We start from the raw sequence: 72,089 nt of genomic DNA, 5'->3' as shown, positions 1-72,089 counted from the left end.
ACATGTAATGTGACCTGAAATTGGACCACTGCACTCCAGCCTGAGTTTCACAGTGACAACCTGTCGAGAGAAAGGAATGTAATGCAACGGTGTGGAATGGAATAGAATGGAATGGAATGGAGTGGAGTGGAGTGGAGTGGAATGGAGTCGATTTGGACTGGAAAGGAGTGGAATGAAATGGAGTGGAGTGGAGTGGAGTGAAATAGAATGTAATGGAATGGGATGGAATGGAATGCAACGGAATGGGGAAAAGAAATGTGGGCTGAGATTGTGCCACTGCACCTCCGAAATTCTGACAGAGTGAGATCTTGTGGAAAGAGAGGAATGTAATGTAATGCAGTGGAATGGAAAGGAATGGAGTGGAGTGGACTGGAGTGGAGTGCAGTGGAATGAAGTGGAGTGGAGTGGACTGGAGTGAAGAGGAGTGGAGTGGAATGTATTGGAATGGAAAGGAGTGTAGTGGAGTGGAATGGAATGGAGCGAAGTGGAAGGGAATGGAGTGGATTGGAACGTAATGGAGCGGAATGGAGTGTAGTGGAATGAAATGGAGAGGAGTGGAACGGAATGGAATGGAATGGAATGCATTGGAGACGAACGGAATTGTGTGGAGTGGAGTGCAGTGGAATGGAGTGGACTGGAAAGGATTGGAGAGGAGTGGAGTGGAGTGGAGTTGAGTTGAATGGAATGGAATGGAGTGGAAAGGAATAGATAGGACTGGAGTGGAATGGAAAGGAATGGAGTGGAAAGGAGTGGAATGGAATGGAGTGGAGTGGAAGGGAATGGAGTGGAATGGATTGGATTGAAATGGAATGGAGTGGAGTGGAGTGGAATGGAATGGAGTGGAGTGGAATGGATTGGAATGCCATGGAGTGGAATGGAAATGAGTGAAGTGGAGTGGAGTGGATTGGACTGGAGTGGAATGGAGTGGAATCGAATGGATTGCAGTGGATTGGAATGGAGTGGAATGGACTGGACAGGAATGGAATGGAATGGAGAGGAGAGGAGTGGAATGGCATGGAATGGAGTGGAGTGGAGTGGAATGGAATGGATTAGAGTGGAATGGATTGGAATGCCATTGAGTGGAATGGAAAGGAGTGAAGTGGAGTGGATTGGACTGGAGTGGAAAGGAATGGAATCGAATGGAGTGCAGTGGAATGGAATGGAGTGGAATAGACTGGAATGGAATGGAATGGAGTGGAGTGGCACGGAATGGAATGGAGTGGAGTGGAGTGGAATGGAATGGAGTGGAGTGGAATTCAATGGAGTGGAATGGAATGAACTTGAAGGGAATGGAGTGGAGAGAAATAGAATGGAATGGAATGGGATGGAATGGATTGCAATAGAATGGTGAGTACAAATGTGGGCTGAGACTGTGCCACTGCACTCCAGCCTTTGTGAGAGACTGAGGCCCTGTGGAAAGAAAGGAATGTAATGGAATGGAGTGGAATGGAATGAAATGGAGTGGAGTGGAATGGATTGGAATGGAGTGGAGTGGAGTGGATTGTGGTGCAGTGGAATGGAGTGGAGTGGAATGGAGTGTAGTGGAGTGGAATGGAATGGAGTGGAGTGGAATAGAATGGAGAAGATTGGAATGGAAAGGAGTGAAATTTAGTGGAGTGGAATGAAATGGCGAGGAGTGGAATGGAATGGAATGGAATGGAGTGGAATGGAATGGAATGGAATGGAATGGAGAGGAGTGGAATGGAATTGAGCGGAGTGGAGTGGATTGGAATGGAGTGGAGTGAAGTGGAATGAAGTGGATTGAAAAGGAGTGGAGTGGATTGGAGTGGAGTGGAGTTGAGTGGAGTGGAATAGAATGGAATTTAATGGAATGGAGAGGAATGAAGTTGAGTGGAATGGAGTCGAGTGGAGTGGAGTGGAATGGAATGGAATGGAGTGGAGTGGAAGGGGTGGAGTAGAATGGAAAGGAGTGGAATGGATTGGTATGGAATGGAATGGAGTGGAGTGGAGTTGAATGGAATGGAGTGGAGTGGAATGGAATTGAGTGGAGTGGAATGGAATGGAGTTTAGTGGAATGTAATGCAATGGAGTGGAGTGAAATACAGTGGAGTGCAATGGAATGGAGTGGAGTGGAGTGGAGTGTACTGAAGTGGAATGGAGTGGAGTGGGCTGGAGTGGAGTGGAATGGAATGGAAAGGAGTGGAATGGAGTGGAATGTAATGGAGTGGAGTGGAATGGAATGGAGTGGAATAGACTGCAATGGAATGGAATGGAATGGAGTGGAGGGAATGGAAAGGAATGCAATGGAAGGGAATGGAATGGAGTGGATTGTAACGGAATGGAATGGGGCTTTATGGAAAGGAGTGGAGTGGAGTGGAATGGAATGCAGTTTAGTGGAATGGAATGGAGTGGAATGGACTGGAATGGAATCGAATGGAGAGGAGTGGAGTGCAATGGAATGCAGTGGAGTGGAAAGGAATGGAATGGAGTGGAGTGGAGTGGAATGGAACGGAGTGGAGTGGAAGGGAATGGAGTGGAGTGGAGTGGAGTGGAATGGAATGCAGTGGAGTTGAAAGGAATTGAATGGAGTGGAGTGGAGTGGAATTGAACGGAGTGGAGTGGAATGGAAAGGAGTGGAGTGGAATGAAATGTAGTGGAGTGGAGTGGAATGGAATGAAATGGAATGAAGTGAAGTGGAGTGTAATGGAGTCGAGTGGAATGGAATGGTGTGGAGTTGGGTGGAGTGTAGTGGATTAGAATGGAATGGAATGGAATGGAATGGAACGGAATGGAATGGAATGGAATGAAGAAATGTGTGCTTCCATTTTGACACTGCTTTTCAGCCTTTGTGACAGAGGAAGATCCTGTTGAAAGAAAGGAGTCGTTCACATCCCTTGTAAGTTGGATTCCTAGGTATTTTATTCTCTTTGAAGCAATTGTGAATGGGAGGTCACTCATGATTTGGCTCTCTGTTTGTCTGTTATTGATGTATAAGAATGCTTGTGATTTTTGCACATTGATTTTGTATCCTGAGACTTGGCTGAAGTTGCTTATCAGCTTAAGGAGATTTTGGGCTGAGACAATGGGGTTTTCTAGATATACTATCATGTCATCTGCAAACAGGGACAATTTGACTTCCTCTTTTCCTAATTGAATACCCTTGATTTCCTTCTCCTGCCTAATTGCCCTGGCCAGAACTTCCAACACTATGTTGAACAGAAGTGGTGAGAGAGGGCATCCCTGTCTTGTGCCAGTTTTCAAAGGGAATGCTTCCAGTTTTTGCCCATTCAGTATGATATTGGCTGTGGGTTTGTCATAAATAGCTCTTATTATTTTGAGATACGTCCCATCAATTCCTAATTTATTGAGAGTTTTTAGCATGAAGGGTTGTTGAATTTTGTCAAAGGCCTTTTCTGCATCTATTGAGATAATCATGTGGTTTTTGTCTTTCGTTCTGTTTATATGCTGGATTACATTTATTGATTTGTGTATATTGAACCAGCCTTGCATCCCAGGGATGAAGCCCACTCGATCATGGTGGATAAGCTTTTTGATGTGCTGCTGGATTCTGTTTGCAAGTATTTTATTGAGGATTTTTGCATCAATGTTCATCAAGGATATTGGTCTAAAATTCTCTTTTTTTGTTGTGTCTCTGCCAGGCTTTGGTATCAGGATGATGCTGGCCTCATAAAATGAGTTAGGGAGGATTCCCTCTTTTTCTATTGATTGGAATAGTTTCAGAAGGAATGGTACCAGCTCCTCCTTGTACCTCTGGTAGAATTCGGCTGTGAATCCATCTGGACCTGGACTTTTTTTGGTTGGTAAGCTATTGATTATTGCCACAATTTCAGCTCCTGTTATTGGTCTATTCAGAGATTCAACTTCTTCCTGGTTTAGTCTTGGGAGGGTGTATGTGTTGAGGAATTTATCCATTTCTTCTAGATTTTCTAGTTTATTTGCATAGAGGTGTTTGTAATATTCTCTGATGGTAGTTTGTATTTCTGTGGGATCGGTGGTGATATTCCCTTTATCATTTTTTATTGCATCTATTTGATTCTTCTCTCTTTTTTTCTTTATTAATCTTGCTAGCGGTCTATCAATTTTGTTGATCCTTTCAAAAAACCAGCTCCTGGATTCATTGATTTTTTGAAGGGTTTTTTGTGTCTCTATTTCCTTCAGTTCTGCTCTGATTTTAGTTATTTCTTGCCTTCTGCTAGCTTTTGAATGTGTTTGCTCTAGCTTTTCTAGTTCTTTTAATTGTGATGTTAGGGTGTCAATTTTGGATCTTTCCTGCTTTCTTTTGTGGGCATTTAGTGCTATAAATTTCCCTCTACACACTGCTTTGAATGCATCCCAGAGATTCTGGTATGTTGTGTCTTGGTTCTCATTGGTTTCAAAGAACATCTTTATTTCTGCCTTCATTTCGTTATGTACCCAGTAGTCATTCAGGAGCAGGTTGTTCAGTTTCCACGTAGTTGAGCAGTTTTGAGTGAGATTCTTAATCCTGAGTTCTAGCTTGATTGCACTGTGATCTGAGAGACAGTTTGTTACAATTTCTGTTCTTTTACATTTATTGAGGAGAGCTTTACTTCCAAGTATATGGTCAATTTTGGAATAGGTGTGGTGTGGTGCTGAAAAAAATGTATATTCTGTTGATTTGGGGTGGAGAGTTCTGTAGATGTCTATTAGGTCCGCTTGGTGCAGAGCTGAGTTCAATTCCTGGGTATCCTTGTTGACTTTCTGTCTCGTTGATCTGTCTAATGTTGATAGTGGGGTGTTAAAGTCTCCCATTATTAATGTGTGGGAGTCTAAGTCTCTTTGTAGGTCACTCAGGACTTGCTTTATGAATTTGGGTGCTACTGTATTGGGTGCATATATATTTAGGATAGTTAGCTCTTCTTGTTGAATTAATCCCTTTACCATTATGTAATGGCCTTCTTTGTCTCTTTTGATCTTTGTTGGTTTAAAGTCTGTTTTATCAGAGACTAGGATTGCAACCCCTGCCTTTTTTTGTTTTCCGTTTGCTTGGTAGATCTTCCTCCATCCTTTTATTTTGAGCCTATGTGTGTCTCTGCACGTGAGATGGGTTTCCTGAATACAGCACACTGATGGGTCTTGAGTCTTTATCCAGTTTGCCAGTCTGTGTCTTTTAATTGGAGCATTTAGTCCATTTACATTTAAAGTTAATATTGTTATGTGTGAATTTGATCCTGTCATTATGATGTTAGCTGGATATTTTGCTCGTTAGTTGATGCAGTCTCTTCCTAGTCTCGATGGTCTTTACATTTCGGTATGATTTTGCAGTGGCTGGTACCGGTTGTGCCTTTCCATGTTTAGCGCTTCCTTCAGAAGCTCTTTTAGGGCAGGCCTGGTGGTGACAAAATCTCTCAGCATTTGCTTGTCTGTAAAGTATTTTATTTCTCCTTCACTTATGAAGCTTAGTTTGGCAGGATATGAAATTCTGGGTTGAAAATTCTTTTCTTTAAGAATGTTGAATATTGGCCCCCACTCTCTTCTGGCTTCTAGGGTTTCTGCCGAGAGATCCGCTGTTAGTCTGATGGGCTTCCCTTTGATGGTAACCCGAGCTTTCTCTCTGGCTGCCCTTAACATTTTTTCCTTCATTTCAACTTTGGTGAATCTGACAATGATGTGTCTTGGAGTTGCTCTTCTCGAGGAGTATCTTTGTGGCGTTCTCTGTATTTCCTGAATCTGAATGTTGGCCTGCCTTGCTAGATTGGGGAAGTTCTCCTGGATAATATCCTGCAGAGTGTTTTCCAACTTGTTTCCATTCTCCCCGTCACTTTCAGGTACACCAATCAGACGTAGATTTGGTCTTTTCACATAGTCCCACATTTCTTGGAGGATTTGCTCGTTTCTTTTTATTCTTTTTTCTCTAAACTTCCCTTCTCGCTTCATTTCATTCATTTCATCTTCCAGGGCTGATACCCTTTCTTCAAGGAGAACTACAAACCACTGCTCAAGGAAATAAAAGAGGATACAAACAAATGGAAGAATATTCCATGCTCATGGGTAGGAAGAATCAATATCATGAAAATGGCCATCCTTCCCAAGGTAATTTACAGATTCAATGCCATCCCCATCAAGCTACCAATGACTTTCTTCACAGAATTGGAAAAAACTACTTTAAAGTTCATATGAAACCAAAAAAGAGCCCGCATCGCCAAGTCAATCCTAAGCCAAAAGAACAAAGCTGGAGGCATCACACTACCTGACTTCAAACTATACTACAAGGCTACAGTAACCAAAACAGCATGGTACTGGTACCAAAACAGAGATATAGATCAATGGAACAGAACAGAGCCGTCAGAAATAATGCCACATATCTACAAGTATCTGATCTTTGACAAACCTGACAAAAACAAGAAATGGGGAAAGGATTCCCTATTTAATAAATGGTGCTGGGAAAACTGGCTAGCCATATGTAGAAAGCTGAAACTGGATCCCTTCCTTACACCTTATACAAAAATCAATTCAAGATGGATTAAAGACTTAAATGTTAGACCTAAAACCATAAAAACCCTAGAAGAAAACCTAGGCATTACCATTCAGGACATAGGCATGGGCAAGGACTTCATGTCTGAAACACCAAAAGCAATGGCAACAAAAGCCAAAATTGACAAATGGGATCTAATTAAACTAAAGAGCTTCTGCACAGCAAAAGAAACTACCATCAGAGTGAACAGGCAACCTACAAAATGGGAGAAAATTTTCGCAACCTACTCATCTGACAAAGGGCCAATATCCAGAATCTACAATGAACTCCAACAAATTTACAAGAAAAAAACAAACAACCCCATCAAAAAGTGGGCAAAGGACATGAACAGACACTTCTCAAAAGAAGACATTTATGCAGCCAAAAAACACATGAAAAAATGCTCACCATCACTGGCCATCAGAGAAATGCAAATCAAAACCACAATGAGATACCATCTCACACCAGTTAGAATGGCAATCATTAAAAGGTCAGGAAACAACAGATGCTGGATAGGATGTGGAGAAATAGGAACACTTTTACACTGTTGGTGGGACTGTAAACTTGTTCAACCCTTGTGGAAGTCAGTGTGGTGATTCCTCAGGGATCTAGAACTAGAAATTCCGTTCGACCCAGCCATCCCATTACTGGGTATATACCCAAAGGACTATAAATCATGCTGCTATAAAGACACATGCACACGTATGTTTATTGCGGCATTATTCACAATAGCAAAGACTTGGAACCAACCCAAATGTCCAACAATGATAGACTGAATTAAGAAAATGTGGCACATATACACCATGGAATACTATGCAGCCATAAAAAATGATGAGTTCACGTCCTTTGTAGGGACATGGATGAAATTGGAAATCATCATTCTCAGTAAACTATCGCAAGAACAAAAAACCAAACACCGCATATTCTCACTCATAGGTGGGAATTGAACAATGAGAACACATGGACACAGGAAGGGGAACATCACACTCTGGGGACTGTTGTGGTGTGGGGGGAGGGGGGAGGGATAGCATTGGGAGATATACCTAATGCTAGATGACGAGTTGGTGGGTGCAGCGCACCAGCATGGCACATGTATACATATGTAACTTACCTGCACATTGCGCACATGTACCATAAAACCTAAAGTATAATAATAATAATAATAATAATAATAATAATGAAAGAAAAAAAAAAAGAAAGAAAGGAGTCGAATGGAAGGGATTAAAATGGAATGGCATGGAATGGATGAGTGTGGAGTGGATTGGAATTGAGTGGAGTGGTTTGCAGTGGAATGGAATCGAATAGAATGGAATGGAATGGAATGGTGAAATGAAATGTAAGCTGAGATTTTGCCACTGCACACCAGGATTGGTTACAGAGTGAGATCCTTTCCAAAGAAAGGAATGGAACGCAATGGAGTGGAATGGACTGAAATGGAAAGGAGTGGAGTGGAGTGCAAAGGAGTGGAGTTGCATGGTTTGGACTGCAGTGGAATGAAATGGACTGGAGTGGAGTGGAATGGAAAGGTGTAGAATGGAGTGGAGTGAAGTGGAGTTGAATGAAATGGAGGGGAGTGGAGTGGAATGGAGTGGAGTGGAATGGAATGGAGTGGAATGGTGTGGAGTGGAATGGAATGGAATGGAATGGAGTGGAATGGAATTGAGTGGAGTAGAGTGGAATGGAGTGGAGTGGACTGGAATGGAAAGGCGTGCAGTAGAATGGAATGGAGTGGAAAGTAATGGAGTGGAGAGGAATGAAATGGAATGGAGTGGAATGGAATTCAATGGATTGGAACGGAATGGAATGGAGTTGAATGGAATGGAGTGGAGTGAAATAGAATGGAATGGAATGGGATGGAATGGATTGCAATGGAATGGTGAAAAGAAATGTGGGATGAGATTGTGCCACTGCACTGCTGCCTTTGTGCCACTGCACTGCTGCCTTTGTGCCAGAATGAGATCCTGTGCAAAGAAAGGAATGGAATGGAATGGGGTGGAATGGAATGGAAAGGATTGGAGTGGAGTGGAGAGGAGTGGAGTGGAGTGGGAAGGAAGGGAGTAGAGTAGAATGGAATGGAGCCGACTGGATTGGAATGGAATGGAGTGAAATGGAAAAGACTGAAATGGATTGGAGTGGATTGGAATGGAATGGAATTGAGTGGAGTGGAGTGGAATGGAATTGAGCAGAGGGGAATGGAATGGAGTGTAGTGGAATGGAATGGAGTGGAGTGGAGTGAAATGCAGGGGAGTGGAATGGAATGGAGTGAAGTGGAGTGGAGTGGATTGGACTGAAGTAGAATGGAGTGGAGTGGGCTGGAGTGGAGTGGAATGGAATGGAATGGAGTGGAATGGAGTGGAATGGAATGGAGTGGACTGGAATGGAATGGATTGGAATGGACTGGAATGGAATGGAATGGAGTGCAGTGGAGGGAATGGAATGGAGTGCAGTGGAGGGAATGGAATGGAGGGCAGTGGAAAGGAATGGAATGAAGTGGAGTGGAATGAAATGGAATGGAGCTTTATGCAAAGGAGTGGAGTGGAGTGGAATGGAATGGAGCATAGTGAAATGGAATGGAGTGCAGTGGAGTGGACTAGAGTGAAATGGAGTGGAATTGAATGGAGTGAAGCGGAAGTGAGTGGAGTGGAGTGTAGAGGAGTGAAGTTGAATTGAATGGAATGCAATGGAATGAAGAAATGTTTGCTGATATTGTGCCACTGCTCTACAGCCTGTGTGACAGAGGGAGATGATGTAGAAAGAATGGAGTGGAATGGAAGGGATTTGGAATGGAATGGCATGGAATGGATTTGGGTGGAATGGAATTCAGTGGATTGGAGTGGAGTGCAGTGCAATGGAATGGAATGGTATGGTGAAATGGAATGTGAACTGAGATTGTGCCAGTGCACACCAGCATGGGTGACACAGTGAGACAACGTCTAAAGAAAGGAATGGGATGGAATGGAGTGGAATGGATTGAAATGGAGTGGACTGGAGTGCAGTGGCGTGCAAAGAAGTGGAGTTGCATGGAATGGAGTGGAGTGGAATGGAATGGACTGCAGTGCAGTGGAATGGAACGGAATGGAATGGAGTGGAGTAGAATGGAGTCGAGTGTAGTGGAATGGAATGGAATGAAGAGGAGTGGATTGGAATGCTGTGGAGTGGAATGGAATGGAGTTACGCCGAGCGGAGTGCATTGGACAAGAATGGCATGTAGTGGAGTGGAGAGGAGTGGAGTGCAATGGAATGGAATGGAGTGGAATGAAATGGAGTTGAGTGGAATGGAAAGGAATGCAATGGAGTAGAGTGGAATGGAATTGAGTGGAGTGGAGTGGAGTGGAGTGGAGTGGAATGGAGTGGAGCGGAGTGCCATGGAGTGGAGTGGAGTGGAAAGGAAAAGAGTGGAATAGAATGGATTAGAATGTAGTAGATTGGAGTGGAGAGGAATGGAATGAAATGGAATGGAGTGGAGTGGAATGGAGTGGAGTGGAGTGGACTGCAATGGAATGGAATGGAGTGGAGTGGACTGGAATGTAGTGGAGTGGAATGGAATGGAGTTAAGTGGAGTGGAGTGCATTGGACTGGAGCGGTATGTAGTGGAGTGGATTGGACTGGAGAGGGTGGAGTGCAATGCAATGGAATGGAGTGTAATGGAGTGTTGAGGAATGGAGTGGAGTTGAGTGGAATGGAATTGAGTGGAGTGAAATGGTATGGAATGGAGTGGAATAGAGTGGAGTGGAGTGGAGTAGAGTGGAGTGCAAATGAGTGGCATGGAATGGAATAGAGTGGAGTGGAATGGAGTGGAGTGGAGTGGAATGGAGTGGAGTGCAATGGAATGGAGTGGAATGGACTGAAATGGAGTGGAGTGGAATGGAATGCAGTGCAGAGGAATTGAGTGGAATGGAGACGAATTGAATGGATTGGTGAGGAATGGAATGGAGTGGAGTGGAATGGAGTGGAGTGGAGTGGAATGGAATGGAGTGGAATGGAATGGAGTGGAGAGGAGTGGAATGGAGTGGAGTGGAGAAGAGTGCAGTGGATTGCAATGGAATGGAGTGTAGTCGAATGGAATGGAGTGGAGAGGAATGTAATCGAGTGGAGTGGAATGGAGAGTAGTGGATTGGAAATGAGTGGAATTGAATGGAGCAGAGTGGAATGGAATACAATGGAGTGGAATGGAGTGGAGTAGAGTGGAATGGAGTGGAATGGGGTGTAGGGGAGTGGAATGGAATGAAGTGGAGTGGAATGGAATGGAATGGAATGGAATGCAATGGAGTGGAGTGGAGTGGAGTGGAGATGAGTGGAGTGGAATAAAATGGAATGGATTCGAATGGAGTGGAATGGAATAGAGTGGAGTGGAATGGAATGGAGTGGAGTGGAGTAGAGGGGAATGGAGTGAAGTGGAATGGAGTGGAATGCAGTGAAGTGGAATGGAATGGAATGGAGGGAAGAGGAATTTAATGGAATGGAATGGAATAGAATGGAATGGAATGGAATTGACTGGATTGAAGTACAGTGGAGTGGATTAGAGTGGAGTGGAGTTTAATGGAGTGGAATGGAGCGGAGTGGAAAGGAATGGAATAGAGTGAAGTGAAGTGTAATGGGATGGAATGGAACGGTATGGTTTGTTGTGTGGTGGAGTGGAAAGGAATGGAGTGGAGTGGAATGGAATGGAGTGGAATGGAGTGCAATGGAGTTCAGTGGAATGGACTGGAGTGGACTGGAATGGAGTGGAGTGTAGTGGAGTGGAATGGAGTGGAGTGAAGTGGAAGGAAATGGAATGGAGTCGAATTGAAAGAAGAAATGTGTGCTGAGATTGTGCTACCGCGCTTACACCTGTGTGACAGAATGAGATCCTGTAGAAAGAAAAGAGTGGAATGGAAAAGATTGGAATGGAATGGAATGGAACAGATTGGAGAGGAGTGGAGTGGAATTGAATGGAGTAGAGAGGAGTGCAGTGGAATGAAATGGAATGGAATGGAATGGTGAAATGAAATGTGAGCTGAGATTGTGCCACTGCACACCAGGATGGGTGACAGAGAGAGATCCTGTCAAAAGAAAGGAATGGAATGGAATGGAGTGGCATGGAATGGAATGGAGTGACATGGAATGAAATGGAGTGGAGTAAGGTGGAGTGGAAAGGAGTGGAGTGGAATTGACTTTAGAGGAGTGAGAAGGAATGGACTGGAAGGTAATGGAATGGAATGGAGTGGAATGGAGTGGAGTGGAGTGTAGTGGAATGAAATGGAGTGCAGTGGAATGCAATGGAGTGGAGGGGAATTTAATGGAATGCGATGCAATGGAAAAGAGTGGAGTGGATTGGAATGGAGTGGAGAAGAGGGAGTGAAATTGAATGAAGTGGAGTGGAGTGTAATGGAATGGAGTGGGACGGAGTGGAGTGGAGTGGACTGGAATGGAATGGAAAAGAGTGGAATGGAATGGAGTGGAATGGAATGAAATGGAGTGGAGTGGAATGGAATGTAGTGGAGTGGCATGGAGTGGAGTTGAGTGTAATGGAATTGAGTAGTGAGGAATGGAATGGAGTGGAAAAGAGTGTAGTGGAGCGGAGTGGAATGGAGTGGAGTGGAGTGGAGTGGAATGGAGTGGAGTGAGTGGAATGGAGTGGAGTGGAGTAGAGTGGAGTGGAGTGGAGTGGAGTAGAGTGGAGTGGAGTGGAGTGGAATGAAGTGGAAAGGATCTGAATGGAGTGGAATAATGAAATATGAGCTTTAATTGTGCCACTGCACTCCAAGCTGGGTGACAGAGTGAGATAGTCTAGAAAGAAAGGTTTGGAATGGAATGCAGTGGAATGCAATGAAACGGAGTGGACTGGAGTGGAGTGGAGTGAAGTGCAGTGGAGTGGAATGGAGAGGAATGGAATGCTATGGAATTGGATGGCCTGAAATGGAATGAAGTGGAGTGGAGTGGAGTGGGGCGGAGTGGCATGCAGTGGAATGGAGCAGAATGTAATGGGATAGAGTGGAATGGAGTGGAGTGGAGTGCAGTGGAGTGGAGAGGAGTTGAATGTAGATAAATGGAATCGGATGTTATGGAATGGAGTGAGTGGAGTGGAGTGGAGTGGAACGCAGAGGAACAGAATGGAATGCAAAAGAATTGAATGGAATTGACCGAAACGAAATGGAGAAATCTGCATTGGGATTTTGCCACAGAGCTACAGCCTGTGTGACAGAAGGAGATCCTGTCGAAAGAAACGAGTGGAAAGGAATGGAATGGATTGTAGTGGAACGAAGTGGAATTCAGTGGAATGAAATGGAATGGAAATGAATGGAATGCAGCGGATGGAGCAGAGTGGAGTGGAGTGGAATGGAACGGAATGGAATGTGAGATGAGATTGTGCCACTGCACTCCAGGCTGGGTGACAGAGTGAGATACTCTCGAAAGAAAGGAATGGAATGGAATGCAGTGAAATGGAATGCATTGGAGTGGAGTGGAGTGTATTGGAATGGAATGTAGTGGAGTCGAATGGAGTGGAGTGGAATGGAATGGAGTGGTATAGAATGGAAAGGAGTGGAATGAAATGGAGTGGATTGGAATGGAATGCATTGGAATGGAATGGAATGAAGTGGAATGGAGTGGAATGGAATAGCATGGAGTGGAGTGGAGTTGAATGGAATTTAGTGGAATGGAGTGGAGAGGAGTGGAATGGATTAGATTGGATTGGAATGGATTGGATTGGATTGGAATGGAAAGGAGTGGAGTGGAATGTAGTGGAGTGAAATGGAATGGAGTGGAGTGGAATGGAGTGGAGTGGAATGGAATGGAGTGGAGTGGAGTGCAATGGAATGGATTGGAATGGAGAGGACTGGAGTGTCATGGAGTGGAGTGGAGTGGACTTGAGTGGAATTGAGTGGAGTGGAACGAAATGGAATGGAATGGAAGGAAGAAATTTGTGCTGAGATTGTGCCACTGCACTTCAGCCTGTGTGACAGAGGGAGATCTTGTCAAAGAAAGGAGTGTAATGGGAAAGACTGGAAAGGTACGGGATGGAATGGATTGGAGTGGAGTAGAGTGGAATTGAGTGGAGTGGAGAGGAGTGCATTGGAATGCAATGAAATGGAATGGTGAAATGAAATGTGAGCTGAGATTGTATAACTCCACACCATCATGTGTGACAGAGTGAGATCCTGTCAAAAGAAAGTAATGGAATGGAATGGAGTGGAATGGAATAAAATGGAGTGGAATGTACTGAAGAGGAATGGAGGGGAGTGGAATGGAGTGGATTGGAATGGAAAGGAATGGAGTGGCATGGAATGGAAAGGAGTAGAGTGGAATGGAATGGAGTGGAGTGGTATGCAATGAAGTGGAAACGACTGGAGTGGAGTGGAATGAAATGGAGTGGAGTGGAATTGAATGGAGTGGAGTGGAATGGTATGGAAAAGAGTGGAATGGAGTGGGGTGGATTGGAGTGGAGTGGTGTGGAGTGGAAAGCAGTGGAGCAGAATATAACGCAGTGGAGTGGCATGGAGTGCAGTGGAATGGAAAGGAGTGGAGTGGAATGGAGTGGAGAAGAATAAAGGGAAGTTGAGTGGAATGGGACGGGGTCAAGAGGAATGGTGTGGAATGGAGTGGAATTGAGTGGAGTGGAGTAGAGTGGACTGGAAAGGAGTGGAGTGAAATGGAATGGAACGGAGTGGAATGGAGTGGAGTGGAACGGATTGGAGTGGAATGGAATGGAGTGGAGTGGATTGGAATGCAGTAGAATGGAATGGAGTGGATTGGAATGGAATAGAGTGGACTGTAATGAAGTGGAGTGGAGTGGAGTGGAAGTGGAGTGGAGTGGAATGGAATATGATGGAATGGAATGGAATGGAGTGGAGTGGAATGGAGTGGAAACGAGTGGAATGGAATAGAATGGAGTGGAATGGAATAGAATGGAGTGAAATGGAGTTGAGTGGAGTGCAGTGGAATGGAGCTGTATGGAATGGAGTGGAGTAGAATGGAATGGATTGTAGTGGAATGGAGCGGAGTGGAACAGAGTGGATTGGAGTGGAATGGAGTGGAGTGGAATGGAATGGAGTGGAGGGGCATGGAATGGAGTTGAGTGTAATGTAATGGAGTGGAGTGGAATGCTATGGAATGGAAGGGAATGGAGTGGAGTGGAGTGGAATGGAATGGAGTTGAATAAAATGTAGTGAAATTTATTGGAATGGAATGGATTGGAGTGGAATGGAATGGAGTGGAGTGGAATGGAGTGGGGTGCAGTGGAATTGAGTGGAATCGAAAGGACTGGATTGGAATGGAGTGGAGAGGAATGGAATGGAATAGAATGGAGTGGAATGGAGTATAGTGGAATGGAAAAGAATGGAACAGAATGGAACAGAGTGGAGTGAAGTGGAGAGGAGTGGATTGGAATGGAGTGGAGTAGATTGGAGTGGAATGGATTGGAGTGGAATGGAATGGAGTTAAGTGGAATGGAGTGGAGTGGAGTGCAGTCTAATGGAGTGGAGTTGAGTGGAATGGAATGGAGTGGAGTGGAAAGGAGTGGACAGCAGTGAAATGGATTGGAGTGGAAGGCAGTGTAATGGAATGGAACAGAGTGGTGTGGAATGGAATGGAGTGGAGTGGAAAGGAATGTAGCGGAGTGGAATGGAATGGACAGGAGTGGAATGGAGTGGAGTGGAGTGGAGTGGAATGGAATGGATTGGAATGGAATGGAATAGAGTGGATACAAATGGAATGGAGTGGAGGGGAATGGAAAGGAGTAGAGGGTAATGGAGTGGGGCATAGTGGAATTAAGTGTAATGGAATGGAGTGCAGTGGAATGGATTGGAGTGGAGTGGAACGGAATAGAATATAGTGGAAGGGAGTGGAGTGAAGTGGAGTGGAATGGAGTGGAGTGGAATGGTAGGGAATGGAGTGGAATGGAGAGGAGTGGAGTGGAGTGCAGTGGATTGGAGGGGAAGGGAATGGAGTGAAGTGTTTTGGAATGGAGTGGAGCGGAGTGGAATGGAATGCAGTGGAGTGGAATGGAGTGGAGTGCAGTGGAATTGAGTGGAATTGAATGGAGTGGATTGGAATGGAATGAAGTGGAGTGGAATGGAATAGAATGGAGTAGAATGGAGTGAAGTGAAGTGGAGTTGAATGGAGTGGAGTGCAATGGAATAGAATGGAGTGGAATGGAGTGGAGTGGAATTGAATGGAGTGGAGTGGAGTTGAGTGGAGTGGAGTGGAAGGGAATGGAGTGGAGTGAAGTGGAGTGGAATGCAGTGGAGTGGAATGGAGGAGAATGGAGTGGAATGTAGTGGAGTGGAATGGAATGGAATGGAATGGAATGGAATGGAGTGGAGTGGAGGGCAGAGGAGTGAAATGGAGTGGAGTGTGGTGGAGTGGAGTGGACTGGAATAGAATGGAGTGGAGTGTAATGAAGAGGAGCAGAGTGGAATTGACTGGAATCGAATGGAGTGGAGTGGAGTGGAATGGAATAGAATAGAGTGGAATGGAGTGGAGTGGAATGGAGTGGAGAAGAACAAAGGGAAGTTGAGTGGAATGTGATGGGGTCAAGAGGAATGGTGTGCAATGGAGTGGAATTGAGTGGAGTGGGGTAGAGTGGACTGGAAAGGAGTGGAGTGAAATGGAATGGAATGGAGTGGAATGGAGTGGAGTGGAACGGATTGGAGTGGAATGGAATGGAGTGGAGTGGAATGGAATGCAGTAGAATGGAATGGAGTGGATTGGAATGGAATGGAGTGGAGTGTAATGAAGTGGAGTGGAGTGGAATGGAAGTGGAGTGGAGTGGAGTGGAATGGAATGGATTGGAATGGAATGGAGTGTAGTGGAATGGAGTGGAGTGTAGTGGAATGGAAGGGAGTGTAGTGGAATGAAGTGGAGTGGAAAGGAGTGGAGTGGAGTGCAGAGGAATGGAATGGAGTGGAGTGGAATGGAAAATTATGGAATGGAATGGAATGGAATGGAGTGGAGTGGAATGGAGTGGAGCAGAGTGGAATTGGGTGGAATTGAATGGAGTGGAGTGGAATGGAGTGGATTCGAGTGGAATGGAATAGAATGGAGTGGAATGGAGTTGAGTGGAGTGCAGTGGAATGGAACTGTATGGAATGGAGTGGAGTAGAAGGGAATGGATTGTAGTGGAATGGAGTGAAGTGGAACAGAGTGGATTGGAGTGGAATGGAGTGGAATACAATGGAGTGCAGAAAAGTTGAGTGGAGTGGAACAGAATAAAATGAAATGGAGTGGAATGGAGTGGAATGTTATGGAGTAGAGTGGAATGAATTGTAGTGGAGCAGAATAGAGTGGAGTGGAGGAGACTGGAGTAGAGTGAAGTGCAGTGGAATGGAGTGTAGAGGAATGGAATTCTATGGAGTGGAAAGGAGTGGAGTGGAATGAAGTTAAATGGAATGGAGCAGAGTGGAGTGGAGTGGAGTGGAGTGGAGCCGCATGGAATGGAGTGGAGTGGAGTGTAATGGAATGGATTGGATTGGAACGGAGTGAAATGGAATGGAATGGAACGGAGTGGAGTGGAGGGGAATGGAGCAGAGTTGAGTGGAATGGAATGGGGTGGAGTGAAAAGGAATGTATAGGAGGGGAATGGAGTGGAGTGGAGTGGAATGTAATGGAGTGGAATGGAATGGAGTAGAGTGGAGTGGAATGGAATGGAGTGGAGTGCAATGGAATGCAGTGGAGAGGAATGGAGTGGAGTGGAGTGGAATTGAGTGTAATGGAATGGAGTTGAGTGGAATGGAGTGGAGTGGAGTGCAATGAAATGAAATGGAGTGGAATGGAATGGAGTGGAATGGAGTGGAATGGAGTGGATTGGAAAGGGTTGGAGTTTAATGGAATGGAGTGGAGTGGAGTAGAGTGGAGTGGGAAGGAATGGACTGGAATGTAGTGGAGTAGTAGAGTGAAGTAGAGTGGAGTGGAGAATATTGGTGCAAAAATTTGCAAAACCCCTAGCAAACTGAATTGAACAATACATAAATAGGTAATTCATAATGACCAAGTGGGATTTATTCCAGGGATGCAAGGATAGTTCAATATGCAAATCAATGAATGTGATAGATCACATAAAGAGAATGAAGGGGCCAGGAACAGTGGTTCACACCTGTAATCCCAGCAATTTGGGAAGCCGAGGTGGGTGGATCACCTGAGGTCAGGAGTTTGAAACCAGTCTAGCCAATGTGGCGAAGCTACGTCTCTACTAAAAATACAAAAATTAGCCAGGCATGGTGGTGAGCACCTGTAATCCCAGCTACTCAGGAGGCTGAAGAAGGAGAATCACTTGAACCCGGGAGGCAGAGGCTGCATTGAGCTGAGATCATGCCATTACACTCCAGCCTGGGTGACAGAGGGAGACTACATCTCAAAAAAAAAAAAGAAAAAGAAAAAAAAACAAGGACAAAATCCATATAATCATTTCAATTATGCTAAAAAATTTTGATAAAATTTAATATTCTTTAATAATAAAAAGCCCTTTGAAAACTGGGTATGGAATGAACATACCTCAACATAATAAAGTCATATATGACCGACCCACAGCTAGTATCACACTAAGTGGAGAAAAACTAAAAGCCTTTTCTCTAAAATCTGGAAGATGACAAGAATGTCCACTTTTACCACTGTTATTCAACATAATGCTGAAAGTCCTATTTGGAGCAATCAGACAGGAGAAAGCAATAAAACGCATCCCAATTGGAAAAGAAGTCAAATTACCTTTTTTTTTTTTTTTTTGCCAATGTTATAATGTTATATTGGAAAAGGCATAAATACTCCTCTGATAGGGTTTGAATGTGTGTTCCCTCCCAAATCTCATATTTAAATGTAATTCTCAATGATGGAGATGGGCCTGTTGAAAGGTGATTTAACCATTGGGGTAGATTACTATAAAAGGCTTGGCACCATAACATTTGGTGCTATCCTCATGATAGTGAGTGAGTTCCCATAAAATCTGGTTATTTAAAACTGTGTAACAACTCGCCCCTCTGTTTTTTGCTTCTGCTTTTTGCCCTGTGATGTGCAAGATTCTGCTTCAACTTCTGCCATGACTGTAAACTTCCAGAGACCTCCCCAGAAGCACATACCAGTACTATGTTTCCTCTACAGCCTGTAGAATCATAAGCCACTTAAACCTACTTTGTAAAAAATAAATTATCCAGTCCTACTCTCATAGTGTTGCAAAAGCATATTCCAGTACTATGTTTTCTCAACAGCCTGTAGAATCATAAGCCACTTAAACCTACTTTGTAAAAAATTAATTATCCAGTCCCACTCTCATAGTGTTTCAAAAATAGCTTAATACAAAAATTGGCACCAAGGAATGGAAAATAGTTATAAGAATACCCCACAATGTGGAATCAGCTTTGTAATTGGGTAAACAGGCAGAAGTTGGAAGAATTTGTGGGATTCAGAAGACAGAAAAATGAGGGAAAGTTGAGATTTTCTTAGAGACTGGTTGAATGTCTGTGACCAAAATGCTGATAGTGATCTGGACAGTGAAGGCTGGGCTGAGAAGGTCTCAGATGAAAACTAGAAACTTATTGGGACTGAAACAAAGGTCATGCATGTTGTCTTAGCAAAGTGGTTGGCTGAATTTCTGTCATGCACTAGGGATATAAAAAAGTTTGAATTTGAAATTGATGATTTAGGGTTTCTGTTGGAAAAATGTCTAAGCAGCAAAGCATTTGCGATGTGACCTGGCTGCCTCTAACAACCTATGCTTACATGTTCTAGCAAAAAAATAAAAATAAAATAAGTAGTAACTTATACTTACAAAAGAAGCGTAGTGTAAAAGCTTGAAAATTTTGCAGCCTAGTCATGTGGCTGAAATATAAAAAGCTTTTATAAGAGAGGAACTCAAGCAGCATATGGGTCAACCACTTGTTAGAGATATTTGTATAACATAAAAAAAGCAAGTGTTGATAGCCAAGACAATGGGAAAGAGGAATTGAAGGCATTTTAGAAATCTGAAAGGCAGCAACCCATCACAGGCCCTGAGGCCTAAAACAAGAGAATAGTTTCTGGGATCAGGTCTAGGACCTGCTGCCTTGGGTAGCTTTGGAACAAGGCTCACTGCATCCTTGCCACTGCTTCAGCTCCAGGTGTAGCTCATATTGAACCAGTTGCAACTCCAGTCACTGCTTCGGAGGGTGCAAGCCATAACCTTGGTAGCGTCCATGTGGCGTTAGGGCTGTGTGTTTACCAAATGCGAGTAGTTGAGACTTGGGAGCCTCCACATTTATTTCAAAGGATGTATGAAAAAGACAGGGTGTGCAGGCAGAAGCATGTTGCAGGCGTGGAGCCCTCATGGAGATCCTCTACTAAAACAATGGAGAAAAGAAACGTGGGGTGACAGTCCCCAGGAAGGCTCCCCACTGGGTCATGGCCTAGTAGATCTGTGAGGAGAGGATCTCTGTCCTCCAGACCTCAGACCCCAGAATGGTAGATCTAGCTACAGCCTGCACCTTGCACCTTGAAAAGCCAGAGGCATAGTATGCCAGCCTATGAGAGCAGCTCTGGGGGCTGAACCATGCAAAGTCACAAGGTAGAACCTTCCCAAGGCATTAGCATGCCCTGGAAATGGGACACAGAGTCAAAAATGATTATTTTGGAGCCTTACAATTCAATAACTGCCCTTCTGGGTTTCAGACTTTCATAGATCCTGTGACTGCTTTCTTTTGGCTGATTTCTTCCTTTTAGAATAGGAGTATTTACCCAGTGTCTCTGCCTCATTTGTATCTTGGAAGAAACTAATTTGTTTCTTTATGTTACAGGCTTATAGGAGGAAGAAATTAGCTTTGTCTTAGATGAGACTTTTGAATTTTGAGTTAAGGCTGAAATTAGTTAAGACTTTGGGGATTATTGGGAAGTCATGATTGTATTTTGAAATATGAGAAGGATTTGAGATTTGGAACGGCCAAGGGCAAAATGATACAGTTTGGATGTGTATTCCCAACAAAATCTTATATTGAAATATAATCCTCAATGTTGGAAGTGGGTCTAGAGGGGAGGTGATTGATTCATGAGGGCAAGATTTCCACAGACAGTTTGGCATAATTTCCTTTGGTGCCATTCCCACAATAGTAATTTTTTATCAGAGCTGGTTATCTATAAGTGTGTGTAACACTTCCCCCCTGCCCTCACACTTACCATGTGATGTGCAAGCACTGGATTTATTTTTCACCTTGTCAGTTGTCAGAGGCTTCCCCAGAAGCAGAAGCCAGTGCTATGCTTTCTGTACAGCCTGTAGAAACATGAACCAATTAAACCAATTTTCTTTATAAATTAACCAGTCACTGATTACTTTTTATAGCAATATGAGAATGGCCTAATACATCCACCAAAATCTATTAGAGGTAATAACATGAGTAAATTTGCAGAATACAAAATCAACACATACAAATCAGTAGGGTTTCTATATGCCAACAGTCAACAAACTGAAAAAGAATTCAAAAATGTAATACTAATTGCAGTAGCCACAAATAAAACAAAATATGTGGGAATTTACCAAAGAAATAAAAGTTCTCAACAATTAAAACTGTAAAACACTGATAAAAGAAATGAAAAAGGACCCAAAAATTGGAAAGATATTTTTATTTTCACAGATTGGAAGAATTAGTATTTTTAAAAAAATGTCCATACGATCCATAGCAATCTATACATTTCATTCCATCTCTATCAAAATAACAGGCCAGGGGCAGTGGCTCATGCCTGTAATCCCAGCACTTTGGGAGGCCGAAGTTGGTGGATCATGAGGTCAGGAGCTCAAGACCAGCCTGGCCAACTTGGTGAAACCCCACCTCTACTAATAATACAAAAAATTAGCCAGGTATGATGGCGGGTGCCTGCAATCCCAGCTCTTCAGGAGGCTGAGGCAAAGAATTGCTTGGACCCAGGAGGTGGAGGTTGCATTGTGCCCAGATCACATCACTGCACTCCAGTCTAGGTGACAGAGCAAGATGCCACCAAAAAAAAAAAAAAAAAAAAAAGAAGAAGACATTCCTCACAGATATAGAAAAAAAATTCTGAAGTTTATATGGAAACATCACAAAACACCATAATAGTCAAAGCTATGCTGAGTATATAAAACAAAACTGGAGGAATTCCATTACCTGGTTTTAAATTATACTACTAAGTTGTAGTAATTAAAACATGACACTAGCATAAAAACAGACATAAAGACAGATGGAACGAAATAGAGACCTGAGAAACAAACTCATACAGCTAAATTAATTTTCAACAAAAGTGCCAAGAACATACAATAAAAAATAAGACAGTTTTTGTAATAAATATGGCTGGTAAAACTGGCATTCTGTGTGAGGGACAAACATTCAGACGCTCATAGCAGTGTTCTGGAATCCTATGTGAGGGACAAACATTCAGACCACAGCAGGAGTGTTCTGGAATCCTCTGTGAGGAACAAACATTCAGACCCTCGTAGCAGTGTTCTGGAATCTTATGTGACAAACGTTTGGAACCCAGCAGCAGTGTTCTGGAATCCTATGAGAGGGACAAACATTCAGACCCTCATAGCAGTGTTCTTGAATCCTATGGGAGGGGCAGCTAAATTGATTTTCAACAAAAGTGCCAAGAACATACAATAAAAAATGAGACAGCTTTTGTAATAAATAGGGCTGGGAAAACTGGCAAGCCATAGGCAGAAGAATAAAACTAGAACCCTATTTCTTGCCTCTTACAAAAATCAAATTAAAATGAATTAAATACTTAAACCTAACGCCTCAAACCATCAAACTTTTACAAGAAAACATTGGAGAAACTCTTTAGGGCATTGGTTTGGGCAAAAATTCCTTAAATAATGCCCCAGAAGCACAGACAACTAAAACAAACATGGACAAATCGGATTACAGAAAGTCAGAAAGCCTTTTTAAAGTGAAAGAAACAAGAAACAAAGTGAAGAGAAAATCCACAGAATGGGAGAAAATATTTGTAAATTATCCATCTGAAAAGCAATTAACAGCTACATGATATGGTTAGGATTTGTGTCCCCACCCAAATCTCATATTGAATTGTAATCCCCAGATGTTGAGGGAGAGGTTGGTAGAAGGTGATTGGATCATGGGGGTGGTTTCCCCCATGCTGTTCTTCTGATAATGAGTGATTTCTCATGAAATCTGATGGTTTTATAAGGGACTCTTCCGCCTTTGTGTCACATACATGCTCTCTCTCCTGCTGTCATGTAAGAGGTGCCTGCTTCCCCATCTGCCATTATTGGAAGTTTCCTGAGTCCTCCCCGTCCATGTGGAACTGTGAGTCAATTAAACCCACTTCCTTTATAAATTACCCAGTCTTGCCAGGTGCCATGGCTCATGCCTGTAATCTCACCACTTTGGGAGGCTGAGGAGGGTGGATCACGAGGTCAGGAGTTCAAGACCAGCCTGGTCAAGATGGTGAAACCCTGTCTCCACTAAAAATACAAAAATTAGCCAGGCATGGTGGCAGGTGCCAGTAATCCCAGCTATTCAGGAGCTGAGGCAGAGAATTGCTTGAATCAGAAGATGGAGGTTGCAGTGAGCCGAGATTACACCACTGCACTTCAGTCTGGGCAACAGATCAAGACTACATCTCAGTAAATAAATAGATAACACAGTCTCGGGTATTTTTTTATAGCAGTGCAGGAACAGACTAATACACTACAATATATTGAGTTCAAAAAATTCCATAGAAAAAAATAATAACTCAAATAAAGAGTGGACAAAAAATTTAAATAGACATTTATGAAAAGAAGACATACAAATGTGAAACAGGAAAATGAAAAGGTGCTCCAGATTACTGATCATCATGGAAATGCAAATCGAACCCAAAATGAGATATTATTTCACCCCAGTTAAGGTGGCTTTTATCCAGAAGTCAGTCAAAAACAAATGCTGGTGAGTATGTCGAGTGAAATAACCCTTGTACACTGCTGTTGGGAGCACCTTTAAGGACAGTTTGGATGTTCCCGGTATAACTAAAACTAGAGCTACTATATGGTCCAGCTATTCCACTGTTCATTATATGCCTACAAGAAAAAAAATTAGTAAATCAAAGACCTATTGGCACTCTCATGTTTCCTACAGCAAGTTTTATTATAGCCAAGATTTGGAAGGAACCTAAATGTCCATCAACAGATGACTGGATAGAGAAAATGTGGTACATATACACAATGGAGTAGGATTCAGCTGTAAGAAAGAATGAGAGCCTTCCATTTGCAATAACATAAATGGAATTGAAAGTCTTCATGTTAAGTGAAATGTCAGGCAGAGAAAGACGAATGTCACATGTTCTCACTATTTGTGGGTGCTAAAATTCAAAACAATTGGTGTCATAGAGGTAGAGAGTATAAGGATGGTTGCCAGAGGCTGGGAAGGGCAGGGAGGGAACAAGGGGATAGTGGGGATGCTAAATGGGTAAAAAAACAATTGTTAGAAAGAATGAATAAGACAGCATTTGATAGCACAACACGGTGATTATAGCAAAAAATAATTTAATTCCACATTTAAAAAAACTAAAATAGTATAATTGGATTGTTTATAACACAAGCTATAAATGCTTGAGGGGACAGATACCCCGTTTTTTATTATGTATTACTCATTGCATGACTGCATCAAAGTGTGTCATGTACCCCCATGAATATATACACCAACTATGTACCCAGAAAAATAAATTAAAAATTGAAATTGAAATTAAAATTAAAACAAAAGGGAGGAGAGTATAATGAGGCATGTGTGACCCGTGGCTTGAACTAGCTTTTCAGGTTAACTTTGGAAAGTCCTTATCCAAGAAGAGAGGTCCATTTAATCAACAGGGGATTAGAAATTTATTTTTAGTTTATAAATGGAAAAAAGAAGGATTTTAAATCTTGAGCCATAGTTCTCAGTCAGTCAATCATTGCAGGGAACTCTGTTCTTTACTCTGGAGATAAACATTAGTTTTCTTTTCCGTGGAATAACATCGCATTTCAAAATGCGGGGAAACATCTTGCAACAAAGAGGTGTGGCCTTACTAAATTTGATTTGGTTTCCATTGTAATTAATTTAATCACATGTGTTCTAGAGTTTGTCCTCAGTCTTCCCCTAGTATAGGCCCATGATCTGTTGAATTTGCTCAGCTCCCTGCTCAACAGCAGGAAATCAGAATTATTTAAAAACCTCATTGTGACTGGGAGTGGTGGCTCTCGCCTGTAATCCTAGCTATTTGGGAGGCCAAGGTGGGCAGATCGCTTGTTGTCAGGGGTTTGAGACCAGCCTGGCCAACAGAGGGAAACCCCATCTCTACTAAAGATACAAATATTAGCTGGATGTGGTGATTCATGCCTGTAATCCCAGCTACTTGGGAGGCTGAGGCAGAAGAATTGCTTCAACCATGGAGGCACAGGTTCCAGTGAGCCAAGATAGTGCACTGCATTGCAGCCTGGGCAACAGAGCAAGACTCTGTCTCAAAATAATAATAATAATAATAATAATAATAATAATAATAATAAATAAGTAACAATAAAAATCTCATTTTGTTTCAAACAAAATTTCTTTTGAATATCAACTGTATCAAATTGCATATTAACTGTAATCATTTTGTTTATTTGATATCCAATCTTGAGAAATCTTTGAGGAGTAATTTCACTCTTTTCTGCCATTTTGGTAAACATACCAAATTCCATTAAACAAAATGCACAAAATTCCTGAGAAATACATTTTCTCCTTGAGGAGTAGACTTGCTGTGTTAGAGGAACTCATGGTTACCTAGCTTCTAGTTTAATAAACATGACTAGAATATTCTATCTTAATATGAGTAGCTAGGTACTCACAGGGAATCTAGAAGTTTAAAGTTCATGGTCTGAAAATAGTCACATTTTTCAACTGGCCACAAATTACAATTGCAGAATATTTGTGGTCATACAAGACATCTTCCACCGAGCCTGAAAAATGTATAAATGTCCTAGGAGTGCAGCATTTTTTGTAGGGATATTATTAATGAGCTAGCTTAGGTCAATGGGTTAATGGTTATTGTTAACACGAATAGCCACGTCTTTAGTGACTACATCTGCACCTTCCAAGTTTAATTATAATGCTTTATCTTTATAGTTACTTCTAAGTAGAGACACTAACAAAAGACAATGCATTCCTGCTCTTGTTTTCTGAGGATGTCCAACTCTGTAATGGAGTAATTTCTAATAAACTTGCTTCTTTCACTGTGCTCTCTACCTCACCTCAATTTTTTTCCTGCAGAAGATCTAGGAATCCTACTTTGTGGTCTGTATCAGGACCCTCTTTTCCAGCAACATCTTTCAGCAACACCATGAACGGACAACAAGACAAGACCCCCACTCCAAGGAAAACCATCCACACAGAATCAATCAGCTGACACCTGGCAAGTGGGCTGTCTTTTAGAGTCGTGAAGCCATTCTGGTGGGCAAGAATGATTATCCACTATTATCAAACTCAGATTAGAGGCCAAGCCCACAGGGTTAGGGGCCCTGGGGAATATTGAGAAGAATGGATTTGGCTAAATAAGATGTTTGCCACTTTCTCTTTTTGGACTGTCTACCTTGTGCTTTTGGTCCCTCAACTGAGTGCTCTACATCTTGTCACCTTTCTGCTCATCGCATCTGTTTTGCGGTAGCCTGGAGGCTGCCCCAGGGCAGAGACCCCAAACAGTTTAGTTTTACTTTCCTCAGCGATTCTCTGACTCTGAACTGACTGCTTGTTTAATTTGCCACTTGTCCAAGTAACACTGAAAAAAAGAATTGTCTTGGAACCTAGAATTTTTTTTACCATAATTATCAGAAAAGATCAGCAGTAACCTCGCCATCATGACTGAAGTTGAAATGTGGTATTTAAGAGCTCTACATGATAAGATCAGATATGCCTGTTTAGTGACAGCCTCTTTTATGACAACCCTTTGCAAACAATTACACTCAAGATGGAGAACATGAGACTTTTTCTTAACAGATTTCTCTCGTTTCTTAACCATAACGCCATCTTTGATGAGCTGGTATAGGGCAGCTGGACCCTGCTTTCTTAACCCCGCAGGTCACTTTTTCCTGAGAGAGTTTTGTCAGATTTGTCGTAGCAGTGTGAAAATGGACTAATACCATCAGAGTGAACAGACAACCTACAAAATGGGAGAAAATTTTCGCAACCTAGTCATCTGACAAATGGCTAATATCCAGAATCTACAATGAAGTCAAACAAATTTACAAGAAAAAAACAAACAACCCCATCAAAAACTGGGCAAAGGATATGAACAGACACTTCTCAAAAGAAGACATTTATGCAGCCAAAAGACACATGAAAAAATTCTCATCATCACAGGCCATCAGAGAAATGCAAATCAAAACCACAATGAGATACCATGTCACACCAGTTAGAATGGACATCATTAAAAAGTCAGGAGACAACAGGTGCTGGAGAGGATGTGGAGAAATAGGAACACTTTTACACTGTTGGTGGGACTGTAAACTAGTTCAACCCTTGTGGAAGTCAGTGTGGCGATTCCTCAGGGATCTAGAACTAGAAATACCATTTGACCCAGCCATCCCATTACTGGGTATATACCCAAAGGACTATAAATCATGCTGCTTTAAAGACACATGCACACGTGTGTTTATTGTGGCACTATTCACAATAGCAAAGACTTGGAACCAACCCAAATGTACAACAATGATAGACTGGATTAAGAAAATGTGGCACAAATACACCATGGAATACTATGCAGCCATAAAAAATGATGAGTTCATGTCCTTTGTAGAGACATGGATGAAATTGGAAATCATTATTCTCAGTAAACTATCGCAAGGACAAAAAACCAAACACCGCATGTTCTCACTCATAGCTGGGAATTGAACAATGAGAACACATGGACACAGGAAGGGGAACATCACACTCTGGGGACTGTTGTGGGGTGGGACTGGGGGGGAGGAATAGCATTAGGAGATATACCTAATGCTAAATGACGAGTTAATGGGTGCAGCACACCAGCATGGCACATGTATACGTATGTAACTAACCTGAACATTGTGCACATGTACCCTAAAACTTAAAGTATATATATATATAAAAGAAAATGGACTAATATATTACAATATACAAGTTACAGTCTTCCTATTTCCCCTGTTTCATCTGACTCCTATTTTGCAGCTTCATTTGTTTTATAGAAGAGAAACTAAGAGGGAGGAAATACATTATATACAGGCTTCTCTGATGCTTGGTCAGGATAAAAAATTAAAATGGGCTTCTATATGTTTGATGGAGGAAAAGACAAAACAGGGACGGCACATAACTGATTATTCTTTTAATGCTAGTTACTCTTAATATTAGGCTTTTCATAGCTGGGACTGAACTCCCACTGCCAGTCCGAGCACCCCATAAGAACACAATCAGATTCCTTCCAGTTCTAGTGAGGTGTGCAACATATTATTAATTTATTCTAGTTTTCCAGGGTTATGCAGTGTCTGCTCATCATCTTCTCCCTGCCCTTCGAGTCCTGTCTTATGTACATACCCCACTCTTGAAACACCCGTGCTTCACCAGAACAACATGTAGTGGGGCCTCTTATCAGCTGGCAAAGTTGAATATTTGCCCTCTCTGGGAAGTGACGGATGATAATAGGGACACTATATTGAAGGAGCGGCCTGTCCCTCTACACTTGTGAGCGTTTCTCGTCAGGTAGAACTAGAGTCTTGTGAAAAGGGATGCAGAGACAAAGTATAGAGAAAAAGTGGGCCCAGGGGACAAGAGCTCAGCATACGGAGGACCAGCGCCGGCACCAATCTCTGAGATTCCTTAGTATTTATTGATCATTATCGGGCATTTCTCGGAGAGGGGGATGTGGCAGGACAATAGGGTAACAGTGGAGAGAGGGCCAGCAGGAAAACATGTGAACAAATGTCTCTGCAACGTAAACAAGGTAAAGAAAAAAGTGCTGTGCTTTTGATGTGTATATACATAAATATCTCAATTACTTAAAGAGCAGTATTGCCTCCAGCATGTCTCACCTCCAGCCCTAAGGCAGTTTTCTCCTATCTCAGTAGATGGAATACACTATCGGGTTTTACACTGAGACATTCCATTGCCCAGGGACGAGCAGGAGACAGATGGTTTTGTCTTACCTCAACTGCAAAGAGGCTTTCCTCTTTTACTAATCCTCCTCAGCACAGACCGTTTACAGGTGTCGGGCTGGAGGATGGTCAGGTCCTTCCCCTCCCATGAGGCCATATTTCAGACTATCACATGGGGAGAAACCTTGGACAATACCTGGCTTTCCTAGGCAGTTGTCCCTGTGGCCTTCCGCAGTGTTTTGCGTCCCTGGGTACTTGAGAATAGGGAGTGCTGATGACTTTTAACAAGCATGCTGCCTTCAAGCATTTGTTTATCAAAGCACATCCTTCATATCCCTAAATCCATTAAACCTAGAGTCGACACAGCACATGTTTCTGTGAGCACAGGGTTGAGGCTACGGTTACAGATTAACAGCATCTCAAGGCAGAATAATTTTTCTTAGTACAGAACAAAATGGAGTGTCTTATGTCTACTTCTTTCTACATAGACACAGTAACAGTCTGATCTCTCTTTCTTTTCCCCATACTATATAGGTAAATGTAAACTTTTCTATATCTGAATTAGCCACATGCAAGGAAAAACTAAAACAGTTTTCAGAGGTTCTGGGAAAATTCATAGACAAATTTAAAAGGCTAACCTTGACGTATGATCTGACCAGGCAGGATTTGCATATATTTATGTTCGCCTGCTGCATGGTAGAAAAGCAGTGCATTATGGGAGTGACTAGAGCACATGTTAATAGGGTGGCAACCTGCAACCAGGGGCATGACACCTATCAAGCAGGAGGCACAGCAGTGCCTGACTAGGACCCAAAAGAACTAGAATCTAGAAAAAACAAATGAATTAGGAAGAAAGTAGGATATAGAGAGAAAAAATTATGATTGACTCCGTGAAGGAATAAAAAAAAAAGTGTGATACAGCTTTTTAATTTTTATAAAGTCTGGAAAATTACTCAGGGAAAAGATGAAAACCTAGCCTTATTAGAAGGGTGGATAATTTAGTCCTTGAGGAAATACACTAACACTGACCCTGACTCCAAAAAGGGACAGGCATTTCTAGGAGTTTAATTTATAGCATGGTCTCCTTCTTATATCTGCAGGAAGTTGCCAAAAGCAGCCTTAGGCTTCTAGACTCCCATGGATCAGATTTTAGACTTGGATTTTGCAGTTTTCCATCACAGGAATTGAGCAGAGAAAACGTAAAATAAAGCAAATCTTCCAAGAGGCCCAGCTTCTAGCTTCAGCCTTGTGCTCTCCACCACTTCAGAGGCAGCCCCTTAACACCTGGCTTTCACAGAGGAAGTGAGAAAGTGAAAATCGCAGTCTGTGCCTCTGGGCCACTGCGCCTTGGGTATAAATCTGTGTGCCTTCTGTAGGACGGTAAGCCTCTGCCGAAGGAAATGCACTGTGCTTCCAAGGGAGCCATCATCAGAGCCCAGCAGACTCAAAATTGGCGGGGCCTGATACTTCCTACCTCCACTCCCATTGGACTACTAGCTGTCGAGAGATGGAGGAGCCTCAGGTGACTCTTGAAGAAGCAGCTAGGAGTATTAACTTCGTATTAGGTATGGGAGCAGATTACTCTGTACTGATTTAATTCAATGGTCTTCTGTCTTCTCATGATGGACAAGCCCCAAAACACTCCTTTTTGTATGTTCTAAGTTGTCCTCCAGAGCCTCTAGGTTTCTCTCCTGCCTTTTTAGTACTGTCTGATTGCCTGACCTCTTACTGGGGAGAGGTTTATTGACTGAGGAGACCAAGTCATGGTCACCTTCACAGATCATAAAGCATAGAAACTGTTACTTTTGTTCCTGACCCATCAGGGGAAAAAAGAAGTTAAGAATGAGCTGTCACATTTACCACCTGAGGTGTTGTCTTAAGTAAATCTTGAGGATTGGGCCACACAGGCTCTGGGAAACGCACTAAACACCTCCCCCATTGAAATCCAACTTCAGCCTAGTACTTCTCGACCTCAGAAGAGACAATATATTTTAAGGCAAGAAGCATGAGGGGAAATTCAACCCCTTATTGCCAAATTCTTGCCATATGAGTTATTAAGCCCATGAGAGTCTCCTTACAATACTCTCATGTTACCAGATAAAAAGCCTAATGGCAAGTACAGATTTGTCAGAACCCTTAGAGCATTAAGAAATGCAGTTGTCTCCATACACCTCATTGTCCCCAATACTTACCATGTCCCAGGGAATGCAAGCTCATTTACATTCTTAAATCTGAAAGATGCGCTTTTCTGGATCTCAATGCATCTAGATTCATAATATGTTTGCCTTTGAATGGACTGATCCAGATATGCATTCAGCCACAAAACTAACCTGGACAGTCATCACTGAAGGGTTCTGGGATAGCCCCCACTTCTTTGAAAATACTCTAGCTAAGGACTTAACAAATCTATAATTGGAAAGGGACACAATTATTCAGTATGTAGGTGACTTGCTCATTGCTAACCCAAATAAAGAAGACTCATAATAATAAAGTTAAGTTGGCAAATTTCCTGGGAACTTGCAGATATAGGGCATCACCACACAGAGCTCTGATTTTGACTGAAAGACTTAAATATTTGGAATCTGTTTTAACCTCTGGAACTGATCAAACTCCCTAGAAGATAAAAAAGTTATTTTAGTAACCCAGCAGTCCCTGTCCAAAAAATGACTGTGGGCTTTTTTAAGAGATGGCTGGGTACTGCTGCTTATGGATGCCCAGATTTGGGCATGTAGTCAAGTCTTTATATGATACACTAAAGGGAAAGATTTAGAGCTCCTAGAATGTAATGAGAACTGCAAGCAAACCTTCAATATTCTCAAGGAGAAATTGGGCTCTGCTGCAGCCATGGGAGTCCCCAAGTTGGATGAACCGTTTTTTCTTTATGTGACCAAAAAGCAAGGCATAGGCCTTGGGTAATCTTGTCCCAAAACTGGGGGACATTCCAAGGCCAGCAGCCTAATTTTCTAAGCAGATTGACCAGGTGGCCTCAGGATGGCCTTGATGTCTTAGAGCTATTTCCACTACCACTTTTCTAGCAGGCAAAGCTAATAAACTAACATTAGAACAGCACCTACAGGTTTTTGACCTCACACCAAGGGAAGGTGGTCCTAGAAGCTAAAGTGCAGCAGTGAATAATAAGAGAACATTTATGAAAGTATCAGGGCTTATTGCTAGACACTCTAGACATAACCCTTAAAGCCTGCCAAACCATAAACCCAGCTACTTATCTGCCAGAGTCCACAGGTGCTTCTAGCCTTTCTGGCATACAGGTTGTATTAGTCTGTTCTCATGCTGCTAATAAAGACATATCTGAGGCTGGGTAATTTATAAAGAAAAGAGGTTTAATTGACTTACAATTCCACATGGTCAGGGAAGCCTCACACTCATGGCAGAAGGCAAATGAGGAGCAAAGTCACATCTCTTACATGGCAGCAGGCAAAAGAGCTTGTGTAGGGAAACTCCCCTTTATAAACCCATCAGCTGTAATTCCAGCACTTTGGGAGGCCAAGGCAGTGGATGACCTGAGGTGAGGAGATCGAGGCCAGCCTGGCCAACATGGTGAAACCCCGTCTATACTAAAAGTACAAAAATTAGACAGGCATGGTGGTAGGCGCCTATAATCCCAGCTACTCGGGAGGCTGAGACAGGAGAATCGCTTGAACCCAGGAGTCAGAGGTTGCAGTGAGCCAAGGTCATGGTAATGCACTCCAGCCTGAGCAACAGAGCAAGATTATGTCTCAAAAATAAATTAATAAATAAACCATCAGATCTCATGAGGCTTATTCACTGTCACGAGAACAGCATGGGAAAGACTCATCTCCCGATTCAATTGTCTCCCACTGGGTCCCTCCCACGAAATATAGGAATTATGGGAGCTACAATTCAAGATAAGATTTGACTGGGGACACAGCCAAAGCATGTCACAGGTTATGAAACAAATTTATTCTAGCAGGCCAGACTTTAGAAGGATGAGCCCCTTGACCATCCCAAGGAAGATTGGTTAACAGATGTAAGTTGTTTTATGCATCAGGAAAACAAGAAGGGTAGGTATGCTATTAGTAGTAGGCACAAGTCTTGCTGGCCTCGACCTAGGCTCAAAAAGCTGAGTTAATTGAACTTACTCAGCCCCTGCAATTGGGAAAGGATTTAAAAGTTAACATTTACACTGATTCCAAGTATGACTTTTTAGTGCTTCACGCTTATGCTGTAATTTGGAATGTGTAGGGACTCCTGACCCCCAAGGGCTTTTCCATACAACATCATTCAAATTTTGAGCTTGTTAGAATGCTGCTTTGCTGCCAAAAAGTGACTATAATTAATTGCAGAGGACATCAAAAGAGAGACTGTCCATGTAAAAGGAAATGCCCTTGTAGATGCCACAGCCAAGGCCCCTGCACTGAAAGGGCCAATGAAGCTTATGGGCGTGCTGGACAGCATACATAGAACTGGGCCAGAACACTTTGAAGAAGAACAAAAATGGGCCAGCGTTTGCATTTCAGTCCAGGGCCCATCTGGCTGGCTGAATGATGGTAATAAATTACTAATGCCAACTACCAATCATAGGAATATAATTCAGCACTTTCATTATTCTTTTCACCCTAGAAGGGATTCTTGGTTTCTGTTAATGTCTCATTTGTTTATAGGGGTAAATCTTTTCAAGACACCAAAAGAGGTGACTCAGCCCTGTGAGCTATTTGCCTGACATGACCCAAATGGTCAGCAATTTTCTACTCCATGTAAACTTGTCCAAAATTAAGGACCCTATCCAGGTGAGAACTGGCAACTCTAATTTACTCAGATACCTTTCTGCAGGAGATTCAAATATTTGCTAATGCTTACTGATAACTTCACTGGTTAGATCGAGGTATTCCCCACCCCATCTGAAAAATCTTTACCAGAAGAAATATCTCCTCAGTTTGGGTAATCTAAAAGCCTGCAAAGTGGCCATGGCCCGTCTTTCACAGCAGGTGTATCCCAACACCTATCCTCAGCTTTAAGAATCCAATATTACCTTCACTCTGTGTGCAGACCGCAGTCCTCTGGAAAGGTGAAAGGGCTAATCCTACTCTAAAGAAGACTGTAGCTAAATCAGACGCCTGACTATCTCTAACACACATAGCTTACTGTGGGTTTGAACTATTCCAAAGTAAAACTTATAATTAAATCCTGTTGCGTTAACATTTGGAAGACCTTTCCTAAGCACAGGTCCCCTAATAGAAGAAAAGACTCATCAATTACAACAATATGTTATCAATCTAGGACAGGTGCAAAGGCACTCTGTGAATATGGAAACAAGAGTCTTCCCCTCCCACATGGGAGGAAAATTCAGTTTCAGCTCAGCTGGGGATTTAGTCTTACTAAAGATGTGGGAGGAAGTTCTCCAGCTGACCAGCATTCCCCAACGTGGGAAGGACCACAGCAAGGACACCTGAGTTTTCCAACAGACGTTCAACGGCAAGGGATTCACAGGTGGGTACACCTGTGTGGAAGTAAAGCTGTTGCTTATTCTGGGAGCCGAATCCTAGGCTGAGGGAGGTGGGCGCGGGGCGATTTCAGCGTCGGTGGAGGGCGTGCTGGGTAGCTATGCGTCTGCTTCTCCTTCTCGCGTTTCTCCTGCCGCTGTAATCACGCCTTGGCCATGAAGGAAATCGTGCTCACGCAGGCCGGGCAGTACGGGAACCAGATCGGCGCCAAGGTTGTATTTGACTCCATAAAAATTAAAATTTTGTATGAGAGAAAATTGCCTCAAAGTCAAAAGTCAAAAGACTGGGGAAATAGATCTGCAACATACATGACAGACAAAAAGCTAATTTGGGATGTATAGATAGTAGATAGATAGATAGATAGATAGATAGATGTAAATATCCGTTTTTAACACCATTTTAAAAAATATCATCCTTTCCCCGTTGAACAGTGTTGACGCCCTTGTTAAAAATCATGACCATATATTTGGTTCTTTATTTCTATTGCATTGGTCTTTGCGTCTATCTCTATGCTGGTACAGCATTGTTTTGCATACTGAAGTTTGAAACCAGGAGGTGTTAGTCCTCTAACTTTGTTAGTTTTTAAGATTGATTTGGGTGCTTGGGGTTTTTTGAGATTTCATCTGAATTTTAGAATAGGTTTTTCTATTTTTGCAAATATTGGAATTTTTGTAGTGATTTTATTGAATACGTAGAAGACTATAGATAACAATGGCACCTTGAGAAGATTTTGTCTTCCAGTCCATAAACACATGATGTCTTTTCATTTATTTGTGTCATCTTTAATACTTTCATGCCATGTTTATAGTTTTTGCTCTACAGGTTTTTCATTTCCTTGGTTAAGTGGATTCGTAAGTATTTTATTATTTTGATGCTATCATACATGACCCTGTTGTCTTGACTTCTTCTTCAGATAGTTTATTGTTATTGTAGAAATACAACAATTTTTGTGTATTATTTTGTTTCATGCAGTTTTGATGAATTTTATTTATTGCAGCTGACAGTTTATTTCACAGAAACTAAAATATTTTTATAAAGTATTTTTATAAAGTATTTTGAGTATTTTTATAAATATAAAAATATTTTATAAAATATTTTTATATAAGGTTATGTCATCTGCAAACAGATAATTTTACTTTTTAAGAAATTGGAATATCTTTAGTTCTTTTACTCACATTATTGTTTTAACTAACCAGAACCTTCAGTACTATATTAAATAGAAGTAGTAAAAGCAAGCATCCTTGTTTTTGCTCTTAGGGTAAAAGCTTTCAGTCTTTCACCATGTTAGCTGTGTTTTTTTGTTTTGTTTTGTTTGTTTGTATACCATTATGTTAAGGTGTTTACTTTCTTTTTATAGTTTACTAATTATATTTTATCATGAATGTGGGTTAAATTTGGACAAATGCTTTTTCTCCTTTGATTAATATGATCACATGAGGGTTTTTTCCTTCTTTATGTTAATGTGATATTATGCTGATTTTCATGTGTTGGAACATACTTTTATTTCAGGAGTCAATTATACTCATTCATAGTGCATAATCCTTTTAAAGTACTGCGAAGTTTGAGTTGCTGGTATTTTGTTGAGGATTTTTGCATCAGCATTTATAAGGGATTCTTTTTGTCGTTTTCTTATGGTGCCTTTGTCTGGCTTGGTGTCAGGGTAATCCTGGACTCATAGAATAAGTTAGAAAAAATTACCGCCTCTTCAAAATTTTGAAAAAGTTTGAGAAAAAGTGGTTTTAATTCTGCTTTAAACTTTGGGTAGAAATCAACAGTGAAGCCATCTGGTCCAGGCTTTTCTTTGTTGCTGGGTTTTTGATTACTGATGCAATCTTCCTGCTGAATCTCCTTGCTGAACAGGTTTATCCAACTTTTCTGATTCAGTCTTAGTAGGTTTTTTCTTTCTAGGAATTAGTTCATTTTATTTAGTCTATTCAATTTTTTAGTGTATACTTCCTTATGTTACTCTCCTACATCCCTTTTTTACTCCAAAAATTTCTTAGTAATGTACCCATTTTATTTTTGAGTTTAGTAATTTGAATATTCACTTTTTTTCTTAGTCAATATAAATAAAATTTTGTCAGTTTTGATCTTTTTCAGGGAATAAACTAGGCTTTGTTTATTTTTGATATTGTTTTTCTATTCTCTATTTCAGTTATTTCCACTGATATCTTTATCATTTTTTCAATTTTGCTAGTTTTAGTTGTCCCTCTTTAGTAGTCCCTCTTTTTCCCTCTGTTTTTAGTTCCTTAGGAGTAAAGTTGTTGATTCGGTATCTTATTTTTTATAATCACTTATAGCTATAAATTTTTCCCTTATGGTACTGTTTTTGATGTATCTCTTAACTTTTGGTATTTCATGTTTTTAATTTGTCTCTACATATTTTCTGTTTTCTCTTGTGATTTCTTTTATCCATCCTTGAGTGTTTCATACCTATATTTTTAGACATAAAATGTATAACCGACAAAATTTTCTTGACTTGTTAGTTTTATTTGTTGTAAGTTTTTATTTCAGAATTAAATGTATGTATCAACATTTATTATGTTCTCATAAACTTTGTAATACCTGGAGATTTCTGGTCCACATATGTAAGTCTCTACATGAGTATTATTTTGAAGCATTTAACCTTCTGTTTTAATATTTCAAAAATCTAAATGAAACTGAGATTTTGGTTTCTGAGATGAAATCATGATAGGTGACTGAGAAATGCTTAAAAATTAGCCAAAACTTAAAATTAAGTTAAAGTTTACCTTCAAGATTCAACCTGAATAAGTCACCCTGTATTGCTGGTAATAAAGAATAAGTCCTTAATGGTATAAAAGGAAACTTCAGAGAATGTTTCTCTTTCCCCAGTTGACATGTAAATTAAAAGATGTAAAAAATTTTTATGGCCTTATGCATTTTTTACTTTAGAATTCCAACTTTTTCTGGTTAAAATTTTTCCAAACAGATTCCTGTGTATTTGAAAGACAAATAATTTTTTAGTTGAAATGCTTAAGCAGTTAAATAAGACCATGAAAGTTTCTTTAACTTGTGGGAATCCGTGAGAAAATCTGACATTATGTTCTATTCTCTTGGAAGGTAGGAATATAGTTCGACTTCTGCTTTGCTGACAAGAAATGTCCTGAACAAGACTTCCTGGAGCAATGACCTCACACATGGAAAACGCTGGAGCCCGTCTGTTTCCAATCTGCTTTTTTCCAAAAATTAGGGAAGTTTAGTTTTCCCTTTGATGCTCTCTGTTACTGCCAATCCCAATGCCAGGGCTGTCCTGCTTCTACAAGTGACAATGACAAATATAGGCCTGAAGAAAGATGAGCTGATGGCATTCACAGCTTATTGCCTCTCCTTGGGGGCCTTATCTCACATACATGGATTCAACTCATAGACTCAGCTGGTTGAGGATCTATTATTCAGCTACATTAGAAGTGACTGCTTAAGACTCAGGTGTATGGTGAAATGAGGCAGAAATTTCTCAATGGAGTGTTAGGAGAATTTTTTTCCTCATAATTACCTTCTTACTGTCTCTAAATCATAGCTAAAATGAGGAAATTATTCAAGAAGAAATAGAAATGTAATCTTATGAGGACATAAATTTAGAGATTTGTGGAGAGCTCTTCATAATTTCATGGTGTTCTCTTTGAGCTGAGATTATAGTTGACTTTTCATTATAATATATTAGCTGTTCTAGACTTTTTGCATTTATGTAAAGTTTTCTTTTTTGTACTTTAAGTTCTGTGATAAATGGGCAGAGCATGCAGGTTTGTTACATAGTTATACACATACGATGGTGGTTTGCTGCACCCATCAACCCGTCATCTACATAGGTATTTCTCCTAACGCTATTCCTCCCCTAGCCTCCCACCCCATCACAGGCCCCAGTGTGTGGTGTTCCCCTCCCTGGGTCCATGTGTCCTCATTGTTCAACTCCCACTTATGAGTAGGAACATGCAGTGTTTGGTTTTCTTTTCTTTTTTCTTTTTCTTTCTCTCTCTTTTTTTTTGGACAAAATTTCACTCTTGTTGTCCAGGTTGGAGTGTAATGGCATGATCTCGGCTCAACACAACCTCTGCCTCCTGGGTTCAACCGATTCTCCTGCCTCAGCCTCCCAAGTAGCTGTGATTACAGGTATGTGACAACATTCCTGGCTAATTGTTTGTATTTTTAGTAGAGACGGGGTTTCTCCATGTTGGTCAGGCTGATCTCAAACTCCTCACCTCAGCCTCCCAAAGTTCTGAGACTACAGGCATGAGTCACTGCTCCTAGCCTGGTTTTCTTTTCTTGTGTTAGTTTGCTGAGAATGATGATTTCCAGCTTCATCCATGTCCCTGGAAAGGACATAAATGCATAGTATTCCATGGTGTATATATGCCACATTCTCTTTATCCAGTTTATCATTAATGGGCATTTATGTTGGTTCCAAGTCTTTGCTATTGTGAACAGTGCTGACATAAACATGCAGTGCTGAAATAAACATACAGTGCATGTGTCTTTATAGTATAATAATTTATAATGCTTCGGTATATACCCTATAATGGGATTGCTGGGTCAAATGGTATTTCTGGTTCAATATCTTTGAGGAATTTTCATAGTGTCTTCCACAATGACTGAACTAATTTACACTCCTACCAACAGTGTAAGAGCATGCCTATTTCTCCACAGCCTCATCAGCATCTGCTGTTTCCTGATTTTTTAATAATCGCCATTCTAACTGGCGTGAGATCGTATCTCATTGTGGTTTTAATTTGCATTCATCTAATGACCAGTGAATATGAACTTTTCTTCATGTTTGATGGCCACGTAAATGTCTTCTTTTGAGAAGTGTCTGCTCGTTTCCTTTGTCCACTTTTTGATTGGGCTGTTTTTTTCTTGTAAATTTGTTTAAGGTCTATGTAGATTATGGATATTAGCCCTTTGTCAGACAGATAGATTGCAAAAATTTTCTCCCAATCTGTAGGTTGTCTGTTCACTCTGATGATAGTTTATTTTGCTGTGCAAAAGCTCTTTAGTTTAGTCTGATCCCATTTGTTAATTTGGGCTTTTGTTGCCATTGCTTTTGGTGTTTTAGTCACAAAGTCTTTGCCCGTGCCTATGTCCTGAATGGTATTGCCTAGGTTTTCTTCAATGGTTTTTATGGTTTTAGGTCTTATGTTTAAGTCTTTATTCCATCTTGAGTTTTTTTTTGTATAAGGTATAAGGAACATGTCCAGTTTCAGTTTCTGCATATGGCTAGCCAGTTTTCCCAACATGATTTATTAAATAAGGAATCTTTTCCCCATTGCTTGTGTTTGTCAGGTTTGTCAAAGATCAGATGGTTGTATGTGTATGGTCTTATTTTAAGTTCTCTATTGTGTTTCATTGGTTGTTTTTGTACCTGTACCATGCTGTTTTGGTTACTGTAGCATTATAGTGTAGTTAGAAGATGTATAGTGTGATGCCTCCAGCTTTGTTCTTTTTGCTTAGAATTGCCTTGGCTATTTGGGCTCTTTTTTGGTTCATGAGAATTTTAAAATACTTTCTTCTAATTCTGTGAAGAATGTCATTGGTAGTTTAATGGGAATAACATTGAATTCTTTTATAAATTACTTTGGGCAGTATGGACATTTTCAGGAATGAATTCTTCCCTATCCATGGGCATGGAGTGCTTCTCCATTTGTTTGTGTCCTATCTGATTTCTCTGAGCAGTGGTTTGTAGTCCTCCTTGAAGAGGTTCTTCACTTCTCTTGTTAGCTGTATTCCTATGTATTTTGTTCTCTTTGTAGCAATTGTGAATGAAGTTCATTCACGATTTGGCTCTCTACTTGCCTGTTGTTTGTGTATAGGAATACTAGCAATTTTTGCACACTGATTTTGTATCCTGAGATTCTGTTGATGTGGTTTATCAGCTTAAGAAGCTCTTGGGCTGAGATGATGTGGTTTTCTAGATACAGGATTATGTCATCTGCAAACAAAGATAATTTGACTTCACCTCTTCCTATTTAAATATCTTTATTTCATTTTTCTACCTGATTGCCCTGGCCAGAAATTCCAGTACTACGTTGAATAGGAGCGGTGAGAGAGGCCATCCTTTTCTTGTGTCAGTTTTCAAGGGAAATGCTTCCAGCTTTTTCTCACTCAGTATGATATTGGCAGTGGGTTTGTCATATACGGCTCATATTATTTTGAGGTGTGATCTTTCAATACCTAGTTTATTGAGAGTTTTTAACATGAAGGGATGTTGGATTTTATTGAAGGCGTTTTCTGCATCTATTGAGATAATCGTGTCATTTTTGTGTTTATTTCTGTTTATGTGATGAATTACATTTATAGATTTGCCTGTGTTGAACCAGCCTTGTATCCCAGGGATGAAGCCATCTTGATCGTGGTGGGTCAAGGTACCCTTATCTGTCTTAAGTTCAGTCTTTTTACATAATCCCATAATTCTTGAAGGTTTTGATGTTCTTTCTTTTTTATTCTTCTTTCTCTATTCTTCTCTTCCTGTCTTATATCAGACAGATAGTTTTGAAGCTCTGAGATTCTTTCCTCCACTTGTCCTATTCTGTGAGTGATAGTTGTGGTTGTGTTGTGAAGTTCTCATGTTGAGTTTTTCAGCTCCATCATGTCAGATATGTTCCTCTCTAAACTGAATATTCTGGTTATCAGCTACTGTGTTCTTTTATGATTTTTAGCTTCTTGCACTGTTAGAACGTGCTCCTTCAGCTCAGAGAAGTTTGTTATTATCCACCTCCTAAAGCCTAGTTTTGTCAATTCAGCCATCTCAGCCTCGGGTCAGTTCTATGCCTTTGCTTGGGAGGTGTTGTTGTCATTTAGAGGAGAAGAGGCATCCTGCCTTTTTGAGTTTTCAGCGTTTTTGTGTTGATACTTTCTCATCTTTGTGGGCTTATCTACCTTTGACTTTGTTGACATTTGAACGGAGTTTTCATGGGGTCTTTTTGTTGATGTTGTTGTTGTTACTTTCTGTTGTTTTTAAAAAGTCAGACCACTCTTCCCTAGGGCTAGGGCTTCTGTGGTTTTTGGGTTTCCACTCTAGACCCTAGTCACATCAGTCTCTCCTGCACTTGGAGGTATCACCAGTGAGGGCTGCAAAACAGCAAAGATGGCATCCTGATCCTTCCTCTGGGAGCACAAGTCCAAGGGGCTACAGAATTGATGCCGGCTGGAACGCTCCTGTAGGAGGTGTCTGGAGACCCCTGTTGGGAGGTCTCACCGAGTCAGGAGGAACAGGATCAGGGACTGCTTAAAGAAGCAGTTTGGCTGCCCTTTGGCAGAGCAGTTGTGTTGTTCTGACCCCCAGGAGTCTTCAGAGCCAGCAGGCTGGAAAGTTTCAGTTGGCTGAACTGGGGAGACAGTAGCTACTTCTCTCCCTGGGGACTTCATCCCAGGGAGAAATCAGAGTTCTGTCCATAGAACTCTAGCTGGAGTTGCTAAAATTCTGATGGGGAGGCCCTGTCCAGTTAGGAAGGATAGATTTCAGTCTCTCTTGAAGAAGCAGCCTGGCCACGATCAGTCACAACAGCTGTACTGTGTTATAGGGTACTCCTCCTGATCCCTGGTGCTAGCAGGCTAGAGCAGCCAACTCAAACCACGGAGAGAGTAGCTGCCCCTCCCCCTGGGAAATCGGTCCACCTCCAGCTTTCTCCAGCCTGCTGCCACTGGCCAGCTGGAATTCCAAGCCAATGGGTCTTGTGTGGTGCTGTGGGAGTGGGGCCTCAGAATGATGTCACTTGGCTCCCTGGATTCAGCCCCCTTCCTAAGGGAATGCACAGATGTATCTCCCGGTTTGCTGGAATTCTCAGGGCAGAGTATGCAAAATTCCTGGGTTTCCATGCATGCTGCAGTAAGCCAGCAAGCACTCCGCTGAGACTCCACACAGCTCTGTGCTTCAAACCTGAGGCCGTGGTTGCTGAGCTCATGAAGGTACCTCCTGATTTGCAGGTTGCAAAGATCCATCAGAGAAGCATGGTTTCCCAGGCAGGGTTGCAAAATCACTCATGGCCTCCCTTGTCTGCAAGTGGGGACTCGGCTAGCTCCGTGCCACACCTGGGTGGGTTACTGACCCACTTGCTTTTCCTGACTCTCTGTGGGTCTAGCTGTCTGCCTAGTTAGTCCCAATGCAAGAACCTGAATACATCCATTGAAGGAGCAGTATTCACTCGCAGTTTTTATTGCTCTCTGTGAGAGCCACGGGCCACAGCTGCTTCTAATCGGCTAGTTTGGCCCCATCTAAATTATGATTTCTTGATACATGAGATGTTTTAAATACCTAACAACAAAGATATTTATCACAAATATATTTTGTCTCAGTGTGATATACAAATTGCTTATAAATCAATTCTTTTTTTGGTTACCACAAAGCTATCTGGAAATGTAACGTCTGCCATTTATAAAATTTTTGTAGAGTTAATAGAACTTTACTTGAAGGGAGGCTGGCAATATGCATCGTGACTTCAAGCACTGCCAGTGAAGTTGTGGAGTTTGAAGTGTTACTGACGTCTTGTTACTGGGATTATAAATTAGTACAAACTATATCAATTGTGATTAAACAATATAAACCAAAATTATAAATGAAAATACTCTCCGATTCAGCAATTTCATTTTCAGAAATTTACCCTACAGACATACTCATGATGCCTGGAACTATGTATGAATGGGAGGAAGTATTATACCATCTTTTCAATTAAAAAAAGTCTAGAAATCACCTTAATGTTTATCAATCACATTAATGATTATCACCTTACCGTTTATTGAAATTATCGTTATTCATATGATAGAATACTATGCAGCTAATTAAAAAAATAAATTTTAATAGCATGCTCAAAAATGATGTCCAAAATATGTTACAAAGTAAAAAACCTGGGTGCGGAGCCAATTGTCTGATATGCCTCCATTCCTATAAAATCAGAGTGTATAAAAATGCATAGAGTATATCTATTAACTGGTAACTCTTACAAAATTCAAAGTTAATGCAAGCAAGTCCTTTCTTTTTTAATGCTAAAACTCCAAGGAACTGCACAACATTTGAGGATTTCCAACACATGCCAATCTACCTTTGAACCTACAGATTTTAGGAAATGAAGCTCTTGAAAAATCAAGCATTAATATTCCTAACTATAGTTGTTTGGGACATAAGTAGAATGATCCATTCTTTGAAAGTGTGTAAAATTTGCTCATACAACCATCTGGGCCTAGTCCTTCCTTTGTGAAAGATTTTATTTTACTAGAGGTTTTATGTTATTCATGTTATAGTACTTCTTAGGTTTTCTATTTCTTCTTGATTCTTGAGTCAATTTTGGTACCACTTAGTACCCCACAGGGTGCTTGGGCTCCGAACACATCAGTCAAAGAAAGACAGAATAAAGGAAGGCAGGATGGAGGGAGAGAGGAAGGAAGGAAGGGGACAAAGAAGGAAAGAGAGAAGAAAGGAAAGAATGAGAGAAGGAAGGATGGAGGGAGAGAAAGATGGAGAGAGAGAGAAAGATTGAAGGAGATGACAGGGAGAAAGAAGGAAGGAGGGAGAGAAAGAGGGAAAGAGAAAGAAGGAAAGAAACAAGGAAGCAGGGAGGGAGAGAAAGGATAAGGTAGAGGAAGGAAGGAAGAAATGAAGAAAGGAGGGAGGGATGGAAAGGAGAGAGAGGGAGGGAAAGAAAGAGAGAAAGGTGAAAGGTAGGGATGGGAAGAGAAGAGGAGCCAGCCACAGGCTACATGCTCTTTGTTCACTCTTTTAGTTTACCCAGGCAGTTCTGCCTTTTAAATATTCCACCTTCTGCCATGAGTTACAATGTTCAATATTCATTCCTCAGAGCATTCAAAGGTTTATGTGTGCCCTGCCATGATGGTGCATGGCTTCAGCTCCCAAACACAACTCTCAGCTAAAATATTCATGACTGGTCACTCCCATATACTCATCAATCCCCCATGTATGGTCTGCATGTGTCCCCCGGAGCTCAAGTGTTGGAAACTTAATCCTCTATGTGACAGTGATGAGAGGTGGGGCGTAATAAGAGTGATTGGGTTATGAGATTCTGCCCCCATGCATGGATTAATGTCACTATCTCAAGAATAGGCTAGTTATCTTGGGGGTGGGTTAGTTATCTTAGGAGTGGGCTTGTATTAAAAGAAAGTTCAGCCCCTTTTGCTCTCTTTCTTTCTCAAAGTCTTGCTCTGCTGCCTTCAGCCATGAGATAACACAGCAAGAAGGCCCTCACCAGATGCAGACCCCTGATCCTTGGACTTCCTAGCTTCCAGAACTCTAAGAAATAAATTTCCTTTATTTATAGATTCCCTAGTCTTTGGTATTCTGTTATAGCAGCACAAAATGGGTTAAGATGTCCCATTACATGGAGAGTGCTGATCCACAGGGTTGAGATCATTGACTTAGAAATTGGAGTCTTATACAACATCCCTACGGGAGTTGGCCTCCATATTCCGTAACTTCCAGGAATCTCAAATGGTGATCTCAGACCAAAATATAGCCCAGGTATTCTGCGTTTGGCAATATTGCCCAATTTTCCACTTTATCGTGGCAGCTTTGATGTGTTCACTTCTATGATCCCTAAAAGGATATGAGTCCAAGATCCTGCTATGTTACAATCCAAGGATAGGAGAACCTAGACAAGAGTCTCATCACCTGGATGATCAGTGCAGAGATATGTCACAAAACCCCCGTAGACAGAGCCTAGACAAGAGTTACATCACCTGGGTGATAGGCAAACAACAACGGCAACTTATTTTCATCCCCACTTCAGTCTTTGAGGTTAGACAGACCTGGATTCAAATCCAAGCTCCACCCCTCGCTGTGTGACCTTGTTCGTGCTGCTAAACTCTCTGAGACTTGACTCTTCATTTGTGAAATGAGGATAAAGCCCCTTCTCTCAGGGGCTGTGCCAAGGATGAGATGAGTCATGCATTGGTCAGGACAGGTGATGCAGTGTGACAAAAAAGTCCACAAACCTCAGTGGCTTCAACAGCAAAGTTGACTTCTTTTCTTTTCTTTTTTTTTCAGGGAGTGGGGTGCGGTGGATGGAGTCTCGTTCTGTGGCTCAGGCTGGAGTGCAGTGGTGCAATCTCAGCTCACTGCAACCTCCGCCTCCTGAGTTCAAGAGATTCTCCTGCCTTAGCCTCCTGAGTAGCTGGGACTACAGGCGCCTGCCACCACGCCCAGCTAATTTTTTGTATTTTTAGTAGAGACTGGATTTCACCATATTAATCAGGACGGTCTTGATTACCTGACTTCATGATCTGCCTGCCTCAGTCTCCCAAAGTGCTGGGATTACAGGCGTGAGCCACCGCAACCTGCCTTGACTTCTCAATTGATTTCACATCCATCACGGGTCAACAAGAGGCCTCTGGTGGTCGTAGTCATTCAGAGACTCAGAAAGATAGACCCTTATCCCAGAAGATGCTCCCACAGTTCCAGAAACAGAACAAAGAAAACACAATCAGCCATGAGCCACTTCTTAAATCCCATGCCCGGAAGGGATACACATTTTTTCTGTCACAGCTGTTGCCCAAAATGTCTCAGGCGGCCGGGCCCAGTGGCTCACATCAGTAATCTCAGCATTTTGGGTGGCAGAGTTGGGCAGATCACCTGAGGTCAGGAGTTCAAGACCAGTCTGACCAACATGGAGAAACCCTATCTCTATTAATAATACGAAAATTTTCCAGTCGTGGTGGTGAGTGCCTGTTAGCCCCAGCTACTCTGGAAGCTGAGGCAGAAGAATCTCTTGAACCCGGGAGGTGGAGATTGCAATGAGCCGACACCAGGCCACTGCACCCCAGCCTGAGTGACACAGTGAGACTTCATCTAAAAAAAAAAAAAAAAGTCTCAGGCTATGTCTGAACTAGTAGGGAAAAAAAATCGTCATTTTGGTTGCCACAAACCATCGAAACAAAGATGCAGATTGTTGATGTAAAATTACAGTTTGTTCTTTCCCACTCCTTTTCAGCTTCTCTTCGTTGCTATGAGCCAGCGTCTCCAGTGTCAGTTTTCAGTCTGTTGCCTCCCAGCTCATAGTGCACCTTTCAATATGTGCACTGTGATAAACTGGGAAATACTATTCAATATACCCTCTGGAAGTGAACATTCTGCAGGCATCTAGGTAGAGGATGGAGAGACTGCAGGGGGCAGGAGCTCTCTGCCTGGGCCTTGATCATGTTCAAGCCCCAACAACAGACCTAGGCCTGGTCCCTCAGCCACCTTGTAGCCTTGGCTTGCAACATCTTGACATGGAAACCAAAACGTAGCAGGGCCCATGTGGTCTGAAAGTTCCTGAAAAGTTTCCCAGAACCCCTCTTGTACCCCTTGTACAACCTGCACACAGTGACCTGTATTCTAGAGGGTCCGCACAGAGCTGCCATTCCTTCTGCCAGACCCTGCGGGACTCAAGCATTCTGGAGACTTCCTGCCCTACAAAGGCAGCCAGACTCCCGCCATGCATCCCTGCACCAACGGCTTACGGCCAGCTCCCTCACCTGCACTCCAGTGGCTCATGGCCAGCTCCCTCACCTGCCCCAACAGCTCACGGCCTGCTCCCTCCCCTGCACACCAGTGGCTCATGGCCGGCTCCCTCCCCTGCATTCCAGTGGCTCACGACCGGCTCCCTCACCTGCACTCCAGTGGGTGGCCTAGTGCTTGTGCAAAAGCTGCTGACGAGCTCCAGCCTGCCCAAATCCACAAACGTCTCTTATGTGGTGGCTGAAACACATTTTATGACATCCGAACACCTTTCAAATCTGTGCTTCCTTGGGTACCTCCCTCTGCACTAGGGCACCAGGCAGAATTGCTTTATGTCTTACAGTGACTCTTTTATAATAGTTGCAATCCTTTATACTACACTTCCCCGTTAGACCCACTATGTGGCTTCTATCTCTTGATGGGACCCAGGCTGCTACACAACTTAACCCATGCACATTGCACTTCATTAGTTCTTCACCATTGGCCCAAGATCATGCTCCACCACCCCTCTCTGCCCCCTGGCTTTCTTTCCTTAAGTGAAACCCCTAAATGCCCTCTTTGGGCCCAAAGCTTACCTGCTCTTCCTTCCCTATATCCTTGGCCAGACATAAAAATCTGATGCTCCGGCAAATGCAGAAATGGGGAGAAGGTAGGGGAATCATTTCTCCTCCCTTAAGTAAGTACTGAGGGTTATGTTATTCCATTGTGTGAGGAATAAAAAAATGAGGCATAGAGAGCTGCCATGATTTGCCTGGACCAAGGAAGTTGTCCTGGCAGAAGTGGAACAAAGTTTTAGGTGTCCCAAATGTCAGTCCAGCTCCTATGCCTTCAGAACGTGCCGTGGAGGGAGACACTGGGGGACCCCACTCATGCTGAGAACTCAGGGGTACCCAGGTGCTGAGAGTGGGGACGTGACAGGCTGAGATGACTCTGTCCAGTCCTCCTACACCAAATAAGGATGGAAACCCTCACATAATAGAAGTTAAGAGAGGGAACGAAGCCAGAAACTATTAAGAGGCTGATGCCTGGAAGGCCTGGGCAGAATGACAGGGAGATTGGAGCAGAACAGAGGCCACAGATGGGGACAAGGGGAAGGAAGTGGCGTCAGTGGCCAAATGGCACCTTCCATCTAGTCTTTGTGAACTACAATCATTCTGCCATATGGTTCAATGAGTCCTGGAGAAAATGTGTTTTCTGCAGTCTGGGGAGGTGAGAATAAAACAATTCAGCCTTAAGAAGTTGAAAGCCCAGGAAATCATAGCACATGGAGATGGGATTCATACTTAAACTTCCTGCCCTTGACTTCTGGTTTGGCCACGTGACTCACTTTTGCCAATGGATGTGGTAAAGTGATAGTCTGCCCATTCTCAGCCTGTGTAGTAAGATAAGAGACCTTCACATTTCCCTTTGTTCTTTGCACTCCTGCCATTGTCATGAGAAGAAGGCACCCTGGCAGGCCCCAAACCCAGGAGGATCAGAGACACTTGGAGTAGATCCAGCTCAGCCACCACAGTTCGAGCTGAAACCTCCCAAGCAACCCATGCTCAGGAGTGAGAAATGGTGGCCTATCGTCGTAGGCCTCTGAGGTGTGGGGTTACTTGTTACCAAGCAAGAGTTAACTGATAGAGATTTCTACCTCACATCCCTACGAATCAAAGAACAAAGGAAATAAAGCAGAATGTGAGAAACAGATTTCCAATTTTTAGAAGAAAACAGAGGACAGATTTTATGACACTAAGCAAAGAAAAACTTTCTTTAATATGACAAAAAACACGGACACCATAAAAGAAATTAGTGAAAAATTCAATCGTATTAAATGTAGAAGTTTTGATCTGACAAAAAAGGCAATGAATAAAGTTAAAAGACAAAGACAGTGCATGATATGGTTTGGCTGTGTGTTCCCACCCAAATCTCACCTAGAATTGTCCTCCCATAATTCTCCTGTGTCGTGGGAGGGACCTGGTGGGAGATAATTGAAATCATGGGGTCGGTTCCCCCATACTGTTCTCCTGGTAGTGAGTAAGTCTCATGAGATCTGACGGTTTTATCAGGGGGTTCCACTTTTGCATCGTCCTCATTTTTCTCTGGCCACTGCCATGTAAGAAGTGCCTTTCACCTCCCTTTATGATTCTGAGGCCTCTTCAGTCATGTGGAACTGCAACTCCAATTAAACCTCTTTTTCTTCCCAGTCTGTGGTATGTCTTTATCGGCAGTGTGAAAATGGACTAATACAGTGCACCAATAGGGAAAACATATTTGTAAGGTATTTGGCCAAAAAAGCATTGATATCCAGATCATTAAAATCAAAATTGGCCAGACCTGGTGGCTCATGCCTGTAATCCCAGCACTTTGGGAAGCTGAGATGGGTGGATCACCTGAGGTCGGGAGTTCGAGACTAGTCTGACCAACATGGAGAAACCCTGTCTCTACTAAAAATACAAAATTAGCCGGACGTCGTGGCACTTACCTGTAATCCCATCTACTCAGGAGGCTGAGGCAGGAGAATCGCTTGAACCCGGGAGGCAGAAGTTGTGGTGAGCCGCGATCATGCCATTGCACTCCCACCTAGGCATCAAGTGCAAAACTCCATCTAAAAAAAAAAAAAAAAAAAAAAAAAAAAAAAACACTTACAAGTCAGCAAGGAGAAACCAAAGACCCAACAGACGTATGGGCCAGGAGCTATTCACAGAGGAGGAGACCCGAAGGGCTGGGAAACACAAGGCACGCATTCAGCTGCACAGCAAAATCTAGGAACAATATCAGAAAGTGTGATAACAAATATTGATGAAGATGAATGAAGATGGATGTGGGCACTGCTGGCGAGGGGCATAGTGAGGTCTCCAGGCCCAAGGTCATCTGGCTGTGCTTCCTAAGAAGGAAGGGCTGACAACAGACCTGTCCCAAGACCCCAAGCCTCACCAGGCTATGTGCAGGCCTTGGACCAGAACATCAGCATCACCTTGGGGTGGGGGTTGAAGGGGGCGTTGCGCATCCTCTGCTCACCAGAAATGCAGGATTCTAGATTCATCTGGAAGATATTGTTGAAGGAAAAAGCAACTTTCAGGAGAGTATGTACAGACTGATATTTGTATAAAATTGCAAAAAACAGACCAAAGAGCACTATCCATTCTTCATGGACAGGCACACTAGGTATTAATCATGGATGGGAAGACACATATTGACTTCAGAATGGTGGGGAGAGAGGCGGTAGCTGGACTAGAATAGGGACATATAACTCGAGTGTCAGCATGAACATTATGGCTGAATCCGTAATTTTCTTCCCTTAAACTCCGGAGCAAATGCATCCAAAAGCTACCACGTTTGAATTTTAACTGGGAGGTACATGAAAGTTTGATGTCATTATCCTCTACATAGTCCTGTGTGTTTGTAATATTGAGCCATATTTTTTAAACACTTGACACAGCATGAAAGGAAGCTTGCCTACATGGTAACAATGGTTATCTTTAGGTAGCAGAATTCAAGACTGCTTCTTTTTCTTTTTTTTCGTGCTTGTATATTATCTCTATTTCCCTGTGTGAGGATTTAAGACTGTTGTTTTGAAAAGGCTAGTATTCTAACTCCATGCATCATAAGCACACACCGTGCCCTGGCTGGCAGGACAGGGAAGAGGGAGCATGTCTATTCACCTGGCCAGCCCCAGGCAACTCTGCAGAGAAAGACACAGTCACTTCCCCTCTGCAGCCAAAGAGTTAAGAAGGCTTGATGTGAAATGAATCATTCCAGGGGAGCTAAATCCCGGCCTTATCTAATTCTGTATCCTGAGGCTGACTAATTTAAACTCAAAAATAAAATAAACATCATCTTTAAATAGGGATTAAATACTCAGCGGGGTCCCTAGTTGAACAAACTCACATACATTTTATGGTATGGATTCAGGGGGCCCGGGGTGGGGCGAGGGGTATCTGTGGGGATGCTCTCTGAGCTAAGGTGAGAAAATCGCCAGTGCTCCTGGATTCTGGAGTGCATTCACCTTTAGCTTCTTTTCTGGATACCCGCAGAAAACCAAAGGGCCACCCTGTGGCAGGATCTTCACACAGGAAGTGGGCTTGTGCCCTGTGTCCCTGAGGGAGTGGGGATTAGTGGAGGGAGTAGGTGAAGAGTTTGGAGGAAGTCCTTGATGTTCTTAGAAAACAGTAGGAAAGAGATTCCCTTGCCTGGGCATTGTTCCCAAATAGGAGACAAGAGCATGAATTAAAAACAGAGACTCCCGGCTTCCTCCATGTTCCCTGAGTTCAGAAGGGAACCCAGGTAGGTGAGGCAAGGAAAAATTTGAGGGGCTGACATGTGCCTGGAGGGACCCACGAACCTGAGTCAGGCATGAGAGTGGGCAGCTGGTGGATTCTTCCAGGCCTGCATCACAAAGCCATGCTGACGTCCCAAGAACAAGCCATGTCTACAGAGGCCTCTACTGCATCCCTGCCTCATGGGCAAAATGTCACAGAACAGAATTACGTCATGTGGGAGACCATGGGCAGCGTGGTTGTCATAATGGAGCTGGACCCAGAAGGTCCCAGACCCAGGTACAGCTATGTCTCTGCTATAGTCAATGTTTTTGTGCCCCTAAAATCCAAGTGTTGAAACCTAACCCCTGATAGGTTAGGTTTGAATTAGGAGGCAAAGACTTTAGGAAGCGATTTCATCATGAAAGCAAAGACCCCATGAATGGGATAAGTGGCCTTGTAAAAGGGAGCCAAGGGAGCTTGTTCTCTCCTTCCACCATGTGAGGACACAGCTAGGAGGTGCCTTCTATAAGGAACAGGCCCTCAACAGACACTACCTTGACCTTCCACTTGCCAGCATCCAGACCTATGAGACATACATTTCTGCCGCTTATAAGCCCCCTAGGCTAAGATATTTTGTTACGGTGGCCCAAATGGAATAAGACAGCCTCTGATCATCTTGAGCAACTCACTCACTTATCTGCTGAACTCTCCACAGATTTAACTGTGATGAAATCCCTTCAACAGATGTATATTGAACACCTACTGTGTATAAGGACACACTGTGTTATTGGATAGGGTATAAAGCAAGTCACAGTTCCCCAGAGGTAGGCCCTGCAATAGCTGAAGAGCAAACCCAAGTTGCTGTGGCCAATGCCGGAAGGGGTGGGTGTCAGAGAAGAAGAGAACATGCTAGAGTCCATGTCTGCAGCAATATTGGAACGTCTAATGGATGGTTACCAAAGTGGTGACTTCTCATCTTCTTACAAAAACTCATAGTTGTCCCTGTGTAAAGACTTCCCAGAAGTGCAGGGCAGTTGAGAATATGCAGATCAGAAAAGAGAAGAGGACAGACAGAACACATTGTTGGCATCAGCAGCCACGGACTTCTTGCAGAAAGGAAAGCATTTCTCCTGGATCCCTGGGTAGCAGATGAACGTACTGAAATACATTTGTTGGCTATTTGATACATGGACTTTGAACATTTGCAGACCGAGAGGCTGAGAATCTTCTCCAACCAGATGGTGTGGGGCGTGGAAGTACAGAAAGGGATCAAAGGAGGAGGAAAACAGAGCAATGAGAAGGGAGCTCTCAGCATGACCAATACAGAGGCCTGGGTCTCTGCTACCAACAATACAAGCTAATGTATAATGATTGCAGGTCTGCAAACAGCAGGCGTTCCATATCACATGTGACAAGCTCTGATGACAAACCTGTGTGACAGGTACTGTTGTCAGAGGCAGAGAGTTGCTAAATAATCATCCTCAACTGGTGGAATGCCGGAGAGTTTGGTTTTAATTGGTCATCTTCCTTTTTGCTTTCTATTTGTGTCATCTATAGTTTCTTCTCCTTTTCTTCTTTCTATGACTTCTTTTGAATTTGTTGAGTATTTTTATTTCATTTAATCTTCTTTTTTGACCTTTTACATCTAACTATTTTTGCTTCATTTGGTTTTGAGTTTTAATCATTGCTCTATGGTTTATGGTATATCATATGGTTTGGATCTGTGTCCCTACCCAAATCTCATGTGGAAATGTAATCCCCAATGCCAAACGTGGGGCCTGGAGGGATGTGATTGGATCATGGAGCCAGTTTCTCATTGTTTAACACCATCCCCGCTTGGTACCACATAGAGAGTGAGTTCTCACAAGATCTGGTTGTTTAATAGTGTTTGGCAACTCCCCCTCTCTCTCTTCCTCCTGCTCCAGTCACATAAGATGCGCCTGCTTCCCCTTTGCCTTCTGTCATGATTGTAAGCTCCCTGAGGCCTCCCCAGAAGCCGAGCAGATGACAGAATCACGTTTCCTGTGCAGACTGCAGAACTGTGAGCCAATTAAAACTATTTTCATCATAAATTCCCCAGTCTCAGACATTTTTTTTTTGAGACGTAGACTCACTCTGTCTCCCAGGCTGCAGTGCAGTGGTGTGATCTCTGCTCATTGCAACCTCCGCCTCCCTGGTTCAAGTGATTCTGCTGCCTCAACCTCCAAAGTAGCTTAGCTGGGACTACAGGCATATGCCACCAAGCCCACCTAATTTTTTTTTGTATTTTTAGTAGAGACAGGGTTTCACCATATTGGCCAGGATGGTCTCAATCTCTTGAACTCATAATACACCCGCCTCAGCCTCCCAAAGTGCTGGGATTACAGGCATAAGCTACCATGCCCAGGCTCAGTCTCAGACATTTCTTTTTTTAAATTTATTTATTATTATTTTTAAAATATTATTATTATACTTTAAGTTTTAGGGTACATGTGCACAACGTGCAAGTTTGTTACATATGAATACATGTGTCATATTGGTGTGCTGCACCCATTAACTCGTCATTTAGCATTAGGTATGTCTCCTAATACTATCACTACCCCTTCCCCCCCAACCCACAACAGTCCCTGCTGTGTGATGTCCCCCTTCCTGTGTCCATATGTTCTCATTGTTCAATTCCCACCTATGAGTGAGAACAGGAGGAGTTTCGTTTTTTGTCCTTGCGGTAGTTTGCTGAGAATGATGGTTTCCAGCTTCATCCATGTCTCTGCAAAGACATGAACTCATCATCTTTTATGGCTGCATACTATTCCATGGTGTATATGTGCCACAATTTCTTAATCCAGTCTATCATTGTTGGACAGTTGTGTTGACTCCAAGTCTTTGCTATTGTGAATAGTGCCACAAGAAACATATGTGTGCATGTGTCTTTATAGCAGCATGATTTATAATCCTTTTGGTATATACCCAGTAATGGGATGGCTGGGTCAAATGGTATTTCTAGAAGAATCGCCACACTGACTTCCACAATGACTGAGCTAGTTTACAGTCCCACCAACAGTGTAAAAGTGTTCCTATTTCTCTACATCGTCTCCAGCACCTGTTGTTTCCTGACTTTTTAATGATTGCCATTCTAACTGGTGTGAGATGGTATCTCATTGTGGTTTTGATTTGCATTTCTCTGATGGCCAGTGATGATATTGTGGTTTTGATTCACATTTCTCTGATGGCTAGTGATGATGAGCATTTTTTCATGTGTTTTTTGGCTGCATAAATGTCTTATTTTGAGAAGTGTCAGACATTTCTTTATAATAGTACAAGAACAGACTAATACAGTATATGTATTTAAATTAGCATTGTCTGCCATCAACATTATACCACTTCACATAGAGGATAAGAACCTTAAAACAGTGTCCATTCATTTCCCTCCTTTTGGGTTTTGTGTTATTGTTTTCATGCATTTTACTTTTATAAGTGTTGTAAACTCACATTAACTTGTTATCATTTTTTGCCTTAGACCGTCAATTGTCTTTTAAAAATGCTTTTTAATGTTGTATTTTTCTCACACATTTGCCATCTCTGGTGCTCTACATTCTTTTATGTACATCTGGACTTCCATCTGGTTTCACTTTCCCTCTGCCTGAAGGATTTCCTTTAATATTCCTTGCAGTGAGGACTTGCTGGTAATGTATTCCTCAAGTTTTCAATGTCTGAAAGTCTTTATTGCACTATCATCTTTGAAAGATATTTTTGCTGGGTGTAGAATTGTAGACTGACAATCATTTCATCCTTAAGTATTTTATAGAAGTCTCTCTTACCATCTTCTGGTTTGCATTGTTTCTGTTTTTTTTTTTTTTTTTTTTTTTTGAGACAGGGTCTTGCTCTATCACCCAGGCTGCAGCGCAGTGGCATGATTGCAGCTCACTGAAACCTTTACTTCCTGGGTTCAAGATATCCTCTCACTCCAGCCTCCCAAGTAGCTGGGACTACAGGCATGTGTCAACACACCCAGCTAAGTTTTGCATTTTATGTAGAGGCCAGGTTTTGCCATATTGTCCAGGCTGGTCTAGAACTCCTGGGCTCAAGTGATCATCCTGCCTTAGCCTCTCAAAGTGCTGGGATAACAGGCATGTGCCATCACATCTGGCCTTCCATTGTTTCTAACCAGATGTCTGCCATCTTTTTTTTTGAGACAGAATCTCACTCTGTTGCCCAGGCTGGAGTGCAATGGCACCATCTCAGCTCACTGCAACCTCCGCCTCCCGGGGTCAAGCGATTCTCCCTGCCTCAGCCTCCTGAGTAGCTGGGGTTACAGATGCGTGTCACCATGCCCTGCTAATTTTTGTGTTTTTAGTAGAGACGGGGTTTTGCCATGTTGCTCATGCTGGTCTTGAACTCCTGGGCTCAAGTGATCATCCTGCCTCAGCCTCCCAAAGTGCTGGGATTACAGGTGTGTGCCACCACACTCAGCCCATTTTCATCTTTGTTCCTCTCTGTATAATGTCCTTTTCCCTTTGGTAACTTTTCAGATTTTCTCTTTGTCACTGGTTTGGGGCAATTGGATTATGATGTGCTTCAGTGTGTCATCCTTATGTCTCTTGTGCTAAGGGTTCCTTGGTTCTTAGATCTCTGGGATTACAGTTTTTCTCAAATTTAAATTTTTTCAGCCACAGTTTTTTGAAATATTTTTTCTTCTACTCCTCCCCACCTTCTTCAGGAATTCCAGTTACACATATATTAGTCTTGTTGGTGCTGATTTTCTGTTCAATTTTTTCCATTATTTTCTCCATGTTCCATTTTTGATAGTTTCTACTGCTACATCTTCCAGTTGACTAATCCTCTTTTGTATAACATTTATTCTATTTTAAATGCCATTTAGTATATTTTTCATCTCAGACATTGTATTTTTCATCTCTAAAAGTTCAAGCTGGGTCTTCCATGTCTCTACGTCCATGTTCTAGCTTCCCTTTACTTCCTTCTTGTGGAATGTTATCATTACAATAACTGTTTTAATATCATTGCTTACTAATTCCATCTTATTTGCCATTTCTGCATCTATTGATCAAGTTTCCTTCTCATTATTGAGACATTTCCTTTTTCTTCACATGCCTTGTAATTTTCAGCTGGATGGCAGACAACATGAAATATATCTTATTGTTTGTTGGATATTGTTGGGTTCCTATAATATTAGTGAGCTATGTTCTAGGATGCAGTTAAATTATCTGGAAAGATTTTGGTTCTTTGACGGTTTTCTTTGAGGTCTTGTTAATTAGGACCTTAGCAGCCTCGGCCTAGATCTAGTCTTCCGCACTGCTGAGGCAATTCTTTTCTGAGTGTTCCATCCAATCGTCTGGAAAGTATAAGATTTGTCCACTGTTGCTGGTGGGAACACCAAATATGCCTGGTTCTGTGGGAGGTTCAAGCATTTTTCTTTCTGTTTCCTTCAGGTATTTTTTCCCCCAGACTTTTAGCTTACACACATACATGTGCTGATCAGTATTTAACTGAAGACTGGAGAGTTTTTGTTTTGTGATTTTGTCCTTTTAATGCCCTGAATACTCTGCCCTGCAGAGTTTATCTGAGCTTCTTTGGTCTCCCTGGAATCCAGCTTCATCTACTCAACACGGGACAATCACCAGGCTCAGCCTGGGTTCTCCACCCCTGAGCTGTGGCCTAGAAATGGTCTCCACTCCCTGATTCCTTTCTGTTCACTGCACCTGGGCAGCCCAGAGTCACGAGAAACTCTAGGCCATGTGGCAGAATGCCCACTAGCCCCACTTCACCACTCTGTACTCTCTCCATCCAGTGCTAGCTGCAGCCACGCTGTCTCGCAGTCCAGAATGCTAGCCAGAGACCAAGCTTTCTTCAGTGCCTTGGCTGGGGCCCACAGATAAGGATGGCCAAGCAGTGCTCCCAGGAACCAGCAGATTCCATCAATCGGTTTTACATCCACCAGGCACTGAGAACCTCTGGACACCAGAAGTTTCCTCTGTTGCCAGAGCTGAACTCTCAAGTGAAGACTCCAGAAGGCCCTGAAATGTGGGCAGGCTTCCATCATTGTCTATAAGTGGCCACAAGGACAAACACTCTTTCCATGGCTGGTGAGATGTCCAGCACACTTTTGACTCTGGAAAGCCCCTTTTCAACTTTATGCCTTAGCTGGGCTCTCCATTTACCTCAGGCCAGGCAGTGCACATTATGGGGTACACCACTGGGTGCTGGGATGAGAAAGGCACTTGGCATGTGAGCTAGGTTTGAGAGCCCACTCCTCTCTTCCCCCACCAGGCAGTGGCCTGTTACCATCTCTGGCTTCTGTCCCCTTACCAGCCTCCTCTGCTACAATTGCATTTCTGGCAGGCAGTGGATCAGGAAAGCACTGGCAGTTGAGAACCATGTGGAGAACCACTACTGGCCAAGCATTCCAAACCTGAGAGCAGAACAGGAGTACAGCAGTGCTGAGGTGAACTTGACAGAGAACTTTGAGACCATGAAGGCAGCCAACACTTCCAACTTACCACAACCTGCCTCTCCCATAGATTTATTGTAGACCAACTCAACCATCTCCATGTCAACAAGAAATGGTCCTCACTCTAAGCCATCACCCTTGGATTTAGATCATGGGACTGTCCTGTCTTTGGTATGGAAATGAAAAGCTTTAATATCCACAAAAATGTAAGGTTTTGGGCTACAGCCTTATTAAAACAAAGAAATATGAGCATATTGGTCTACAGATGGAATATCTGGGGCTCTAAACAAACTGCTACTTGAAAGTATAATCACTGTCTTTTTGTCTGTTTCTTTAGCGTGGTAGGAAAATATCAGAAATTTCTTTGGTCATAGGGAATATAAACCATAGTTTGAACAAAAGCAGCAATAAAGCTACAAACTATTTTTTGGTGTATTTGCTTAAGTATAAGATAGCTGATTGGGGCTTTATCATGTAATGTTAGTTTGCTTAGTTTTCATTAAGTTTGTTAAACTTGAATTGTGAATAAATATATGGCTGATTCATATTGTAATTAAACTGCACATTGACATAAACTGTACATTAAAAGTTGCTGCACATTGTCATCCAAAATAATACTTAGGTAAAACCAAAAATACTATAAACCAATGTCAAGGAACCTACCCTAAAATAAAAATACAGTTAACACGGAATTGCAAAACCAGAATGGGAGAAATATTTACCCATAAAACCTTGTTTGCAACATTGATATAACACTAGAAAATAATTTTTCTAAATAACTACAATGTTCAACTGTGACTGTGCATCTGTGAAGACCAGGCATTTTGAATCATTGCCCTGTAGTGAGTGGCAGTACAATTTTACAGATATACACTACAATAATTAATGAAATTCTCTAATGGGAAGATTTAAGTGAATAAGTATTTACACTATAAATATTTGTAATATTGGTGCTATTATTTCACAAAATAAAAAAGCTGTATTACAGCCTTTAAAAGCAAATAATAGCATTACATTTCTAAATAAAAAAGATAAATTTTATGAAATATGGTTAAAAGTAATTGATAAAATAAAAATTGGGGCACATATTATATTATAGTTTGGACAGAGGTTGAAAAAAGTGGATGAAAATTTTAATGAGCCCTTTTTTGCCTGCACTAAAGTTAATCTTATAGGAGAACATTATAATATATATAGGGTTCCTACTGGCTATCTAATTTACTTTTCACACAATGTATAAATCCTAGCCTATTGGTCTTAATATTTGAACCTAAAATAACACATAAACATACAATAGAACAAAATAAGGAAGAAATGTATGGAGATAGTGACATTATCAAGGTGGTGGAATAGGGGGTCCCTACTTTTGTATTCCCCTGCAGCAATAAAAACTAGTCAGCCATCCATCAACCAAAGTAACTTTATGAGAGATCCAGGCACACTGGCTCATAACAGTAATCTCCTCCATTTAAGAGCCTGAGGCAGGAGGACTGCCAGGCCAGGAGTTCAAGAACAGCCTGGGCAATATAGTGAGCTTTGGGATACAGGGCCTTATGAAACCTTGCTAAAACCCAAGATTGAAAAGGGTCATTTTGAGAAGGCAGGCCCTTTGGTTAATAAGGGGTCATATTATCCAAAGCAATCTGTAAGTTAACTCAAATCCCTATCAAGATCCCTGTCCCAATTTTTATAGTAATAGAAAATGTAAGCCTACAATGTAGGCTGAATGGCCAAACCAATCATGAGGAATAAGAAAAAAGCTGGGGACATCATACTCGTGACTCACACAAAACAGTTCAAAAGTCACTGTTTGTAGATAAACTGGGGAAACCCTGTTAGGTACTCAGTGGAAGCCACACTCACCAACACATCTGCCATTAGGCCCAGCATATAGCAGAACGTGTCCTAGTGCCTGCTCCACAGAACAAAGCCCTGAAGACAATCTAGCCTGCCAAAAAACATGACAGAACTCACAGCCACACGTGCTCCTGGCAACAAGCCCACTAAAGGTAAAACTCACTCCAGATTCGAAAGCGACCTTGTGATGCAGCTACAAGCCTTTTTACTGCAAACCCAGTAAAGATCTCATCAGCCTTGAGACCCAAAAGATGAAGATCTTTACCTACTAAAACCAGTTTATAAAAATGAAAAGAGGTGGCTGAGCACGGTGGCCCAAACCTGTAATCCCAGCATTTTGGGAGGCCGAGGTCAGGCGTTCAAGACCAGCCTGGACAAGATAGTGAAACACTGTCCCTACTAAAAATACAAAAATTAGCCGGGCATGGTTGTTGGCGCCTGTAGTCCCAGCTCCTCGGGATGCTGAGGCAGAGAATTGCTTGAACCCAGGAGGTGAAGGTAGCAGTGAGCCAAGATCGTGCCACAGCACTCCAGCCTGGGTGACAAAGCGAGACTCCATCTCAAAAACAAAACAACAACAACAAAAAAAAAAATGAAAAGAGGTGTTTGCTCCTTCAAATGCACAAACACCAATGCAAGTCTATATTATGCCCATTCTAACGGTTCTATTTTAACATAGAACTGGAAGTCCTACACAGAATAATTAAGTCCTACGTCAAAAAATTAAGCAAGAGAAGCTAAAAGATCCTAATTGAAAAGAAGAAATAACGTCACTGTTTGTAGATGACATAATATTATATATAAAAAACATAAATAATACATTTAAATAGTGCGTTTAATTCATCTATATATAAATAGTGCATCTAATAAATGCACTCAGTAAAGAAGCAGAATATACAATTAATATACAAATATCAGTTTTGTTTCTGTATGCTAGCAACAAACCAATAAAAAAGAAAAAAATCTCATTTACAATAGCAACAAACTAATAGATTTCTTAGCAATAAATGTAAACAATGTGGTGAAAGATCTTTACAATAAAAAATAAAATATATTGATGAAAAAATTTTTAAAAATACAAATAAATGTAAATATATTATATGTTTATGGATTAGAAGAATATTGTCTAAAATCCATATTATCCAAAGCAATCTGTATATTAATTCAACTTCCTATCAAAATTTCTGTGCCACTTTTTACAGTAATAGAAAATAAATTCTGCAATGTATGTAAAACTATAAGAAATATTGAAAGGCCAAAGCAATCATGAGGAATAAAACGAAATCTGGGGACATTATACTTTATTATTTAAAACTACATTTCAAGACTACAGTAAATATAATAGAATGGTATGTTTATAGGAACCCACACAAAAACCAATGGAACAGAATACAGAGACCAGAAGTAAATCTGTGCATCTAAAGTTAATGTTTGACAAGGGCACTATGAATACACAATACAAAAAGTGTAGCCTTTTCAATACTTAGTGCTGGGAAAACTGGATACTCACAAGCACAATAATAAAACTTGATCATATTTCTTACGCCAGACAGAAAAATTGACTTAAGACAAATTTAATACATAAATTCTTAAAAGAAAATCTTTAAAAAAGCATAGGAAAAGCCTCCATGACACTGGCCGTGGCAATTTTTTTAAATGTAATATCAAAAGTATAGAAATAAAACCAGACATCAAGTTGTAGTGTATTAAACTATTGTGCACAGCAAAAAAAAGAAAACATTTAAAATGGGATAAAATATTTGAAAATCATATATGATAAAAGGACAGTATTCAAAATATAGCAGAAACTCATACAAATCAGAAGCTAAACAATAATAATTATAATACCCAACTAAAAAATAGGCAAAAGACTAAACATTATTTTTTAATATTATTATACTTTAACTTTTAGGGTACATGTGCACAAGGTGCAAGTTTGTTACATATGTATACATGTGCCATGTTGTTGTGCTGCACCCATTAACTCGTCATTTAGCATTAGGTATATCTCCTAATGCTATCCCTCCCCACTGACCCACCCCACAACAGTCCCCGGTGTGTGATGTTCCCCTTCCTGTGTCTATGTGTTCTCATTGTTCAATTCCCATCTATGAGTGAGAACATGTGGTGTTTGGGTTTTGTCTTTGAGATAGTTTGCTGAGAATGATGGTTTCCAGCTTCATCCATGTCCCTACAAAGGACATGAACTCATCATTTTTCATGGCTGCATAGTACTCCATGGGCTATATGTGCCACATTTTCTTAATCCAGTCTATCGTTGTTGGACATTTGGGTTGGTTCCAAGTCTTTGCTATTGGGAATAGTGCCGCAATAAACATATGTGTGCATCTGTCTTTATAGCAGCATGATTTACAATCCTTTGAGTATATACCCAGTAATGGGATGGTTGGGTCAAATGGTATTTCTACTTCTAGATCCCTGAGGAAATGCCACACCAACTTCCACAATAGTTGAACTAGTTTACAGTCCCACCAACTGTGTAAAAGTGTTCCTATTTCTCCACATCCTCTCCAGCACCTGTTGTTTCCTGACTTTTTAATGATCGCCATTTTAACTGGTGTGAGATGGTATCTCATTGTGGTTTTGATTTGCATTTCTCTGATGGCCAGTGATGATGATCATTTTTTCATCTGTTTTTTCGCTGCATAAATTTCTTCTTTTGAGAAGCGTCTGTTCATATCCTTTGTCCACTTTTTGATGGGGTTGTTTGCTTTTTTCTTGTAAGTTTGTTTGAGTTCATTGTAGATTGTGGATATTAACCCTTTGTCAGATGAGTAGATTGCAAAAATTTTCTCCCATTCTGTAGGTTGCCTGTTCACTCTGATGGTGGTTTCTTTTCCTGTGCTGAAGCTCTTTGGTTTAATTAGATCCCATTTGCCAATTTTGGCCTCTGTTGCCATTGCTTTTGGTGTTTTAGACATGAGGTCCTTGCCTATGCCTGTGTCCTCAATGGTATTGGCTAGGTTTTCTTCTAGTGTTATTATGGTTTTAGGTCTAACATGTAAGTCTTTAATCCATCTTGAATTAATTTTTGCATAAGGTGTAAAGAAGTGATCCATTTTCAGCTTTCTACATATGTCTAGCTAGTTTTCCTAGCACCATTTATTAAATAGGGAATCCTTTCCCCATTGCTTGTTTTTCTCAGGTTTATCAAAGATCAGATAGTTGTAGAACTGTGGCATTATTTCTGAGGGCTATATTCTGTTCCATTGGTCTATATCTCAGTTTTGGTACCAGTACCATGCTGTTTTGGTGACTGTAGCCTTGTAGTATAGTTTGAAGTCAGGTAGCGTGATGCCTGCAGCTTTGTTCTTTTCGCTTAGGATTGACTTGGTGATGCGTGCTCTTTTTTGGTTCCATATGAACTTTAAAGTAGTTTTTTCAATTCTGTGAAGAAAGTCATTGTTAGCTTGATGGGGATGGCATTGAATCTATAAATTACCTTGGGCAGTATGGCAATTTTCACAATACTTATTCTTCCTTCCCATGAGCATGGAATGTTCTTCCATTTGTTTGTATCCTATTTTATTTCATAGAGCAGTGGTTTTTAGTTCTCCTTGAAGAGGTCCTTCCCATCTCTTGTAAGTTGGATTCCTAGGTATTTTATTCTCTTTGAAGCAATTGTGAATGGGAGTTCACTCATGATTTGGCTCTCTGTTTGTCTGTTATTGGTGTATAGGAATTCTTGTGATTTTTGCACATCGATTTTGTATCCTGAGACTTTGCTGAAGTTGCTTATCAGCTTAAGGAGGTTTTGGGCTGAGATGATGGGGTTTTCTGGATATACAGTCGTGCCATCGCAAACAGGGACAGTGTGACTTCCTCTTTTCCTAATTGAATGCCTTTTATTCCCTTCTTCTGCCTAATTGCCCTGGCCAGAACTTCCAACACTATGTTGAATTGGAGTGGTGAGAGAGGGCATCCCTGTCTTGTGTCAGTTTTCAAAGGGAATGCTTCCAGTTTTTGTCCACTCAGTATGATATTGGCTGTGGGTTTGTCATAGATAGCTCTTATTATTTTGAGATACGTCCCATCAATACCTAATTTATTAAGAGTTTTTAGCATGAAATGTTGAATTTTGTCAAAGGTCTTTTCTGCATCTATTGAGTTAATCATGTGGTTTTTGTCTTTCGTTCTCTTTATATGCTAGATTACGTTTATTGATTTGCGTATGTTGAACCAGCCTTGTATCCCCAAGGTTGAATCCCACTTGATCATGGTGGGTAAGCTTTTTGATGTGCTGCTGGATTCGGTTTGCCAGTATTTTATTGAGAATTTTTGCATCAATGTTCATCAAGGATATTGGTCTAAAATTCTCTTTTTTGGTTGTGTCTCTGTCCGGCTTTGGTATCAGGATGATGCTGGCCTCATAAAATGAGCTAGGGAGGATTTCCTCTTTTTCTATTGATTGGAATAATTTCAGAAGGAATGGTACCAGCTCCTCCTTGTACCTCTGGTAGAATTCGGCTGTGAATCCATCTGGTTCTGGACTTTTTTTGGTTGGTAATCTATTAATTATTGCCTCAACTTCAGAGCCTGTTATTGGTCTATTCAGAGATTCAACTTCTTCCTGGTTTAGTCTTGTGACGCTGTATGTGTCAAGGAATTTATCCATTTCCTCTACATTTTCTAGTTTATCTATATAGAGGTGTTTATAGTATTCTCTGATGGTAGTTTGTATTTCTGTGGGATCCGTGGTGATATCCCCTTTGTCATTTTTTTTTTGTTTGCGTCTATTTGATTCTTCTGTCTTTTCTTCTTTATTAGTCTTGCTAGTGGTCTATCAATTTTGTTGATCTTTTCACAAAACCATCTCCTGGATTCGTTGATTTTTTGAAGGGTTTTTTTGTGTCTCTATTTCCTTCAGTTCTGCTCTGATTTTAGTTATTTCTTACCTTCTACCGGCTTCTGAATGTGCTTGCTCTTGCTTCTCTAGTTCTTTTAATTGGGATGTTAGTGTGTCAATTTTGGATCTTTCCTGCTTTCTCTTGTGGGCATTTAGTGCTATAAGTTTCCCTGTACACACTGTTTTGAATGTGTCCCAGAGATTCTGGTATGTTGTGTCTTTGTTCTCGTTGGTTTCAAAGAACATCTTTATTTCTGCCTTCATTTCGTTATGTACCCAGTAGTCATTCAGGAGCACGTTGTTCAGTTTCCATGTAGTTGAGCGGTTTTGAGTGAGTTTCTTCATCCTGAGTTCTAGTTTGATTGCACTGTGGTCTGAGAGACAGTTTGTTATGATTTCTGTTCTTTTACATTTGCTGAGGAGTGCTTTACTTCCAAGTATGTGGTCAATTTTGGAATATGTGTGGTGTGGTGCTGGAAATAATGTATATTCTATTGATTTGGGGTGGCGAGTTCTGTAGTTGCCTATTAGGTCCGCTTGGTGCAGAGCTGGGTTTAATTCCTGGGTATCATTGTTAACTTTCTGTCTCTTTGATCTCTCTAATGTTGGCAATGGGGTGTTAAACTCTCCCATTATTTCTGTGTGGGAGTGTAAGTCTCTTTGTAGGTCACTAAGGACTTGCTTTATGAATCTGGGTGCTCCTGTATTGGGTGCATATATATTTAGGATAGTTAGCTCTTCTTGTTGAATTGATCCCTTTACCATTATGTAATGGCCTTCTTTGTCTCTTTTGATCTTTGTTGGTTTAAAGTCTGTTTTATCAGAGACTAGGATTGCAACCCCTGTCTTTTTTTTTACCATTTGTTTGGTAGATCTTCCTCCATCCCTTTATTTTGAGCCTATGTGTGTCTCTGCAGGTGAGATGGGTTTCCTGAATACAGCACACTGATGGGTCTTCACTCTTTTCCAATTTGCCAGTCTGTGCCATTTAATTCGAGCATTTAGCTCATTTACATTTAAGGTTAGTATTTTTAAGTGTGAATTTGATCGTATCATTATGATGTTAGCTGGTTATTTTGCTCGTTAGTTGATGCAGTTTCTTCCTAGCCTTGATGGTCTTTACAATTTGGCAAGTTTTTGCAGTCACTGTTACCAGTTGTTCCTTTCCATGTTTAGTGCTTCCTTCAGGAACTCCTTTAGGGCATTTCTGGTGGTGACAAAATCTCTCAGCATTTGCTTGTCTGTAAAGGATTTTATTTCTCCTTCACTTATGAAGCTTAGTTTGGCTGGATATGACATTCTGGGTCCAAATTCTTCTCTTTAAGAATGTTGAATATTGGCCTCCACTCTCTTCTTCCTTGTAGAGTTTCTGCTAAGAGATCTACTGTTAGTCTGATGGGCTTCCCTTTGTGGGTAACCCGACCTTTATCTCTGGCTGCCCTTACCATTTTTTCCTTCATTTCATCTTTGGTGAATCTGACAATGTTGTGTCTTAGAGTTGCTCTTCTCGAGGAGTATCTTTGTGGTGTTCTCTGTATTTCCTGAATTTTAATGTTGGCCTGCCTTGCTTGATTTGGGAATTTCTCCTTGATAATATCCTGCTGATTGTTTTGCAACTTGGTTCAATTCTCCCGGTCACTTTCTGGTCCACCAATTAGACGTAGATTTGGTCTTTACACATAGTCCCGTATTTCTTGGAGGCTTTATTCGTTTCTTTTTATTCTTTTTTCTCTAAACTTCTCTTCACACTTCATTCCATTCATTTCATCTTCCATCACTGATACCATTTCTTCCAGTTGATCGCGTTGGTTACTGAGGCTTGTTTATTCATCACGTAGTTCTGGTGTCATGGTTTTCAACTCCATCATTTCCTTTAAGGACTTCTCTGCATTGATTATTCTAGTTATCCATTTGTCTAATTATTTTCAAGGTTTTTAACTTCTTTGCCATTGGTTTGAACTTCTTCTTTTAGCTTGGAGTAGTTTGATCTTCTGAAGTCTTCCTCTCTCAACTCATCAAAGTCATTCTCTATCTAGCTTTCTTCCATTGCTGGTGAAGAGCTGCGTTCCTTTGGAGGAGGAGAGGTGCTATGATTTTTAGAGTTTCTGGTTTTTCTGCTCTGTTTTTCCCCATCTTTGTGGTTTTATCTACCTTTGGTCTTTGATGATGGTGATGTACAGATGGGTTTTTGGGGTGGATGTCCTTTCTGTTTGTTAGTTTTCCTTCTAACAGTCAGGACCCTCAGCTGCAGGTCTGTTGGAGTTTGCTAGACGTCCACTCCAGATCCTGTTTGCCTGGGTATCAGCAGCGGTGTTTGCAGAACAGCAGATATTGTTGAACCAAAAATGTTGCTGCCTGATCGTTACTCTGGAAGTTTTTTCTCAGAGGACTACCCAGCCATGTGAGGTGTCAGTCCAACCCTAGTGGGAGGTGCCTCCTAGTTAGGCTACTCGGGGTTCAGGGACCCACTTGAGGAGGCAGTCTTCCCATTCTCAGATCTCCAGCTGCATGCTGGGAGAACCACTACTCTCTTCAAAGCTGTGGGACAGGGACATTTATATCTGTAGAGGTTATTGCTGTCTTTTGTTTGTCTGTGCCCTGCCTCCAGTGGGGGAGCCTACAGAGGCAGGCAGACCTCCTTGAGCTGTGATGGGCTCCACCGAGTTCGAGCTTCCCAGCCACTTTGTTTACACACTGATGCCTGAGCAATGGCAGGCGCACATCCCCCAGCCTCACTGCCACCTTGCAGTTTGATCTCAGACTGCTGTGCTAGCAATGAGTGAGGTTCCATGGGCATAAGTACCTCTGAGCCAGGTGCAGGATATAATCTCCTGGTGTGGTGTTTGTGAAGCCCATTGGAAAAGCGCAGTATTAGGGTGGGAGTGACCTGATTTTCCAGGTGCCTTCTGTCACCCCTTACTTTGACTAGGAAAGGGAATTCCCTGACCCCTTGCAGTTCCCCAGTAAGGCAATGCCTCGCCCTGCTTTGGCTTATGCGTGGTGTGCTGTACCCACTGTCTGGTACCCACTGACTGGCACTCCCCAGTGAGATGAGCCTGGTACCTTAGTTGGAAATGCAGAAATCACCCATCTTCTGTGTCACTCAAGCTGAGATTTGTAGACTGGAGCTATTCCTATTTGGCCATCTTGGCTCCAACGACCAAGACTAAATATTTTTTACAAACATATTCAAATATCCAACAGGTGTGTAGAAAGATGCTAAACATTACCATTCATGAGAAAATTGCAAATGAAAAGATACCACTTTACAGCAGTTGGAATGGCTAATATCAAAAAAAAAGAGATATGACAAGTGTTAACAAGGATGTGACAAAATATTTCTGTACAGTCTTAATGAGTTGTAAACTGGAAGAGTCATTATGAAAATTAGTATGCAGGTATTTTTAAAAAATTGAACTATCGTACAATGCCAAAATTCCACTTCTGTCTATAAACAAAATAAAATCAGCATCTCAAAAATAATCTGCACCCCTGTATTCAATGCAGCGTTATTCACAACTGTCAAGAGTACTTTTTTAAAAAAATGACTTATATGTAGATGCTGAATGGATAAGGAAAATGTGGTAAAATAGACAACTGAATATTATTCACCCATAAAAAAGAATGAAATTCTGCTATTTCAACAACATGAATGGACCTGGGTACATTATGCTATGCAAAATAAGCTGGGCACAGAACAACAAACACTGTATGTTCTCACTTAAATTGAGAATTTGAAAAGCCTGAACTCACAGAAGCAGAGAGTACAATGGTAATGACCAAGCCTGGAGGTAGAAAAAATGATAAGGTGTTCAAAGAGTAAAAACTTCCAGTTATAAGATAAATAAGTTTTGGGGGTCTAATGTATAGCTTTAAAATGTAGTTAATAACAGTGTTTTGTATGCTTAAAATTTGCTACAACAATAGGAGACCTCAAATGCTCTCACTACAAAATCATAACCATGTGAGGTGATATAAATGTTCATCAACTTAATTGTATTAAACATTTTACAATATATATCTATGAAATTATAATGTAGACAATGCATAATTATGCAATTTTTATTGGTCAAAAAATTAATGTTATGTACACATGCATATATTCACATAAGTGTGTATATACACATATATAAAACGTATAGACATATATCAATTACATATGTTGTTATATATATACTTGTGTGTGTGTATATATATATACACACACTTACATATCAATGACAAAATCCTAGTAAGCTTCAAACTAAACAAGACAAAATTATAAAATGATAACTGTTAAAAAATCAGGAAACAAATGGGTATTTAATACATGCTCAGCAATATTCTAAGTTAATGGCAAAGTACATGTTTTAAATGTAGAAAGTAGATACATTAAACCATATTACAGTTTAGGAATTATGGCACAGAGTGTTTACAGTTTTAACGTCAATACATACCAAAAACTTAAAATTTTGAAGTAAAATAACTTTAGGTTTTATTATATGGGGCAGAGGCTTAATGTTCTGATAAAATTATTGAGTATGAATTTCCGTAGAATCACATTTGAAACCTTCACAGGATATGAAGTTATAAAGCAGAAAACATACGACATCTGGATGTGGTGTTTCTGCGATTTCTAAACCAAATCCCAATATCTCCACTACTCACACATTTTAGACAAGACTCAAAATGGAAATTAGAAAATGTTTAACATAGAGTTCCTTAAAAATCACAGACGGTCCCATGTCCTCAAAAGCAATAAAAGAGCAAGCAGCCAGGTCCTCCAGTCGCTTGCAAGCCATGCAAAGGGTTTGATTTTATTTGTAACTTAGATGAATGATCGTTGAAGGGGAAGTCCAGTCCTAGAAAACTGAAGAGCATGGGGCAGAAGATGTCTGTCTCTAATAAAAGCAAGAGAAAGAAACCAGAGCTTCTCAGAAAAGATCTCCATTGGAGTATAGCTTCGCAAACCACACTTTAAGATCTGGCTTTCTCCTTGACCTTTGAACATCTCATCTGTGTCATCTGCCTTATTCACTCCCACCTCTTTGGATGTTTGGCTACTGCCTCCTGTCTCCTCACATTCTGGGGCTTTTTCTTTTTCTCAATGTAGGTGATCAGGTTTAGCTTAGAGAACAGCCAAGGACTCTGTATTAGAAAAAGTAATATGACTTATGCTGTGATTTTCCAATTACTACTTAGTACTGTGTTTAGTGGGAAAAAAAAGAGCATTATAAAAGAGTCTAAAAATGTAATAACAAATACTATTTCCTCACAGAAATGTTATGATATTTAAAAACTTTTCTAAATTTGTGGGTCCTTAGCTTCATGACCCAGTGCTGCTGAATCAAAACTTGGTGGTGGTTGGCTGGGCATGGTGACCCACACCGCTGATCCCAGCACTTTGAGAGGCCAAGGCAGGCATATCACTTAAGCCCGGGAGTTTGAGGTCAGCCTGGGCAACATGGCGAGACCTAGTCTACGGGTTGAGGGTGGTGAGGAGGGGGAAAGTTGATGGTAATGGGAGGTGGTAATGCGATTATAAGGTGTGGGCAATCATATTTTGTACCTCTAAGTTTGTGGAGTTACCACTAATCTAAAAGTAAGGATACCTATCATCTGAAGAAAGAAAAACATTTATGTCGAGATGAAACCTCCTCGTGGAGGTCCGCAGCTGCAATACCGCCAGGCGGCAGCATCCCACCTCTTCTGCCTGGCTGCAGCCCCACCAGAAGCCCGGCTCCAGCTGGGACGCTGTGGCAGGTACTAGACCACAAAGGCGCAGGCTAGGGTTTCCTGCCCTCCGGGGTGTCTTCCCACTCCCCGGACCCCAGGCAATTCAATTCATTCATCAAGTGCCACTGCAACTGTCCAAGCTGGGGCAGCAGGTCCCACAGTCACCAGCCAAGACCTCCGCTCCAGAACATGTGGGCTGCTTTCCCCAGGGGAAGGACATTGATTTCGCCAGCCATGAATAAATCCGTCGCTGTGCACCCTGTTTCCCATTGCCACTGACTTCGTGTAAACTCAAGTCCTGAGGACACAAGAGAGACCCAGGCCTGGCCCTGTGGACACGCTTGGTGCCACAGCTTCCACCTGATGGACTGGTGCACTCTACAAATCTCAGGGACCACCACACCTAGGAGACAGAAGGACCCTATGAAACGCACCCCCAAAGCAACCAACCAATCCAAGAAAAAAAAAAAAAAAAAAAAAAAAACACGTCTCAAGGCTCCGTTGGTTTTCCCACTTGGGCGGTCCTGACCCCCTGTTCTAGCCTGGCCCAAGCACCCTCCACCTCACCCCGGCCTACTCAAAGTTGCCCTGTCTACCTGAGCAGAGCCTCCTTCTCCAAGGCTCTGTCTCTCTTGCTCTACAACTCCCTCGCTGTCTCCCTTTCTCTATTTCCCCCTCCACCTCTCGCTCTTCTGTCACCTTCTGTCTCTCTCCTCCTCCACCTTTCTCTCTCTCCCTACATTTCTATCTCTCCATCCCAGTCTCCCTAGCTCTCTTTCAAGCTGTGTCTGTGTCTTTGCCTGTATGTCCTTGTGTGTGTGTCCGTGTGTGTGATTGTGTGCCTGTGTGCGTGCACCCGTGCGTATCTGTGTGTGTGTCGGGGTGGGTTTGCTCGTGGTGTTGGTGTGGTGTGTCTGGATGTCCGTCAGCCCCTCTTTCCCGGGATCAGGCTGCCGGGGCTCTAGTGCCAGCGTGGGGCAAATCAGGGCCTTCCCTTCCCGTTGGCCATGGGCGGTTACTCATCGGGACAAGCGACGATGGTGTGGGCGTTGTGAGAAAAAGGGCTGGGCAGGCTGTTCGCCCCTGGGCAGCCCTGGCGTCTCTGGGTGTGTGGGGCAAGAGGGGGCCTTGTAGGAGGGGCAGCGAGGGATCCAAAACAATTTTTCCGCGGTAAGGCAGAGGACTGGAGGGGATCCCAGAACTGTGGGTGCCGGGCCCAGATGCCTCCGAGCACACCCTGTCCTGAGCCGGCGCAATGTGTTGGAAGCTCGGGAGCTCGTGAGCCGGGGGAAGGCCTCGAGTGTCAGCAAAAGGGAGGCCTCCCGGTGGACCTGGAGCCAGGGCAGGGGACTGAGGCATCACAGCCTGATGATGCATTCCTGTTTCCTGCAACATGGGGAGTCTCCAAAATGGCCTGTTTGGAAACTGCAAAGGAGAGCAAAGACACAATGCCGCTTTTCCACGCTTCGCTGGAGGTTTCTGCGTCCCCACAGAGCTCGGGAAACAAGCAGTCCACATGGTCACGCTTTCGGGGGCCAGAGAGCAGTGAGCAACAGGCCACCTTGCAGAGGGCAAAGGAACGTGGAATCCGGAATCATGGTTCACTCGGCTTGAGTGTGACTCCTGTGTAGATGGGAGTATCTGCCTCGTGCTCTGTTGCAGGCTTAGCATGGGGATAGGCTATCTGTGAGCCATGTGGATGAAAAACAGAAAACCATTTGAGTCTCGGCTCTGCTCTTTGGGGAATTCGCTCATTCCTTGGGATGTAGAATTCATCTGAATCGCTCCCAGATGAAGTAACCCAGGCTGACAATCCCGAGGGCCGGTGAGGGCACCGTCGGCCTACACAGCCTTTGGCCGAGCACTCAACCTGCACTGGGCACCCAACATTTTCCCAGAGTTCGAGGTCCTGCTGGTCCTGGAGGCAGAAGACAGCTTTTCTCTTTGCCTTCCCTTCTCTGTTTCTTGCTCCTTTTCTCCCTCTGTCCATCCTTCCCTCTAATCTTCCTTCTCTCCCTCTCTCCCTCCCTCTGTTCTTCTCTCCTTCCCTCTCTCCCTCCATCCATACCTCCATTTCTCCCTCCTTCTCTCCCTCCATTCTTCTCTTTTTCTTTCCCTCCCTCCCTCCATCCCTTCCAAGGTCCCTCCGTTCATCCGTCCTTTCCTCCCTCTGTCACTCCCTCTCACTTTGTCTCCGTTCCTTTCCCCATCTCTGCCTGGCTTCCCTCCCGCCTAGAAAGAGCAGAACCACAGGTTGTGAGAGATCTCGGGGTCTACATTTAGTTGCCAGGCACTCCACGTGATGCCAGGGAGTGTGGCTGGGCACGGGTGCTAGAGTGATGGTAGAGCGGGGAGGCAGTGGAGTTGAGCCACGGAAAAGAGAGCAGGCCTGGCCACTGCCCCAGCTGGTGTTTCCTGGGGTGGAGGTCTCCGCCTACACCACTGAAGAACGCGGGCGCGGGGGGGTACAAGACGTAGGGGAGCTGGGGAAGGGATGAGAGCCCTGCCTGGGCTGGTCCCAAACCCTAGCCGGCTGCCCGCCGACCCACGCATGG

Source organism: Pongo abelii, chromosome 11 (assembly GCF_028885655.2).
Source record: "Pongo abelii isolate AG06213 chromosome 11, NHGRI_mPonAbe1-v2.0_pri, whole genome shotgun sequence".
NCBI classification, from domain to species: domain Eukaryota; kingdom Metazoa; phylum Chordata; class Mammalia; order Primates; family Hominidae; genus Pongo; species Pongo abelii.
The sequence above is the reverse complement of the archived record's forward strand: the minus strand, read 5'-3'. Positions refer to the sequence as shown.